We start from the raw sequence: 71,965 nt of genomic DNA, 5'->3' as shown, positions 1-71,965 counted from the left end.
ATTGCATCCATTACATGCTGAAAATCTTTATTATACTTTATAATACTACTATAGATAAGAAGCCTAATAATAGCATTGTCATCCCTAGTATCAGTATTAGCAATGCTGTGTACTCTATCCATCGACCAAGCAGCAAAACCAGAATGCTTCTCTGGCTTCAGTGAACACTAATGTTCACACTGTATTCCCAGCACTGCATAATTCCTCTTGGCTTTCTTTCTTTTTTATTATTATTTTTTTCTTTCTTTCTTTTCGTCTTTGTAATGAGCCAAAAGGGCACCATAATTAAATCAGCAGAACTCAGCAAGCTACTGGCACAGACATTCAATACGAAACTTACGCTCCACTTCCCTGCTTGTTTCACTGCCTATTTTCCAAGTCTCCTGCTGTAAGTTTCTCATTTGATTTATGAATATCACTTACACTTACTTACTCTGCCTACACTTTGGTCCTGCCAACAATGCCTCGTGTATGAGAGAACAGTAACGTTGAAATCATAAAATCCTTAAATACACATTATTGAATCTTTTTCGAGTGAAGTTCATTTGGCGAAGAAAAGGTTCATTGAAATATCCATATAAGGTTTCATACAAGACTATAAAGCAAAATTAGATGTACACACTCCATTAATATTAATGTGAACTCACCTTACATACTAAGTGCCCTTTCAGATGCTTCCTGAAAGTTTTATCCTTTATGCCATAGATGATTGAACTAATAGATCTTGGGAGTATTTGGAAAATTATATAACAAGCAAACAGAGAGTCTGAGTAATACTTTGGAAACCATTGCAACACTGCCTCTTTCACCTGATGTTCTGCATACCCTGCCATACACAACAGAAGCTGAAATCCATGGAGGAGGATTGTGTTCCTCGCCTTTTTAGCATCTTTACTTGCTGATCTAGCTGTGAATAATATCCGAAAATAAGTGTAAAATATAACACACCAAACTAGAACCAGATATACGGTATAGGTAATATTTCTCCTTTCGATTATTTTGGGATTTCGAAAAGCGGTTTCCCTGAGGCAAAACACATGTTGATTAAAATAGTCGAGTGGTTCTGTGGCCAAGGTAATGAAGAGATCAGGGAGAACAGACAACATGCTGGTGGTCCAGATCAGAGAAATAAGCAACCGTGTTCTTTTGATTGTGCAGATCTGAGGATGACGAAGAGGAATGCAGATGGCGATGTAACACTCCACTGCCATGCAGGCCAGGTTCAGTGGGGTGTTTTCAGTGGCAAACAGGGCAGTCAGGATTAAGATGCAACAAACAAACACTTGTATCTTGTAGATGATGTAGCTTATTATGAAAAGAGTCACAGTCAGCGACACTTGGATCATGTCATTGATCACCAAGTGAAAAAACAGGATGTACCGAGGATTAGTGTAGAAGATCTGGAGATGAGACGAAAAGAGCAGATATGACAATGGTTATAAAAGTCAAAGATGCGATAAAATGTTGAGAGATAGACCGGATAGGACATGAGGTTTCATGTGATGCTGTTTGCACAGCTATGGAGTGTTGCATTGACATTAATAATTCAGATTAAGATAAAACAGTCATGGTTATTTAATTCATTGTAAAGGGTCTGACATTAGTTTGAAATTGGTTTGCATGAAAAAAAAAAACCTCAAAGGTTTATCGTCATTTTTTTCCCTTTTAGTCTTTATTATAATCCTACTTATTTCCCCTTTATCATTAGAAAATATTATACATTTAAACTTAAAGTTTTTAAAACCAGCTTGCTTACCTATCCTTTTTTTCTGTTTTGTCCATAAGTATGATATTTTTAGATCTTAAAGTTCACAAAACATTTTTGCATTATGCCTGAACTCACTACTAAAGCTGTTTTACAGAACCTGTTTTTAACCCTTGTTTTTAAATGTGTTAGTTTTATTAGTAAAGTCACACCTAAATGACAGCAAAGAAAACAATTTCCAAACACAACACTTTTCTTTAGGACACTTTGACTGACATACAGCTAATATTGCTAATATGGCTCACTTTTGCAAAAACTAACTTAAAGTGGCTTTTAAAAATACAATGTAATGTGAGTGTGTCAAAATACTTATTTCCAAAAATAGGTCAAGTTATATAACCTTCAAGCTCGGTTGGACCAGTAATTGTGCTTTAGGATTTTTTGTGAGACAAACTAGTAATAAATGTTAAATGATATTCAGTCCGCTTCATTCTTTCAAAATACTTCTAAATAAAATCATTATAAGAAAGGAACCTGATTGGGCATCAAGCTTAGTGCTAAAACATAAAAAACACAGAGTACAGTATTTACCTAATGCCCAGTCAAGTTTAAAGCAATTCACATTGGTGACTAAATATCTCTCAGTGAGCTAATCTAACAATCGTAAAAACAGCACCTAACTGTTCAGTGAGATTTGCAGAACGACTCTTCCCAAACAGATTTAAAACTTAGAACTTCTACCTCTCTAGATTTGAACTGAAATTTGGATGAAGGACACTTTCACCCACAAAAACTGAACTCTGATTACTTTATTTTCTAATCATTTTTGTGCATAGACAGAAATATAGTGGCTCAGTTCAAAACATACCTATAGGTTAAGGTTACAATAACCAAGTCAGAGACCAGACTCCAGGAGAAGCAACTTAAACTTTTCCTCCCACATCACTTTTGTGTCTCATGAATGACAACAAATTACATTGAGGTTTTTGGTTTCATCATGAGAACATGTAAAAAGTTCAAATTTTTAAATGTTTAAGCAAATAACGATGTAATTAAATGTACTATTTATTTTAAATGCTGGAGCCTGGCAAAAACAGGATTAATACCTGATGATTTCAATACCATAATTCGTTTCCTGGTCTATTTATATTTATCAAATCAATTTATAAGGCAGTACAAGCCGTCAAATAATGTCTGACCTGGTGTTCACAGAAGGTACGAATGATTCCTGCATTGATGTAGTTGATGGAAATGCTAAGGACCACAACAATGACATTCTTTATCACAGCCTTGGTAAAGGAATCCCGATAATCTAAAACCACCGTCACATTAGCTGCAGATACATTCATCTCTTTAAGCCTGTCAGGGGAAAATAACAAAGTGTTAAATATTTTACAAATATCAAATGCAACATCTAAAACATTTCTCTGTTTTTGCTTTCCACAACAGCTATGATGTGTTTAACTATAACACCTAAAAGGTGAATAAGCATGATATAGTTCTGATCCTTTCAACCAAATGTTTGTATTTTTGTGTTGTTTTTTTTGTTTTTTTGCACAGAAAAAAAGTCAGCATGAATGACTAGATGAGTCTGACTATGCAGTCTCCTAATTTGTCATTTAGTGTTTTGCATATTGTACATCAGCTTCAGATATGGCTCACACGTCAGTAAAGATGGCAGATCAACAAATCTTGGGGAAACATTTCCTTGTGAACTTAAATGCATAAACTATACTAAACCTTAAAAAGGGCACAAACCGGAAGAGGGATTAAATATATCCTGATTTTTAAACATCCTGTTAGTTTATATAACATTCAAAAGGCCTTTATAAAGGCTGGGGAATGCCAGCACCAATCCATACTGCTAACAGATACCAAAGTAATAGGTAATTTAATCTTTTTACTGATTTTATGTTAATCTGTTAATCTTTACTGAGCCTTTATGTGCAGCCTTGTAAGTAAAAATGATAAAAAGCAGTTTAAAGTGTCAAGCTCAGACTCATAAACGGGATAGCATTATATAAAAGCACATCATAATAGAGAAAGAGGAGCCAAGCAACAAAAATCCATGCAAACATCTACACAGAAAAGTTGCTAAATTAACAAATCACAATGTAACTGCGATAAATATTTAAGCCAAAATTGTAATTTCAGATCAGAATGTAAAAGTTTAAAATTTTCAAAAGTTAAGATAAATGCACTAACCTTAAGTTCAGGATGATCTTCTTTCCTTAACCTGTTCTTATTCAGAAATACTCAAACATATTAAATATATCTGATTTAACTTAAAAGGCTCAATATTACTGTTTTACTTCTTGGTTACTTATTTTTCTTAGTGCCAAACTTTTTTGACAGGCTGTACGTTGGCAGATTAATCAATGCTAGAATGATGCTCCATACTTTATATAGTTTAATTACCATCAGCCTAAAGGTTCATGGGTGTGCCTGAGCATACGTAGAAACTCTTAGATCCTGCATGTGAATAGGTGTGTGTTTATCTGTGTTTTACATGATGAAGCCTCCAAAGTTCTTACTTTAGAAATCCTCAATTAATAACTAATAGGTTATTAAGACAGTTTTAAAGACTAAAGTACTTGCTCAATTGTTGGAAAAGTTACCTATTATATACTCCTGTTAAACAAGGACGGACCCTTTTAATTCCACTAGAATATGGACATTTTTTTCCCCCAAAGAAAAATAATGATATCGTTGATCTCATAATATTGATCTGAGGTTTTTTGACTGTTGTTTCTGCACAGTTCATCTAAGGTCCCAGAACAGGTAGTTTTACTGACTTCAAATACTTTCGAATTTCCCATATAAGTTTTATGAAAATGGAAGGAGCTGGAGGTGGACTTCTATGGGCACAGACCCGCCACACTGACACCAGTAAACATCTCCGGGGATGATGTTGTGATAGTGGACTTGTAAGTTTCTGTTTTACCCTAACAATTAACTAGACTGGAGTAACAACACAGATAACTCTTACAGGATGGGTCAAAGCTGCCTCTACTGCCTTGTCGACTAATTTGCTGTGGATTGCCACACATATATCTTTCATTCTGTGGTGGTAAAAGTCATATTAGACTGTGTTTTACACTCACCAGCTACTTTAGGTACACCTTGCTAGCAACAAGTTGGACCCTCTTTTTCCTCCAGGTCTGCCTTAATTCTATGTGGTATAGATTCACTAGGCTGCTGGCAACATTCCTCCTCACCATTTTGGCATGATAACATCACGCAGATGCTGCAGGTTTGTTGGCTTCGCATTCAAAAAGTTGCATTACATCAAATCCCAACAATGCTCCTTTCAATTGACATGTGGTGATTGTGGAGGCCATTTGAGTACAGTAATCACATTGTCATGTTCAAGAAGCCAGTCTGAGAGTGTTCACACTTTATAATATGGCCCATTATCCTGCTGGAAGTAGCTTTTGGAGAATGGGTAAACTGTGGTCATAAATAATTGGACATGGTCAGCAACAATACCCAGATGGTCATGATACTCAGTTGGTACTAAGGGGCCCACATGTACCAGGAAAATGTCACCCACAAAATTACATCACCACCAAGATTAACTGTTGATACAAGGCATAATGGATCCACCCTTTCACGTTGTTGACCCCAAATTGAATTTGAATGTCACAGCAGAAATTGAGATTCATCAGACCTGGAAATGTTTTATTAATCTTCTCTTGTCCAAATTTTGGTTAGCCTGTACAAATTATAGTCTCATTTTCCTGTTCTTAGCCGATGTAGCTCATCCACCTAAAGGTTTAAAGTGTTAGGCATTCAGAGATGCTCTTCTGCATACCTCTGTTGTAACAAATGGTCATTTGAGTTACTGTTGACTTTCTATCAGCTCAAACCCGTCTGGCCATTCTCCTCCAACCACTGGCATCAACAAGGCATTTGTGCCCACGGACCCACCTGTCTGACACCAACAATCATGCTCCTTAAAAAACTTTTCTTCCCCATTCTGATGCAGCAGCAGATCGTCTTGCCCATGTATACACCCCTAAATGCAGTGAGCTGCTGCCACATGATTGGCTGCTGCCACATGATTGGCTGATTTGAAATTTGCATTAACGTGCATTTGGACAGGTGGAGCTAATAAAGTGCAGAGTGAATGAAAGTTAAAGTAGTAGTTATTCTGCAGCTAAAAGGAAGCGGTTTAATCGTTCAGACGGCCAGCTCTTTTCTAGGGTGCCCCTTGGTTACTGTGCAGGTGGTTGGAGACAGAGGGAATTTAAGAAAAATCTCTGCTGGACAGTGTTGTTTTCGCCAAAGATGAGGATGACGAAATCAATTTGTTGATGCTCCTCTTTTTCGTGAGGATAACGAAAACTGCCAAGCTAAACATGGATCTTTGATGACTAAAACATGACGAGTCATAGGTTTAAGTTTTAGTAAACAAGACAAGACAAAATAAAAAATAGCGGTTGGTCGGTCAGACATTTAAACTGCATCATTGCTGTAATCAGCTAAGCAGTATCATATGTGCTGCTGCTTGTTCATTGATCCTTCTGCCCACCTGCCGCGCAGTGCTACACATGCTGCAGGAGCACAGATGGATCATGGCAGAAGCAGCAGCAGGGTCTAAGAAAAATAACCTGGATTGGTCCGGTACTGCACAGTCAACACTGACAAACTGATCTGATCCAAGCCTGCGCTTCACGCTCCACACTGATGGTTCGCTCTCAGCAGTATGGCTCTTCCATCGCTACTTAATAAACTATGTGGCTGATCATCCTCTGCCAAACATAAAAAATCCCTTTGCTGTCAATATTTTATTTCTTCCAGCTCACAAGACGTGAAACTAAACATTCTTTATGGAATTACTAAATTATATCCAAATAAAATATTTGATTGCATACTGTTTATTTTTGGATAAAGAGCCATATGAAATGGTACCTAGATCTTTCAATATTTCTTTCTGATGGTTTTCATTTGTATCTATTTAAATATGATGTAGATGTTTCCTTGTATTGTCATTCAAACATTTTCTATGTTTCCTTTGAATATTACATTTTAGTTAACATATAAATTCAATTCAGATCTGGATTGCAATGGCAGTACCACGCAATTATGTAGTTGCTCTTTGTATTTGTTTTATATCAAAACTCTGTGAATTTCAATCTACTTTACCCCTGAGCAGCGATAACTAAGGTGAAGATTCTCAGAAATAAAGCCAAAATTGCCAAAGTAGGAAGAAGAATGTCTTTGTTATTTGCTTTTTTTGAGCAATGAAGATTTTATTGATCTGTTTGAAATGCATAATTCATAGTAGATCAGGAAGTGTTTGCTTTCGGACGGGAACCTTGTATTTTTAAAATCATTACTTTATTGTGCATTATTTTATATGATGAACTGCACAGCAGCATTCTATACCCAGCTATTGCAGTATCTAGGCAAGAGCTGTCAGTCTGGTAAAGAATCTGGTTGTTATTCGAAATTGTAAAGGTTAACTTTTTTTGCAACATAAAACTGAATAACACCTTTTTAAGTTTTGGTGGACCAAAACTGACCAAAACTATCACATATCATAATGACTAAAATGCGACTAAAACAAATAATAGTTTTCGTCCTGAAGAATAAGACAAAGACTAAATCTAAGATGGCTGTCAAAAACAAGACTGCTGCTGGACAGTGTTTTCTACCCCATTAATGAGGCTGACAGACTGTCTTATCCTAGATGTACAAAGGAACTCTAAAGAGGTTAAAACAGATCGTACAACCATGCTGGTAATGACACGGCTATCTGATTATGTGCGGGTTTTGGTCTTATGCATACCTTAATTTGCTCATTTTCTTATCTGCTCAATATTTTGTTTGGTACACCATCATCCTTATCTGCACAGATGTTAATGATTATTTACACACTTTTTTTTGCCTGCTCTGTTGTTTTTCTGCAATCATGTTTCATCAGTTTACAGTTTTTCAGTCTTTCTGTAAAGGGCTGGTATTTATTTTTTATTCTTATCATTATTACCTAAACAGTGCAATATATATATATATTTTTTTTTTTTTTACTGTTTTTTTTTCTCTTCCTCGTTTTCTTTTACAGTTTTAATTTAAAATGTACTAATTTTTTATACTGTTTCATCAAAGGAGCAATGATATAAAAAGACAAAAAAATAATAGCATAGTAAGGGACTCAAAGTATCCTTTCAGATGAACTATAATAAGACGTCTCACACCATCTCTCTATGTTGTTTTCTACTCTCTTGTTTACATTGCTGGTCTGGCCATGCAAGCAAATACTTGAATGTGTGTGCATGTGCGTGCATGGAGTGCATATACATGGATGTGAACCCCTGCCACTCAGGGCTTAGCATATGAAAAAAAGGCAGGAAACTGAGGAAACATACAGTAGATCTCACAGAGTATATCTTAGCTAGACTTAGACTCAGCTTTATTGTCCTCGGGATTTCTCCTTCAGAGAAATTCTTCTTCCAGTAGCTAATATATAGTACAAAGGACAGAGTTAAAGTAACATTCCATCAAAGATAAAAATACAACAGACAATATTAATCAAAATAAATGTGAAAATATATCAACCAGCATAAAGTTGTGTCAGTCTCAGTTTTATGGGAGGAATCAATGATATTATTATCATTATTATTGATATTAATTAAATCAATATTAAATTACCTCTTTTATTTGCATTTTATTAAGTTTGATGTAGTGTTAATTTGTCTAAAAACAAAATGCTCAACACTGAAATTTCACCTAGTTTCACCTAATTTGTTAAACTTATAATAGCTTCCTTGTTCTTTAATTGAATAACTGTTCAACAATTTTGTGTTTAACAATAATACAGAACTTGTCAGGAGTTTGAACATTTTGTTCAAATTACTACAAGCACCTAAAATACACTACATATTTAATGATGTGCCAATTCATAAAGTTTTGCACATAATAAAGTTGTTAATTTATATGTTTTAGCAGTCTATATTATATATTGAGCTGATTTAAGTGAGATTAACCAGAGATATTCATGATATTCTTGGTGAAGTATTATTGTTAGGGAAAAATTTTTTTGTGCTGCAGTGTTCATTTTGTCAGAGTTACTTAAATTAGTGAGAAAACAATCAAAAACAAAATCGACATTAAATAGATAGAGTAGAATATTTTTTATCACCAAAATGCATTAGTGTGGAAGTAAGCATTAGAGCACAGCCCTTTATACCTCATTTAGAGGTAAAACAAAAATAAATTATGTTTATAAGTTGAGATTTTTCTTGGGCTTTTAAAATTATTTAAACAAAAATATTAATTTTTGCTTGATTTATCAGTTTAAAAAATGATTAGAATTTGCCGCAGCCTATAAGCATGATGTGCAACAACAGTTTTATGTCAGAAAATAAATTATATAGATTAGATATGTTCAGTAGATGTATTCTGTATTTTGGCTTTGAAAGTTCATTTGTTTTGAGTGCTAAATCAAAGCTGTTCTTGAAAACTTACAATGTTGTTGCACTTTCTTCTGTTAGAAATACTGCTGGGACATTCTGACATTTTAGGTAATTCTCAGAGAGATGAGAAGGTGAGTCATACTCCAGGACAAGAAAACAGCCATCTCATTAACCTTGTTTAGACTCTAATCGTAAAGGTCGCACAGACAGGGAGTAAGTTGTTTTCTAGCGTTAAAAGGTGCAATGTGCCACAGTAGCACCAAGGGGATCTATTAGATGTCTTATGAGAGACGCTGTTGTTAATGTAAAACTGTCACTGAAGGGAACTTAAGACTGATTATTTACTTGAAATGGCTGTCCTAATTAGAGACACAGAGCAGCATGTTCACTAGAGAAAACATGAATATGGTTAATGATATTAGAAATATTGTTTTAAAACAAATATTCCTCATAGACTAAGCCTTTAATCAAATGCAATAGCAGTAGCATTCAGTAGTAGTAAATATTTTCACCTCTTCTTACGAGGATAATTAACAAAAACAAAAGTAACAAAAATACATGATTCTAAACTCTATCAGTTATGACTAGAATCCTCTCCTTTTTCAGAAGAAAAAGGATCAAGAGCTTGGATTCGGATTTTAAAAACATACAGAGGCCAGCTAAAAGCTAATGAGCACAAACTGTTGATCTTCTGTAACTTGACATCTGGAGCTATGCATTTGGTTAATAATCACATAAAATCAAACATTAAAACTTTTAAGTTGGAGTTTATAACAATGTCTGCAAAGGTATTTTTTGAAAAGAGAACATTTAGCTGTCTCCATTATGCCAGAGCAAAGTTCGTGTTCGTGTGTATGTTTTTTTTTTCTTTTTAGTTCATGTACGGCACTTTAAACTGTCTTGTTACTAAAAAGTACCATATACACATAAATATTTACATCTTAATCTGTTGCCGGTAGGACGTGCCTGGAACACCTCGTCCAGGAGGCATCCTAACCAGATGCCTGAGCCACCTCAACTGGCTCCTCTCAATATGAAGGAGCAGCGGCTCTACTCTGAGTCCTCCCCGGATGACTGAGTTCCTCACCCTATCTCTAAGGCAGAGCCCAGACACACTACGGAGAAAACTCATTACAGCCGCTTGTATCCGGGATCTCATTCTTTCAGTCATGACCCTAAGCTCATGACCATAGATGAGAGTCTCTCTTCACCACAACAGACCGGTGCAGCGCACGCTTCACAGCAGACGCCACACCAATCCGCCTATCAATCTCCCGCTCCATCTTCCTCTCATTCATAAACAAGACCCCAAGATACTTAAACTCCTCCACTAGGGGCAGTAAATCCTCCACAACCCGGAGGAGGCTCTCTACCCTTTTCTGAGTCAAGACCATTGTCTCGGATTTGGAGGCACTGATCCTCATCCCGGCCGCTTCATACTCGGCTGTGAATTGCTCCAGTGAGAGCTGTAGATCATGGTCCGATGAAGCCAATAGAACCACATCATCTGTGAATAACAGAGACTCAATTCTAAGGCCACCAAAATAGAGCGCCGGTGACCCGCGTCCGTGCAAGAGAAACACTAGATCCCTATGTCTTGCTCTAAGAGGTCTTTAGGCTGCTCTTTGTCCGGTCCCTCACCTCGGACCTGTCTGCCTTGGGTAACCCTACCAGGAGACATAACCCCCCAGACAGCATAGCTCATAAGGTCATTGGGACACTCAAACCCCTCCACCACGATAAGGTGGCAGCCCAGGGAGGGGCCTGCCCCACCACTAATTAGAAATTTACTTTAGGTTTACAGAATGTTCCAAATCCTTTTTTTTTTTTCTAATTGTATTGGTTTATATCCCGTTTTCTGCTGCATTAAAAAAGGATCATATAAGCATCTATAATGAAATCTATCGACTAACTGTGCAAAGGACATAACTTTATACCTCATATAGAAACATTTATTAAATTCTTGGTTTTGGCATCTGGTGCCTTTTGTTAAAGTATGCATTTTCAGGAAACTTTATAGGTTAACACTACTAGTCAGTTTCCATATTTATCATTTCATCTTTGAAGTAAAAAGCTAACGGATGCAAAAAATAGTAATAATAAACTAATAATAATCTTAAAATGATCTATCTTTTCAGTTGTGTTTATTTGTCTAGTCCCCTGACACAATGACAATTGTTCTCCTTCCATGGTTCTATTTAGTTCATATAACAATTTTGCAGAAACTGAAGACTGATGCATTTTACTTTTATTAAGGAATATAAAAAAGAAATAATAATCTAACATGATTTACATCTACCGTAAATCTGATCACATGTGGCCTGTTTTATCAACAAATCACAGAAACTAGAATCACCAAGATCACTTGTATGATGACACAAACAATTACAAGTTATATTAATATCTTCGCTGTGTGAACTTTACCATCTTTAAATCTGTAATAGTGGATCTTGTCTAAAAGTGTTTGTATTACCAAAAATATTTAATATTTGAATAGTGGAAAAGGAAGTTATCACTTATTTACTTTTGTGCTACTTTAATAGAAGAAACTTCTGGAACAAGTGTGTTGCTAAAGAGCCTGTTGAGACAGTGCAGTAAAGGTCACTATCAGTAAGGATACAATTAGTCTGAAAGCAGTAAGTGATCTCTGTAGAGCTGCTCTTTCAATGCAGCAAATTACAGCCCACGAGGAATTAGTCTTTATCCTCATGGGTTACTCTCACTTGTACATGACTATGTTTCTGGAAAAACAAAAAGCAGTTGATCAACGGACAATACTTTGTCCCTGGGAACTTATTAATGGGTGAAGAGTGCAATTATCACTTCCTAAAGATCAAAGACAAAAAAAAGTTTACCAAACATAATAACTTCTGTTGCTCTATTATTGTAAAGACTTTAAACTATTTAGAATCCGTGGGAAAAGAAAGCTGCCGATCCAGAAATAAAGGATAAAAAAAAATAGGAAAAAACTGGTCTGTAAAAAGTTTATTCATTTATTTCCCTCTTTGGTTGAATAGAAAGATTCATTAGTAAAATACAAAAGCAGTTATTAGAAAATATACAAAATTCATATACAGATTTCCAAAAACTAAGAACTATAAATGCATGGTGGTATATTTTAGTACAAACCCAACAAATTAAACATCTATGCTAGCAGAAGATTTATAAGAAGCTTCTAAAATCAAATGATGTATTTTTTTTTTTAATATATATTATATTTGAGGATATATGAAAAAGTAGAAAACCACAAACAGAAGTAAGTCCTAAAGCATTTGCAGATTCCTTTACTGAATAAACACCACAGCTTCAGTAAACAATAAGATTCAACATTTCTTAAATTCCCTTTTTTTATTTTAAAAAACTGTCAACTATTCAATTATTTCCAACTCTGAAAAGCTAATCTGGTCTGAGGATTTTCTGAAAAGATAAGAAAGATGGTTTTATATGAAACAAACCAGAGAGATAACAGAAGTGGTATTATTACTTGATTTCTCTAAATCGCGCCTGTCCTTTTTTAATTTGTGTTTTTGCTGTTGGTTAAAAAATGAAGAAAAAAACAAAACAAAACCTGCAATAAATAAATTGTTTCTAAAACTGTAAAAAAAAAAAAAAAAAGAATCCCATATAAGAAGGGCTCTGAGAGAAGTCTGTTACTATGAAGGAAGGTGATTGTTCAGTTTTAAACTGATTGCTCATGTACAGTAAAAACATTAAATCTAGTTTACAAAAAAGACCACCTGCTTAGAGTGAAGTGCTGCACTTTAAGAAGAAACCAATAACAAATGTCACCCAATGCATGTATTGAATTGTAAAATACATAAAGGTATTTATAATAAGAGAGTATATTTTGAGCCGTTAATTAACTTTTGTTTTTTTAATATAGCTCTATAACAGCTATATTGTATATAGGTAGTTAGTGATGCTGGTTTTATTATACCATTAACAGCTACAAATGATTTGGTGCCACAACCTCACTCACTTTCCTGAGTTTCTAAGCACCCAGGATGTTGTAAAGCCAGCTGTATTATCTGAGGGGTTTCTAGCTTCTCCTAGAAACACTCATTGCTCCTGCTACAATGATTTTTTTCCAGCATCAGTCATCTTCTTCTTTTTCCTCCAGTTTCCTGTGTGCTTTTCTGTTTGGTCATCTTTTGGACCACTTCACTTCCTTGATAGGAGCTGGTTCTCCAGTTGCTCCAAACGGGCGGCCATTGAAGCCAGTGAACATTCTGTTAAGGACTAACAGATGAAATCACATTTCTGCCATGGCCTGTATTCTTAAATACACATTATCTTTAAACGTCTGTGTTACAGTGCTTTGCAAAAGTATGTACAAACTTAAACTTCTCTTTCCACTAATGTAATAGACCATCAGAAACCAAGACAGAATTGCAAAATAAAAGAAGAATAAAACAGCTTAAATTGTTCAAAACTAGATACCTGAAAAGAGTGGTGCTCAGCATTTAACTCTGTCATACTTCTAGAACAATCTTATGCTTCAATCAGTTTCTTTTCTTCAGAAATGTCCATTATCTTCACTCATCTACAGACAGAATTTGGTTCTTATCCTTTGCATAGTAGCTAAAGCTAAGTCATATTGGCTGGAAAGCATCTATGGCAGCAATTTGCAAGTCTTTCCAGAAAGTTCACATTTGATATAGGCTGGGACTTTGAGTATTTTAAACACACAAATCCCCTTTGATCTAAATGAAGGATCACACAATGCTGCCTGATGGGAAGATAAACCTTTTCTCTGGGTCATAAGTCTGTTGCAGCATCTAACTGGTTTTATTTTAAAATTGCGCTATTATTAATTCTTCTTCCCATTCTCTCTCTAAGGCTTCCTTAAAAACTCAAAATCAAGTCATAGACTCACTGCATCACACTGATAATACCAAACTAAAATACTGCATATTTGCACCATATACTGTATATATGTGTCTTTACGCTGCTCTGAACTTCCATATCAATGCATTTTTGCACCATGTTTTTTCTCCTTAACTGTTTAATAACTGCTGCACTTTACAGAATGGAAATGTTCATTTTACTGCTAAGCTGCTGATTGTTTCCTGATGTTTCCTCGACGGGGCCGCCTTTTACAGTTGCTTTTTGTATCTCTGCTCCTGTCTCCTTGAACCCCAGTTGGCCTCGGCAGATGGCCGCTCACACTGAGCCTGGTTCTGCTGGAGGTTTCCTCCTGTTAAAAGGGAGTTTTTCCTCTCCACTGTTGCTACAAGCATGCTTAGTGTGACGGATTGCATTCGAGTCAATTAGTCAATGCAATCAACTGTTTTTCCTTAGATATAAAATATATATACATCAGCCATTTTAGGTTGCCATTTGTAAAGGTAAACCAAAAAACCATGGCTTCACATAGAAATAAGTGTGTTTGCTACTAAATGTATTTGCATTTTAGGAAATTTGTAACTAGGTCCACAGAACACAGAGAGGTAAGAATATGGATCGCAGCATCACGTCCCCCAAGAGCAGCAAAGGATGGGAAATTGAGAAGCATGCCCAGCAGGGCCAAGTGTAGCACACAGCCAGGAGCTGCTAATACAGACAACAGCTCACCAAGCGGTTTTCATGAAGCCTTAATGACCCCCCACCACTACCTCAAAACTTAGTGTCTTTACTGTATAGCAGAAAGAAAGAAAATGTCCTGTGTTTTTCTTTCTTTCTCTATATCTCACTTTGACACAGAGCAGGTTAAGAGGAGGGAAAAACTGAGTAAAAAAGATGCAGAGCTGGGTGCAAACAACCACTGTAGGTTACCTAGTTTTAACCTGAGTTAATTTTTCAAGGCATAGATGTAAATACTTGTGAGCTAAAGATTTTTTTGAATTACTAACAAAGGATATGTTTTTGTGTGAGCTGATCCAAACTGTTCATTGTGGCCTGCTGGAACTCCACTAGGTTCTCACAGGCACAAGGATCCTTCACCTCGACCTCCCCCTGACTTTCAGCTGCAGACAAAAAGGACAACATTTTCACATAGAGCCATTTCATTCGTTATTTATATACTTTTTTTAGACTTTACATTAATTGTTCTGTTTATGCTGTTCTGTTTATGAGAGGTCAAATCTTAGCCAACAGTTAGCCTTTGTAAACTTAGATCATTCAAGATATATGTCTGTAGATGTTACAACTGTTTGCTGTTGCTTTGATTTCAATTTAATTGTGAAACTGCCATGTTCAAAAGGTGTCAGTAGATGGCGACAAGCAACAAGGCATCCTCTATCATGAAGGGCATTATTAAATCTGATGAGATGGTGTGAGGGGGTTGGTGTGTGGATACTTATATTTGTTAACTTCTGGCGACCTTTCAAATGGTGTGTGTCTGTATTCCAGTGTAGGATGTTATTTTATAATGCATTATAAAATGCATTATAGGGGATTGTTGGCCTAGTGGTTAGAGCAGTGTGCTTGTGCTCCTAGAAGGTTCGATCCCCACAGCCTGCACTCTGGTGTTGTTTACCTGGGCACACATTAAGTTTGAGGTTCTCAGCAATGGTGTTGATTGCACTGAAATCAGTTGTGTAATAGAAATGTTTCTCCACAGGTTCTGATGCAATTTCACGCAGCTCATCTTCCACTGCTTTGCCCACGCCAACAGCATACATGGTGATTCCTGCATGAACACAAGAAATCATTACGTCAAATGTATAGTAATGCTTTAACAAGTGCAATGTGTTTAAGAGAGGTTAACTATATTTGTTATTTTCTTTATGTTTAAAATTTCAATTTTTTTAAAGCTTATTCTTCTGTGCTTTTCTTAATTTTGTTCTTTTCCATGCCCTTGCAACCTTCCCCAATTGTTTGTTTGTTTGTCTGTTAGTAAAAAAATACAGAGAAGGTCATGAATGGAATGCTCTGAAATAAACAAGTTTAAAGCAGGCCAACTTATAATCTATTGTATTTTTGGTGGCCATCCGTAACACAATCCTGAATTAGGAATTTTTTTAAGATTTATTTTTTTAACACTTTGAGATAAAAAGAGGAGCTGCTTGGTGGAGGTCTGCGGTCTCCAATTGTTTTAGTTTCTTATTTATGCTATAAAGCATTTTCTCCACTGTTGTATCCTCTTCACCTTTTCCCCCCAGACTTCACCTCCAACACAGTCAGCTGCCATTTCCAGAAGTTCTCAGATGACTCGGCTATTGTAGGCTGGGTTTCTGAGGGGAACGAGCTGTATTATCTATCGGTCATCATAAACTTTGTGGACTAGTGTGAGAAGAACCACCTGTGTCTTAACACCAGTAAGACCAAAGATATGGCGATCAACTTAAGGAGAAGACCCCCACCTCACTCCCCCGTGAACATCCAGGGACAGGACATAGAAACTGTGGAGAGTTTTAAATACCTGGGTGTTCAAGTCAATAATAAACTGGACTGGACTCATAAGACAGGAAGGGCCAAAACCTCCTCCAACTCCAGAGGAGGCTGAGGTCCTTTGCAGTGAGCAGGCCCCTGCTTAAAACCTTCTATGACTCTGTGGTGGCATCAGTTCTTCTCTAGGCTGTTGTCGACTGGGCTCCTGGAAGAGACTGTGCTGTCCAAGCTTACATTCATCTTGGACAACCCCTTCCACCCTCTGCACCAGACTGTAAAGGAGCTGAACTGGTCCTTTAGTGAAAGACTTTTACACCCTGTTTGTAAAAAGGAGCGCTACCACAGGTCATTCATCCCTGCTGCCATCAGACTCTACAATGCGACAGTACAACGGCAATAACTTGTGCAATGTATAATGTGCAATTACTATTTGATACCCTGTGCAATACCATGTTTCTCTATATTTGATACCCCGTGCAATAACTATATACATAAATATAAATATCCATCTATATAAATACCCATGTAAACATCTTGTGCAATAACCCTGTATAATCGTGCTTTGAAAAAAAAAGAAAAAGGTGTCATATGTGGACGCATAGTATATACTGTATATATTCCATGCACCTTTTTCTTCCTGGCACCTGCTTCTTGTCTTTTGACTATTTGAGCTGATGTAACAAGTACATTTCTCCAGTTTGAGATCAATAATGTCAATCAATCAATAATCCAAAATGTCAATATATTACACATAATATGACATTCATGCGCATTATGAATATAAGCTTTTACTGTGACCTAATTCAGATGGTATTATAGGACAGAGCTGACGACTACTGACCTGCTTCTTTAGCCTTCTTGGCGTACTCGCTGATGTCATCCTGGGATCTTCCATCTGTAAAAACCAGACCAACTCTGGGGATGTTGTGACTGGCTGGACGAGCTCCTTCTGCTTCTGAGAAGCTGTTTTCCAGCATGTGCTTCAGTGCCAGACCCGTCATTGTTCCTTTTTCCATGTAATCAACCTTAATGTACACATTTTAAGCTTTTACAGAATTTACAAATACAATTAGTTGATTAAAGAGGATTTTACTCTTCTAAATAGTGAAATCCACCTGAAAAACAAACTCATACCATAAAAAAAAAAAAAATAATTCAGGGTTGTTAGGTTACCTTCAACACTGCAGCTTTGATGTCTTCAGCAGTGTGGTACATACTGAGTGGGAACTCGGTCCTGACCCGGCTGGAGTACTGAACCAGACCAACTCTGGTACCACGAGCAGACACATCTAGTGAGTCCACAACCTGCAAGTTGATCAGAAACAATATTTTTTCTTAATGCTTAATCTATGCAAGGCTGTTAAATTCCTCTATTCATGGTCCTGTTCTGTAATATGTCACAAATATTTCCACCTGATTAACAAACTTTTTGACGAGCTCAAAGTTTTGAGGGCGGACACTCTTAGAGCCATCGATCAGAAGCACCAGGTCGATGTTTGATGACTTGCAGGCTGAAGGAGAGAAAATTATTAGGCTGGAAATGAATACAGACAACAGATGGATTGATTAAGGAGCCTGAACACCTAAGTATAATCAAATCAAACATACACCAAACTTATACCTTTCAACAACATTCTACACAGTGCTAAAGTATTATTACAGTATTTTTAAATTTCTACTTATGTAAAAGAAAGATTTAAACACAACAACTCCAATGTTACACTGGACGTTTTTTCATTTAATAATCCTTTCAAGATTAAAGACAGTTTTGGTTATGCGGTCAAAAGACGGCCAGCCTCTGTTTCTCGTTCTTCTTTCAGGGAAATAAAATTTGAAAATAATACTCCTAAGAGTTGGACCATTTTTGCAGACATAACAAAGCTGTTTTTCACATCAGTGTGATATTTTCTCCAACCCCTCATTTATCTCCATTTTATTTCCAGGATTTAACCACCCTGTTTTTCAGTCAGGTTCTTACAATAAATCCTAAAACTTTTTTTCTCTGCACTTGTCACAGAATCTCACTCTTATATAATAAAAACGGCCTGTAATAATAATAATAAAAAAATGTAAATCCCTTTTTTGTCACACAATGGGGAAATTCACTCTCTGCATTTGACCCATCCCCCAGTAGGTTGCCATTGGATGGTCCCCGGGGAGCAATCAGAGGTTAAGGGTTTTGCTCAGGAACCCAGAGTGGAGGATGTGGGGATCAAAGCAGGTACTTGCAACCTTCTCAGAGCACAGGGGCACTGCTCTAACACACTAGGCCAACACTCCCTCAACTTTATTAGTGGGTTCTATCATATGTACCTTATTTATTATCAATGTTAATTTATAATAAAAATGCATAACACAATAAAAAGATTTGATCCAGATGTCAGCACTGCCTTGGACTTAAGCCTACCAGTTGCTTTGCAATGATCTCCTCTAATGGAAGTTAAAAAACATGAATACGGTCATCAGATATTGGGTCTTATAACTGCCATGTTGACTTGGTTTGGATAACAGATACTGTGGGGAGAACAAGTATTTGATACATTTAGCAGGTTTTCCAACTTACAAAGCCTGTAGAAGTTATTCATTTGTGTGATAGGTACTCTAGAACTGTAAGTAACAAATATTCAGAAATAATCATTGAGGGATTTTTAAGTAATTTGCATATTATGCCTGTTAGAAGCCTTCCTGTTCTCCCCTCATTACCTTTAACTGCACCTGTCTGAACTGATTGACTGCATAAAAGACACAATCCACATACTCAATCAAACTTCAAACTCTTCACAATGGCAAAGACTAGAGAGCTGTAAGGACATCAGGGATAAAATACTAGACCTGCACATGGCTGGGATGGGGCCACAGTATAATAGGAAATGAGATTGGTCAGGAGGCAACAACTGCTGGCAAAATTATAAGAAGATTGAAGTTCAAGATGACAGTCAATTCCCCACAGAGACTCATAGGCTGTGTCCGAACGTCCACCCTCATGACTATATAGCGCACTATATATAGTTTAGGCCATTTAAGATGATGGCCCAAATGTCTAGTGGATGCGAGAGCTCTCTTTGCAAAGCATCTTTGGATTTGTTGTGGCAGCAAGAAAGAATAACGATTTCCCAGGCACCATGCAGGTAGGCGGAGTAATGTGACTAATGGGGAGAGAAAGCTCCAAACAGTAAGTTAACTGAGTTTGCTATAAAGTCCAATATATAGTCCCTGCTTTATAGTGTCTGAGGCATTTAGGGGTTAGCGCGAACGTGCCGACAAAGTCATAGACGCATCCACTAATTAATCAATTCAATTCACCTATGTTTCTCCTTTGTCTGCACTTGTGCCCTGCACTACTTTTTTGTGATGTGTTTATGGGTTCCATTTATCCTTTAAAGTCAAAATGTTCAACTTCCAAGTATTCAGTTACATCTGGATTGCAAGTTGCAATCACAAATTGGGAAGTTGGTGATAGATGCTATCCACATCAACAGTAGTTAAACTTTCCTACTTTGACCGTTTGTAGCTTTTCTTTGTTATGTTTGTGGCCTTAAGTCAGTCATCCAGAGTTAACTTGTGTGTAGAGGACAATATGTTTCAGTGCTGTGTACATGTGCAAAAACTATATACAGTATTGTTTTTGTCATTGTTGGGACTCATTTACCTCATAGGAATGCACCATTAATATATCATAGATGCTGTGTTTTGTATCTTTGCCAAACTTTCTGTTCTGTTGTATCTTTTAGTTAATTCATCAATTTACCATGGTGCAAGCGTTCATCTGCACTTTGGTCCTGAACAACAATCCATAACCAGTAGGCCGCCACTCCCCACACCTGGGGAGTGGCAGCCTACTGCTCCCCAAGGGGATGGGTTAAATGCAGAGGTAAATGTCTCCAATGTGAGATCAATAAAGTTCAATTATTATTGTTCAATAACTCTCAATCTCAGTGGGTACCCTAAAAGTCCCTTGTTTTATAAACTGTTTTCCTATCTGTAAAACATTTGTTCTATAAAGTTTAACTTACTGCCACAAGTTTTGCCATCCTCCTGGAGTAGCTGTCCTTCAGGGCAGATGCAGTGGTAGGATCCAGGGGTGTTAACACACTGGTACTCACAGCCATGCTTCACTGTGTTGCACATGTCCATGTCTATAAAATGAAATTTATAAAGATTAATCAAAAGAGGGGTGTTAAGGTGTTATTTGTAAAGGCAAATACTGCTGAGACAAATAAAACAGAAAATAACAAGTATAAACTTAGAACATTTTGCCAATTAGATTTTTGAGAACACTGTTGTTTTTCAGTATTAAATAACTGAAAATCATATTGATCACATTAAAGTAAATTGTGATTATTGAATACTTTTTTCAAATGACCTCTGATTGATGTTTTGTCCAGTCATTTTTCAATTATCAGTTTTGATTTCAAAACAATGTTTCTTTACCAGTATGTTTCTCACATTCAGCACTCATTTAATTTAATGTTTATGAATTTTTAAATGACTGCATGTGTTCATTGTCAACCTTCCCTTCTAACATTTTTTTGATTGAATTAAGGCCTGTCCCTCTGTAATTAAAAAAATATCAGTCAGGTGGAAGTGCTTTATAAAGGGCTGATGTGTGAGATCTTTCCCTGATCTTTTTAATTACACTACAATGTACACAACTAAGGTCACTTCTGGTCAAGATAAATCAGTGATAATACAAATCAAATCTAAGTGTAACTTTAACTTAGAGCTTTATTGTATTTTTCTTTCCAGTTACACACAGAGGAAAAAGAAACATGGTTTGATTAAGTTAAGGTTTCACTTTCTTTAAATTTTCGGCTTGTTAAAAGGTTTTATTAGCCCACTTACAAACTTGTTACTCAGTATAACATAAAAAAAGCAAGAACGGTAACTGATTCTATAAGTGAACAGAAATATTAGCGATCCACTCATTTTAAATTTATACTGTAGAAACAGGTGTTGAAAAAGGGTGACACTGACTTGTGCAAGTCCTTTTGTCCCTGTTGAGTTTGAATCCTTTGTTACAGTCACATGTGAAGACGCCCGGTGCACTGACACAGATCTGCTCACAGTCATGCTTCCCTTCCGCACATAGGTCAATGGCTAAAAACAAAGACAAATAGCTGTGTTACAAAATTTTTTATTTTTCATGTGTCAGTATATCACTTTCCTTGCATGTTGGTATTGGTATGACTTACATAAAATCATGTTTAGAATGCTTCTTGCTTATAATTACTGTATCTCTGGAGATAAGCTCAGGTCATTTCAGAGCTTGACTGTAGAACTATTTGTACTTTTCCTAATCCTACTATACATGGATGAATAAATTTATGCAGCCCAAATATTGTTTGGTGAGGTACACTGACAAGAAGGTCATGCCTCTGTCATAACCTTGGAGAACTAAGGACATGGTGAAGATCTTCTCCAAGGAAGCAGAGTGCCCAGACTTAAGATTACCAGCATCAGCAACAAGAATAAAGTGGAGCTAACTGAGCAGTATGAATATCTGGAGAAAATCTCAGACCATCAGCTGAGATTCTCCTCCAGCAGTACTACATTTAAAGGAAGTTCCATCAGTAGTGCAGTAATATCTCCTTAGGAAACTTTAATTACTTTAAAATCTGGGAAAATTGTTTAACTTCCAAAGTAAACATTCTTTAATCAGCACCTGGTTCCACTTTCCTGATCTGAAACTGTCAGAGTTTGAGAACCCTTATCATTTATATTATAACAGTAGAGGAAGTTTAAAACACAAAATAATAAAATAAACGTGCATTTGGCCTTAATAATAATAATAATAATACATTATTTCTTCACAGGCGCTCTGTAGAAAACATGCAAATGGACAGAGCTTCATGCAATAGCAGCCATTCCAAATCGCCCTTCCCAGTTAAACGCCAGCCAATTGGCAGCTTACTCCCCTACGACTCCCAGTAAAATACCCTCCAACTTCCAGCCACTGGCCTTCTCCTTGGCGTGCATATTTTTTACTCTGACTCTACCCTTTCACTGAATTACAGGGTCAGAGCAGGAGATGAAGCTTCTGTTTACATATAGATCTTAATGTCCACAAATCATGACAGAAAGAATATTTTAGTAGAAAGATTGATGTTTAAAAAGGAATTGTAGGGAACAAGCAAAGGACCAGCCAAGGGCCCATAAAAACAAAGTGGGGAAATTTTGAATGGCTACTACTGTATGTTTGAGGTTTTTGTATTGGTGAGCTTAAGTCATTCACTACATTTGTGTGACTTTTGTTCTTCGCAGTGACCTTGCAGAAGGCTGCATGTGTGCTTACATCTTGTAAAAAAAGAACTAAGGATGTCAGGATTCCACATACTATAGAAGTCCAGAGTTCCTGTTCTACTCAGAGTAGGGTATTTACTGTTGAACATGCAAACGGTGCAGCAATATGAGCCAAGAAAAACATGTAGGAACTACTATCTGCACTATTCTGAAAAGGCCCCTGTATAGTTGACTGTCTAAAAATTAATAAAATATGCATTGATGAGCACATAACAAATACTTTTTAACCATTTTTCTAAAGGTTGTGCAATGGTAACAGTCCCTCATAAGTACTGGTAATATTCGTTTGAATCTGATTATGACAGATATTTCATATTTTACAAAAAGAGACAGGAATGGTTAAAGACAAAGATACACTCTTCTGTCACTTAGATACAGAACTTTGAATTACTGGCTTCATGGCTTCCATATACTTGTGTATGTTTGTGAGCACCATGCACACCTGAGCAACTCTTCTCATCCTCATTGAGTCTGTATCCTTTGTTGCAGTCGCAGGTGAAGATGCCCGGCCCCATGTTCACACAGACCTGCTCACAGTCATGTTTTCCCTCAGCACAGAGGTCGATGGCTAAAATTAGACAAGATAAGTTTTAGTCCATTATTTCAAAACTTTTCTCACATTACTTAAATGGCTATTAAGGTATAAAACAACAGTGAAATAACAGTGATTTATTTAGTAGAAAAAACATATTATGAAGAAAGCAGGGAAAATCAAGCGTTTTTCTTAGGCTTTGCTTATGCAATAAATTGTGAATTCTAAAAAAAAGAAGGGAGAAGGGAGAATAAAACTCTAAAATTAGTGATTTGAAGAGTTTTCAACCAAGATGACAGAATTAAGCTTATGTTTACATTTGGAAAACATTTCCTTGATTAATAAATGCACATTCGGAAATATAGTTTTCCTGCTTAAAGTCTGCTTATTTTATTTGCAGGCATTTGTCTATTTAAGTAATTTATCTACCAGATTAATTACTTAAATATGTTAAATAGGTTTGTAGATCAAGGGATTTCACTTAACAACTGGGTTCTATATTATAGATGTGTTTGCCATGTTTCTATCATGTGCCTAATTTTATCCTGGGAGTTTTCTTTTTCAGCTAAGGTTTTTAGAAAAACACTGATAATGACTTCCGAAAAAAGAAAACAGGTGACTGTGTATGTGAGAGCTTTTGTGAATGCTCGACTAACGTGAGCAGGTCTTCTCGTCCACATTGAGTCTGTATCCCTCGTTGCACTCGCAGGTGAAGATGCCAGGGCCCACGTAGACACACACTTGTTCACAGCCATGCTTTCCCTCAGTGCACAGGTCAATAGCTAAATTATAGACATTTAATTAGTTAAATCCTTGTTTGGTTCATATAAAAAAACTAAATAGTTTGAATACATTAACATTGCTACATATAAAATGATTTTTTTTCACCCCAAAAAATAATGTAAAAGGGCATTCAAAAAATGGCATGAGTATTTTAGTGCAATGTCAGTTTATGTAAAGTCAATGCCGTTAACCAACCAGTAAAGGGTTAGCAAAACTAACAACAAAATTATAACTTTAACAAAGCATACGAAGGGCTTGTTAAGTGTTTTTTGTAAGTGCTGCGTGGTTTGCTCCAAGCAAATGGTAGGAGAACAAACAGAGCTATAGAGTTAGTAGTGTAAAACATTTTTTATCAAGATGAAAAATTCTAAACTGTTTTTAGAATATTAACAGAAATATAAAGCCCAGCTCCAAAATGGAGGTCTGACACCATTGTCTTTTTACCCACAGCTCATTCTGTTTTAGCACACTGGGTCAGGGTATTGATGAGTTAAGCCAGTGGCCCTCATTCATTATCCTGGGTCAACTACCTGTTATAAATGTTACCTACAGCTGATGGTTCATAAAAGAATGTCATTACTTGATTTTCTGCAGAGCCTGAGCAAATCTGAAGAAGAAAAAAAACAACTATTTGAATCAGGTCTTGAACTATGTAAAGCTCCCGGACTAGACTGTGTTTACACATCCATCCTGAAACACTGCACTAAATGGCTGTCTCTGGTGTTCACAGGTGTGTTTAACACCTTGTCAGAGACATGCCAATCTGTCATGTGCCTCACAGCCGTCACCATCATCCTAGTTTGCAAAATACCAAGGATCGCAGAACTAAATAACTGTAAAGTACAAACCTGTCCCTCTTACAATACATCTGTGGTAATTGTAAGTCCTGTGAGCACCTTAAGGTGACCTACCTTAAGTCCACCACAAACCCACCTTTGGACCAAATGCACAGTTCATCTACAGAGCCAACATGTCTGTAGATGATCCAGTAAATATGACTCTTCACTACATTCCGCAGCACCTGGACTCTGCAGTAACCTAAGCCAGAATCCTGTTTGTGGACTTTAGCTCCATTTTCAGTACTATAGTTCTAGTCCTGCTAAAGAAAAAAACTCCTCCAGCTGAGTGTGCCTTATTGCACCTGCAGGTGGATCACAGACTCCCTTACAGAAGGAAAGCAGCACATGAAGCTGTGAAAACAGGTCTTTCACTGCAGGACAAGCACCACTGTTTACCCTCAAGCCTGTACACTTTCCCTTTGGCCCATCTGTTTGCAGATGCCACAACCATTTACAATAAACCATTATAGACTTCTCTCTAAGGGGGAAGAGTCTTCCAACAGGTGGCAGATTGATCAACCGGTGCAGCCAGAACATTCTGGAGTGCATTTGCAGGACTACGGGAGGAGATGGTCATGGACATAGGACCCCACCCCCCCCAAAATCATCCTATGTGTCTCTCAAGCTACCACTGTGAAGTCCTTCTGCTTCCTCGGTGCAAACAAGACCTCCAGTGGGAGCTGAATATACCCTCACCAAAAAAGCACAGCAGAGGATCTACCTCCTGCGGCAATGAAAGAAGTTCAGCCACATGTGTCAATCATAGCACACATTTACTCCACCGTCACTGAGTCCTTCTATTCAAGAACAGATCACTTCCAGAATCCAGAGGAGAGCAGGTAAAATTGCAGGTAAACCTTCCCACCCTGAACAAAAACGGAACCTTCCAACTGGCAGAAGGCTGCGGTCCATCAAGACCACATTGTCTTGTTACAAAAGCAGCCTTTCCAATCTGCTAAACTGGCCCAGGTCCCTCACTAACACTTTTCACATTGGTGTTCATAAAAACAATAAACATCTTAACACATGCATATATCCACATGCATTTGTTTATTCTACATTTTTCTACCGCCATAGTTATATATGTTAACTGGATGTTTGCTGGTCTATTTTTAGCACCTCATCATCAAAACAAATTCCTTGCATTGTAAAAACACTACTTAGCCGCAAAGCATTTCTGATTCTGAAAAACTGACGTAAGTTTGATAAGCCTAATTATTTTGTCTCACCAGGTCTGTGTTTGCATCAGGTAAAGCTATGGGATATAATTTGAAAAAAGTAACTTCCATAACTGATGTTGCATATAACCGTTTTGCAAAGACAAATTTAACAGTTCGTCTTTTCCTTAGTTATAGATAAAAGAAATACTTTTTTTTAAATGTAACTTTTTAAAAGGTATCTTACATTATCAGCACCTAGCTGATTTGAACAAAATGGGTCCTGTTTTTTTGTCCGATAGAGTTTTAAAGTAATAATTGTTAATGATGGCTAGATAAAACATGTTTTCAGATAATATGATCCCTAAAAACTGAAATATCAGAAGCAGTTACAGATACTCTTTAAAAAGAAAAAAAAATAACAAAAGGGGAAGACTGACAACCTTGTTGTAAAACAAAATCAGAAAAGAGAATAATCAGTAAATCATTACATATGTGTATATCTGTATGTATATGTGTGTATTTTTGTGACAGCCCGACTAACGTGAGCAGGTCTTCTCATCCACGTTGAGTCTGTATCCGTCGGTGCATTCACATCTGAAGACGCCCGGGCCCATGTAGACACACACTTGTTCACAGCCATCTTTTCCCTCAGCGCACAGGTCAATTGCTAAATTACACATATTCAGTGAGTTAAACTTGTTTAGCATTAACCACTGTTCAAACACATGCATTCCTTGGTAATATTTACTGTAATTTTAACAAGGTAGACAATGTTTCTCATTGCTCATTTCTTAACTCATGTTGTTAATCATTTAATAACATAGTTATGCTGATAAGCAAGAAGCTATTCCCACAAATCTGTTTAATGATGCAAAGTTAAGTTATACTCTTTAGGCCTTGGTGTTTTTTAATCTTGATAAAAGTCATCTGCTAAAAGAATTACTGTGCATATTGGTGGCTGCTCCATCCAAAGTAATGTTCTGTGAAATCATGCTTTTAACATTAACCATGTCATTTAAGATTTATTAAATACGCCAATCTGATTAATGAATAGATCTAGACCACTTCTGTATGAATTAAATATATTTTCCAAAATAATGAATAATAATTTTCCTCATGGAAAGATAAATCAAGCTGTTAATTTTCTATTACCGTACGTTGGCAACTGATTCAGTTTCAGTAGTTTAGGTGTGCTAGTGCAGCAGGTACATACAGTAGTTCTCAGGTAACATGAGGTGGAAGATAACCCCTAATTTGTATTGGAAGCTTGTAGACTGAAACGTGTAACACTAGTAAAAATAGCAGCAGGCATACAGTAAGACATGACACAGGTGACAAATATTTCCTGACCAACATTGCAGTGCTTATACTCAAATATAAAGTCTTGGCAAAAGCAGATATTTTAAAATCTACTAAAGGAGATTGAGAGGAAAAGTACAGTATCTGCTGCCTCGTTGTCACTTATAAACAAAAAAGATAATCCTTTGTATTTGTATAACTCCACTAATGTCTGTATACGTCTGTATATTTGTGGGAACTGCACTAACGTGAGCAGGTCTTCTCGTCCTCATTGAGTCTGTATCCCTCGTTGCACTCGCAGGTGAAGACCCCCGGGCCCATGTAGACACACACTTGTTCACAGCCATGTTTTCCCTCAGCACACAGGTCAATAGCTAAATTATAGACATTGAGTTAAATGTGTTGGTCTTAGACCCTTTTGAATACATCACTTTAAACAAAGAAATATATAACTTGCTGCCTTTTACCTTCATCTTGTAACTTATAAAATTGTTCAAGCATTTACTGTACTGGGAAAAAAGAACACTTAAATTCTAGTGTTTTACATGAACCTGATTTTAACTGGGTTCTTAAATTATTTTAAATTAAAACCAAGTATTCTGAATCAGGATACACTATACTGCCATCATTAACTAAACAGATAAAAGCAAACTAGAAAAGCTGTGTGTGAATCCTACTGTGAGTACAACCTAAGACTGACTTTTAACGTGAACAACTTAATGTACATAGTCATAAAAAAATGTCTTTCATAAGCCGGTGTTGGGCCAGTGTAACACCTTCACTATGCTTGAAAGCTGATGTGGTGTTTATTTTTCATATATACTTATGTATGGTTTTCTCCAAACATGGCATGATTGGTTATGGCCAAAAATTTCTACATTTTAGAGATCCATAATTTGTAGTACAACTTCACCAACTTCCAAGGTCTATAAAGAGACTCTTGAAGTGCAGGGACACACTTTATTTGGAACCAACGAATTTCTGCTTGTGGCCCTCTTCAGGACCCTGAAGAGACCCAGGAGAGTGCCACAAGCTGAAATGAGTTGGTCTTACATGTTTGAATTTATAAAAATAACCACTTTATGCTGCCATTTCTCTAAGAGATTGAATAGGCTTTATCTTTTAACTCTTCCAAACAATCCATATTTGCTCAGCCTTTTACAACTTTTTGCAATTGCCTTTAATATTTCATGTTACTGAGTCCTATTGAGATAAAGATTTCTGAGTTTCACCTTAGGATCAGATTAGATGAACATAAACCTATGAAACAAAGACTGGCAACTGTTTTAAAAATGTTCGCATTTGAATGAAATTATTTTTTATTTATACCAGAAAATTAAAAAAAAATCACTGTCAGTATTGAGAGGATCTAACCTGCTAATAATTAACTCATCAGGAATCGGCAAGAACCGGCTTCTATTTTGCTCCTTAAATCATATGAAAATGGCAGAAATATACTCTTTCACAGACAGCTTTTCCAGCTCGGCTCATCCCTTTTTTATTTTTATATTAAAGACCGTGTAAAAACAAAAGCACTTATTTTAACTATTAAATTATTTGCTGGATAAATAAACCAAATTGTATCAGAATATTTGGTCCGACTAACGTGAGCAGGTCTTCTCATCCAGGTTGAGTCTGTATCCCTTGTTGCAGTCGCAGGTGAAGACGCCCGGGCCCGAGTAGACACACACTTGTTCACAGCCATGTTTTCCCTCAGCACACAGGTCAATGGCTAAATTACAAACATTTAGTCAATTACATTTGCGTTTCTTTTGTCAACTGTACCTTTAAAAATCATGGATTACTGGGTATAAAAAAGGTTTTCATATTTTGACTTCAAACCTTCTTTTAAAAAAATCGCTGTTTTAAACAGATGTAAAAAACTAATTATTTTTATTTTGTTTGGGTTAACTTAAAGACTTTAGTCATTATTAATGTCTAAGCAGAGAGCTGGCTTTGTTTCTGAGAAAATGTTAAATGCAAGTGATGAAGATGGCAGAAAAATTAGTCAAAATTAGATGGTAGAATTTCAAAATTAGATGGTAGAATTTCTACCAAATATTTGGACCAATCAGTTGATATGAAAATATGCTGACATTAAAATAAAATTGAAAATGTTGTTAAAATTTGCATAAAAAATTAATAAATGTGATTTTTTTTTCAATGATTTCTGACTAAAATTTTCACAATTGTAGGGATATATGACAGGTTTTCAGTGGCCGAAAGTTTAGGTTAAACAAAATAAAAATGAAAAAAGGGCAGAGGTTTTTGTAAAATCTAAATGGACATTTGTCTATATAAGCCTCAACATGTGTGGATTTTTGTGAGGGGCGAACTAACGTGAGCAGGTCTTCTCGTCCACGTTGAGTCTGTATCCTTCATTGCAGTCACAGGTGAAGATGCCAGGGCCCATGTTGACACAGACTTGTTCGCAGTCATGTTTTCCCTCAGCACACAGGTCAATGGCTAAATTGTAAACATTTTTTTAGTTAGACGTATTGGTTTCCCAAAAAAAACTTTAGAAATTACTTAGGGATCTGCTGTCTAAAAATATTAATTGCAGCTTCATGCATACATTATGCATATGATTAACATATCTGGGTCTTGGTTAAAGAGTAGTACTAATTAATATTTGATCATTCTATATGTTCCTAATGTCATGTAATGGAGATGTATCTTAAAACAATGATGAACATCAGCTGTACTCATGCATTAAAATGTGGAAGCAGGTACCAACAAATAGAGTTAAAAACTAAACTTTTACATTTCTGTTTGCAAACTAAATAGCAGAAAGATATAAAAGAAATATGAAATATTTTTTTTGAAATTAGTGCTTTCTTCAATTTCAGAAGTTTATAAGACTGCTATAGCTTTAAGCAATTTTGTAAAGAAAATATGATTATGGCAATCATTCCATTAGTCTATCAACAACATTGAAATTAAAGGAGGTACATCAATGAATGGTACAGTAGGCAGTGGCATGCAGGTTCCCCTACGCTTTTGGCCCAATTGTTGAACAATGCATGCTTAAGTGCCCTCAATAGCAGTGAGGAAGCCCTTTTTTTATTTCCGTCCCTGCCCTTTAAATGGTCTCTGCATGCAAGTCCTGTTTGTAAAATACTGAAAGGCAGAATCTGAAACTCCACAAGTTTTGTTTTTCTTGGTTACAATTTCTAGACATTTGGAAGTGGTGCATTCATCTATAAAAAATACTTCATATATAAACAAGCCCTGCAATGGACTAGCGACTTGTCCAGGGTGTACCCCGCCTCTCGCCCATAAACAGCTGGAGAAAGGCACCAGCACCCCTCGCGATCGCGCTTGGGATAAGCGTGATGGAAAATGGATGATGGATGGATGGAAATACTATAAACAACACGAGACGTCTGGCCACCATATCGTGTAAGAGAACATGGTTTATGTATCTCGGGGGTTTATAGGTTAAAATTGTCTATAAACTCCTAGTAGCTAGTATAAAGATTTCCGTTTTTCAAAATATATAACAAGCTGAGGGGGTATTTTCAAAGGCAACACCTCAATACATTAGGGAACATGTTAAAGCTTGGGCTCACATCTTCTGAATGGAGACCATTGTCTTGATCATACCTATAAACTAGTTACAAAATGGCTTAAGGTCTAGAAAATTAGTTTGTTGGAGTGTCCATCAGAAATAACTGATCTCAGTCCCATACAATTCTGCCTCAAAGGGTATAAAAACTTTGCAGAAAACTATTCACATACAATTGTAGAAAGATACTCTGAATGTTTAACCAAAGTCACACCGTTTCAAATTCAAGTTAAAAAGCACCAATGAGATGAAATTTATGTGCACTTCTGAGATTGAAGAAAGCTCAAACAATATGTAGTAAATTCCTTGTAATTGGACATTAAGAAAAAAGGCTATGCATCTTTTTCACAGAGAAAGTGATGAAAGTGGGTAAAAATTAGATCCTTTCCTGTAATATTTTTTATAAGGTTTGACTAACGTGCACAGCTCTTCTCATCCTCATTGAGTCTGTATCCCTCGTTGCAGTCGCAGGTGAAGAAACCCGGGCCCATGTAGACACACACTTGTTGACAGTCATGTTTTCCCTCAGCGCACAGGTCAATAGCTAAATTACATACATCCATTATGTTAAATCTGATGTGTACAGATGAAACATCTTTTTTTCCTGAAAGAACACTGTGAGAACACTTTTACAACATGATGAGAGAAATATAATAATCGGTTTCACATATGCAATCAGCAGCAACCTCTAAGTTGTCCCTGTTCTCCTGTTGTTATAAATCACAATAGCTGACAATCTGTCATTAAAACACATTTTTCTGTTAGCAGCAATCACACAGTTCTCAGACTTTGAAGATCTGCATGACTTAAAAACAGAGTGGTGGGTCTGACTTTACCTAAAGGTCTAAAAGCGTCTTAATTTTTTGTTCACGCGATCATCAGCTCCAGGTGTTGCTTGCCTCACTGCAACTGTAATGAGTGGCTGTGCAAACATACTAACCTCTGCATAAGCCTGGGTTTTATGGTTGTTTCAACGTTCTCATGATACTGGCTGCCATTGTTTTTATGTTGTATTGTTTTTAGGCAGATTTAAAAGGTAAGCTACTTCTAAAGAAAATAAATATTTTCACAAGTACTGTAATCATTTTTTGTGGAAGGATGTTACAGACATGTATGGGATTATATGCATTGCGATTCTGATAATTTTCCTTCTCTAAGATGTATGTTGTTAATCCAAAATGATAAGTAATATAATGTAAACACCATAATGTTTTATGATATTTGCCTTTGTTAATGTTTTACTGTATATACACTTGGTGAAGCAATAGAAATTCATGAAGAACACCAACAAATGCCTTTGAAAAAATGATGGCAGTGAAATGTTAAAGGCCATCCTTTGACCATTCTCACTGAATGAAAAAAGAGACAGGGCAAGCGAAGCTACAGCCTGGCAAAATGGTTTGGTAAGTTTGCATCTAGTTTTAGTGTGAAGCAAAAGAAATTCAGCAAAGCTTTGTGATTTGCATGAAGTCAGCCAAAAAATGTACATTTCAGTGTGACTGGGAAATTTAAACCCATTTGAAGTCACAGCAAAAAAAGAAAAAAACATGTTGGGTTTACAAACTCTACTCCTACAAGGTCGGGGTGATTTGACCCATTAATAATATCTTGATTATTTTAGGCTGAATGGCGATAAATATGATATTTATCTTAATATATTTCACTTTTCATAAACTAATTATAAAAAATAATCTCTGAATCAAAGCTTTGTAACAAATGTCACACATGGATATTTGTGTAGCAAATGGCTAAAATATATTCTACTGGCATAATGAAAAGGACTCATAACTAAATATAGACTATATACATATAAACCAAGTAGTCTGATCTGACATAACTTTTTTAAACAATTATATTCTGAATATTATCTAAATTTCCAGATATACTGCCTTAATCGAATTCCTACTGCTTCTATTTATATCCAACTAATGGCAGCCATAGAGCTAAAAAACTGTTTATGGTTCCGATTACATACAGCATCAGACATGAAAACTATTCAGCTGAGCCAAACAGCTTTAAGTAAAACTTAGAAAAACTAATTTCCATTTGAATAAAAATCTGTTCAACATGAATTCATGCAAATAACATTTTGATTAATATGAAAAGATAGCAGCAGTTTAATTGTATGTGTCACAATGGAACATATAAACAGTTATAAGGGTGTGTGAGACTAACGTGAGCACGTCTTCTCATCATCATTCAGCTGGTGGCCTCGGTTGCAATCACAGGTGAAGGAACCAGGTGAGCTGATGCAGATCTGTTGGCAGTCGTGCTTTCCCTCTGCACACAGGTCGATGGCTGAGAAAAACGGAGAAAAAAATTATATAGAATCATATGTATAAATCGTAATTAGCTCTCTACTTTTCTATTATAATAAAAAATATCATGCATGTTTCTCATTTACCACGTTTTACTGGGGATGTCTGCACAATCTACGCAATAAAAAAACATATGAATATGTTTCCTAAAGACTTTGCAGATAATTATAATTATTAATTTATGATTTTTAAGGGATAATCCGGAATAAATAGTCCGCCTTGATTTGTAAACTCAATTTAAATCTTGGTAATATCTTTACCAGAGCATGTTTTCCCATCAGCATTAAGTCTGTATCCAGGCAAGCAGTGGCAGATGTAGGATCCTGGCGTGCTTTCACAGAGATGTTCGCAGCCGTGCTCAGACTCAGAACACAGATCAATACCTGCAGCACATTTCAAAACAAATTTAGCTTTCATGCAACAAAACTGAAATATTATTGTAGTTAGTAATGTGAAAACCACAACTGTAATTTTTTATGGGATTTTATGTCATAGATTTTCACAATGAGCAGCAAATCTGGACAAATAAAAAGTCTGACATTCTGTAAAACTGTATTCATGCTCCTTTATCTTAATAACATTTGTTAAAAAGGCATTAAGGAATAAACAAGATAATGCAGAGTAATGAATACACCAGAAAGTTCAAGAATAAAGTAAAAAAACTTAAAGGATGTACAACTTATATAACATCAGCAATATATTTAGCGTTTCATTCCTATCACTCCCAACAAGATATTAAAAGTTCTCCTAAACTGTGAGGTCTTGTAAGTTGAGCATTAATATAAAGAAACACATAAGGGTCACATTTGGAGAATATTTTAAGGGGAAATTTAGGAAAAGGTAGCATGAAGACAGATGTGGTTGAAATATGACATGGAAACAACTGTATTTAGTTTATCAGAAGTTAAAAGCTACACAGAAAACCTAAAGGAGAAGCTTCGGTTCAAATGAGAAAAACTCACTCTACATGTAACATTAGAAAACTGCTACTACTCATAACTCTAAATCATAAAACATGGTGGTGGCATTAAAATCTATTCTGATGCTTTTTTACTAAGGTGCGGTAATGATAATTTGACCCTTTTGGAGCAAAGCTGATAAAACAACACTGTCATATTTTTTTTGCAGGTAAATTAAGATGTAATTTTAGTTTTAAGTTCTTGACCAAAGTTGTCCCATCTTTTAATTTCCGCAAATATATTACACTATCTATCTTTACATGAAAGTATATTCTAACAAACTTGCCACCTGTATTTTTAGAGTCACAGTTCAGTTCAGTATAGCTCCTGTTTGTGCAAAATACCTCAGACTAAAGGGATTTGGAAAGTCTGGTATGAAATCTATAAAACATTTTAGCAGTGAGATGGGGATTTTCTTAACCTTCAGGATAAACATTATTTATTTTCGATTCCACAAAGAAAGTTAGTTTGGCCCAATAAAAGCCAGCAGCATGACATTTCAGAATACCGGGTCCCCTATGCACTGTGAACATGACTTCATGAACTAGTAATCCATTTATTCAATAAATGTGAAGGTTTAAATGGGACTTTTATTAAAACATGATCTCAAATCCAGAAAGATGAACTTTCCAAAATACTGGTGATTTAAGAGCTCAAGAACATATTTAAAATTGTCCTGAGTCAGAGTTTCCCATTCCTATAGAAATAAGGAATTTTTGTTTTTATTTTTTTAAATGTTTTTATTCACAGGGTAGTTTAGGCTACCTAATGAAATTCTCGAAACGTTTTAGGCAACACAACACAGATTTTCTTGTAAAGATTAATGAAAATAGCTAAAACTCTTTTACTTAAATAGCATGTAATTTGTGTTTAGAAATATGTTTTCAAATGTTAACATCAAAAGTAATTGTACTGTAAACAGTTGTGAGATGGTTTCTGTTCAGCAGTCTCACCACAGAGCTTGTCTTGGAACTGTAGTCCAAACTGGTGGATGAGGTCAAACCTTTCAACCAGGAAGACATGGTCTTCAAAGGGTGGGGAGGCCATGGCTCTTAGTGATGTCATATCGGCTCTTGCTACTCCCACAGCATAGATCTCAATGCCTTTTTCTCTTGCCTCAGTTGCCACCTCTGCCACACGGTCCTGAGGACGTCCATCTGTCACAATCACTGCCACGTTGGACACCTAGCCAGGAAGAAAATCATAACATTTCAGCTGTAAAGCAGGATGTTTAAGGTGCTAAACAATAAGTGCATAAACTACCAAAAAGCAGGTTCTCTTTTGAAGCCATGGATAACATCTGAATAACATTTTAACGACTTTTATTGGCAAAAAAATAACAATACCAGGAAAGTTGGCTAAAATGCAATATCAAAGATGGTTGAGAAAGAATTCAACCAAATAAAATAGGCCCACTTTAACTGAGGACAGAAAGTTGTGTCATATTTACCTTTGGTCTGTCTCCCTGCCCGGGACTGAAAGCTTCGTTCATCAAATATCTGATGGCGAGGCCTGTCATGGTGCCTTGAGCTAGTGGAACAATCTCATTGATGGCTTTCACCATGTTCTCCAGCTTGCTGTGGGTCTTCAGGGAGAACTCATTGCGCACCTGAGCAAACAGGAGATGATTATTGATTATTGACAAAATTGACAAAATAATTTCAACCATTCTTTATAAGAAAAATTTGCTAATTCAGGAATCTAAGCAAACAGAATACTGATACCTATGAAAAAATCAACCCCAAAAGGTTTTGGATGATACAGTGCATACAGTACCTGGCTGGAGTACTGAACGACTCCCACTCTTGTGCTGTCGAGTCCAATGTCCAGGGTATTCAGGATGTCGATCATGAACTTCCGCATGGTCTCAAACTCATGTGGTCTTACGCTGCGGGAGCTGTCAATAAGGAAGACCAGATCCACAGGACCAGACTTACATTTCTGATCTGGACCTAAAAGATAAGTTAATAAAGGCTGTTAAAGAGGGTAGTTAAAAAGAAATGGATCCTTTCTTTAAAAAAAATTAAATAAAAAATATAGTCCAAGAAAAAAGAATGCTACCACGATTATCCAAGGTAGACAAATGTAAATCTAACCCTTTCATTTCCAAAGCATCTTTCTCTCCCATCAACCTGGCTGTGTGTTCCGTGTGGAGCTTATTGACCGTTGCCTTTTGTATCTCTGCTTCTGTCTCCTTGAACCCTACTTGGCAGATTGCTGCACACACTGAGACTGGGAGTTGTTCCTCTCTACTGTCACTGCATGCATGCTTTTTGTTAGGGATTGCTATCCGGTTAATGAGTCAATGCAATCAACTGGTTTTAGATAGAAAACTTTGAATCAATTTGACGGTATGATCTGGTTGAGTTGTCTCTGTAAAGTGCCTTGAGATGACACGTGTTGTGAATAGGTGATATAGACATAAAAATTTACTGAATTGAACAAGTCAGTTGGATTTTACAGGTCATTTAGGAGTTAGATCAGCTTTCTTATGTATCTCAAATTAATGACATTTGCATTGTAGCAAGTTCCTATTAAAACTCAGCTTTGTAGAAGAGTATGTGAGTCGGGGTAAAAAATAGATAAATAAATATTCGTCCACCATCAATTTATTGATATAGTTACACATGATTCACATGCAGTTAAGTTAATCAGATTCCTGCTAATAACCTCATTATATAATTCAGGTGTGTCTAAGGAAAGACCTGTCTTCAGCATGCAGGACATCCTGCCTGGAAGGATTTAGTATCACACAGTTTAACATCTTTTAACCAAAGAACAAATATAACATTTTTAGACTGTGGTAAATATTTATTTGCAGTTTGCTTTTGAGAGATAAAGACTTTACTTGTTAAGAATTGTGATAGTGCTCACATTGCTCTGAAATGATTATTTAAAAAGCTCCTATATGGAATGTTATTCATATATAATTTAAGAGCTATACTCAGACTAATCTTGATTCCACACTGTTTGAACGAGGTTGTAATAAAATGAAAAATGATAAAAACATATAGAATAACTTCACCTATTCATGATACAATAGACTACTGTATTTTCAGAAAGGCAGAAACATGAGGACTGCCCCTGAATGCTCATTATGGTTAGAATAGACTGTAGCCATGAATGCGTGTGAGTTTAAACATCTGATTTTAAGCTGAAAGGGACATCTTGATTAATGCACACCCACAGTTTCAGCCCAGACAGATACAGTCAGTGGAAGAAGGCGTATGAAAGTGTCTTTGAATCCATCTTTAGTTACAAACAGACATGAGGAATATTCATGTTTAAGCACATCTGTGAGTCTTTTCTCTGTCCATGAAATCATCTGCAGATGGAATATGAATTAAACCAAAACCTACACATTATTTAAAATTTACTTTAAAAGTAGTTCATGATTGACATTTTTCTGTAAACAATCATTGACTGTATTGTGAGTCACATATTTGTCAGAAAATTAAAAGACAATATTGTGCTAATGAAACTCAGTAAATAGATCCAGAAAAAGAACACTGACCTGATTTTGGTCTTGCTGTGGTGAAAACCACGAGGATCAAAAGAATGAAGCAGCTCAATGCTCTAAGGTTTCCCATTTTCACTCTGATTATCACGAGTTTCCAGAACGTTCACCCGCTGCTCTACTTGGCTCCACTGGAGATGGATAAACTGTAAGGATGAAACATGGAGGGTCAGCCAGATGTAAATCAGAGAGAAAGATACAGAACTGAGACAAGTTTAAGTGGATATTTTGAAGGAAGCGGAAGACCAAGCGGAAAGAATTCAAACAGAAGAGCTGGATTAAATCTAGTGTCAATGTTGGGATTAATAAGTAATCATAGTTACTTTAAAGAGATAACAAAAAAAGATGATCAATCTCATAAAGGCTAAGTCTTTGTTAATAACTCTAACATTGACCTCACAGCAAAAAAAAATCAAAGTTAACTGGGAAAATAGTCAAATAGAACTTTTTTTCTGCCACTGTTTGGCTTCCTTTTTAGGTGTGTAAGAATAAAGCTGGGACTGTCTGCAGGACCTAACTTTAAAGCTGATATGGTCAACATTAGATGAAAATCAAGCTATTATTCATCAAAGGGAAAAATATATTTTTTTTTTCTAGGTAGTTTTGATTTTCTAAAGGTCAATGTTGAGCATACTTCCAATTTTTTATTTTATATTACATGCAAAAATATATATATATTCATCCATACACTTTTTTAATACCTGCCTAGTCATCAGACTTGTCATCCTCCCATCATGGAGATACAGTACGGTACATAGAATGGAGCACAGACATGCACACCTAAGGCTAATTAACAATGGACAGTCGACCCAACATAATTGGTCTGGGATTTGCCTGAAGTAGCAACAGAAAACTCAGAAAATTCCACACAAAAAGACACACATGCTGGCTTCCTGTTCAGGTATTTCTTTCTGTGGGTCAAATGAATTAACAACTGCTGAACTTTGGAGCCAATCTTCTGTACGTCTTAAATAGAGTCCTTTAGTTTTTACCTGAAACTTAAATTTACAAGTTCTGTTTCAGTTTTACTAAAGCAGTTTTTATCTAAATACTCTAAATATCTTGCTTTACTGATGGTATAATATTATCATTAAAGTAGACTGGTAAACATACAAAGGGTACTTTATCTCTCTTCCTGATAATCGTATAGTAGTGCATCATTTGAAGATATTATTTTGTTCTGCTTCATTTGATTTGTTGGTGCTAAACACAGTCTTTAAGGGGAAAGGGATTCCTGCAGAATCCCCTCCTTTGTATTCCTGATGGCTGGCGCTGTGGTGGGACATTCCAGCCCTGCCCCATCATAAACCACTTGGCTGCAAACACCTGTTGAAGGTGTAATACATGCTTCTGCTAATAGAAGGCTGTAGAGAAACACACACTGATGCCTGATCAGCCTGTGTGTCTTTCAGTAACCCTGTAGGCTATCAGCTCCGTAGCAAAGGGGTAATGATGATGTCTGGAATGTGTTTATGTTCTGGGAACTTGGTTAACTCATACAGACAGCATGAAAGCCACCTCTCTGTTCTTAGGTCCACTGAGACCATCCAGTAGGAGTTAATCTCTTTCAGACTGGTAGACAGAAACTGGAATCACCATGAGCTCAGGTCAGAGTCATGAGTCAACAGATGTAGCAGAGCACAAAAGACCTTTTCTCTGCTTCTTGTCTCTGCTTTTTGTCTCAGTTTGTCTCCTCATCATCTGTTCTTCCTCTCAGCCTGCTTCCTCTTTTTTTCTTCAGTTTTGTCACTTTTTTATATTTTTAAAGGTGCACATTTGTAGATAATAAAAGTTCAGCCAAACATCTGGAATACATTATTCATTCTTTTTACATTCTTGGTGAAACATTTGTCCTCACTGAATAAGATCAGAAATACATCTTGTTTAAACGGAGCCACAGCGCTGTCTGCGGAGTCTGCATCTTCTTTAAATGGCAAATAGTTTTACATTTTAATGTCATCAAACCTAAAAGTCACAAAAGCATGAAACAGTAATTAGACACAATCATCATCCCCATTTTTTTCAAACCTGATAAGTCATTTAATACACTGTCACAAGAAAGACCCCTGAGAGTCATCCAGGTAAAAATAAAAGCACTTGTAAATATAATGTTAGAATGCTGATGCTGATGCTGTTTAAAGCTGTTATTTACTGGACAGAAACTCCATTCTAATGAGAAAACATAAAATGTTTGAATGATTAAAACAGTCTTTTGCCTAATAAATCATGAGACAATTCGTATCTTAGTTTAGCTAAAGGAACAAAACAATAGAACACAGTACATAGCTGATGGGGATGTTTGTGAACATTACGTTTATCAAATTAAATAACAAACAACAAAAAAGCAAGAGACAAAAAAGTTTTTTTTTTTTTTTTACTCTCCCAAATTTTACTGCTACAAAAATAATTAAATCAACTATTATGAAATCAATAATGGATCCTTTGTGTAATTAACTCTAGTAAAATAGCAGTTTGAAAAATTTGTGTGCTGTCAGACTTCAGAATATCTTAGCATGCAGTCAACTTCTACAGAATCCCAATTATAAAGACATAATTTGATTTAGCCATGTTACGGGGGCAGACCAGATTGAAGTCTGAAAACCCATTTTTAAACCTCCTCTTAACAACTTAGTTTAGCTTCCAGCGAGGTATAATTAAACATTTTCATCTCTTTGGGTAAAGAATAGTAAAAACCATTCTGACAAGCTCTGCATTTTTGCAGCTTAAAAAAAATCCCTCTGTCCAAAAAATGTTTTTCCTTGTTTCAAAGTAAAAACTGTCCATAGTTTTGACTGTATCCTCATTATCTATGCACACTTAACAACCATGAGACATTTAAAGGCTAATGTGTATACAGTACATGTTTTATAAGCCCAAGGACACTAACACCCTGTATTAATTATATGTATTTTTCAATTATCAGGCCTATTTTTCCCTCTGGCAAAATAAACGAAAAAAAAAATTTTTTTACTGGTTCTAAAAAATAAAAAACGTAAAAACTAAAAGGAAAGGTGTAAGGTAAGGATATGATTTGCCAGCCCAGAAATCACTAAAATGTCAAGATTTGATATTAAACCTTTTTTTGCCCTTAGTCAAGTTGGTTACAGAGCAGCAGAATTTGCAGTAATAAAATGGGAAGTGAAAACTCCGAGTTGATTAATTGTTCCAATAGTGTAGTTAAAAATTGTAATAAGCTATTTATTTTTTTTATTCTTTGAATCTTTAACCGACTTTTTTTATTTTGATTAGGATATCAGATATGATATTTGCAGTATAGGCTCAAAAACCCTGACATAACAACTTCAGGAATTAACCACTGTCCTTTTAGCAAATGGCCCTGTCCAAAGTCCCTAAATATTCAATTTTTACTGTTGACAAAACAAACTTTTCTCTATCTTTAAAAGGATAAGCATCCTAATTGATTTCCACAAATGTGTATTTCAAAGAAATTTGATCACTGCATTTAACCCCTCATTTAGGAAGCAGTGGGCAGCTTAGAGCATCACAAAAGCTGGGGTTAAAAGCAATGCTCAGGAAGCCGAAGTGGGTTTTAAGTGGGAATTTGCAACCTTCTTGGACTGCAGGTGCTTGCATAGCAACGTTTTTTAGATCAGAGTAAAACTCTACTTATCAATTAAGAAGAAAATTTGTTTTCGGGAGAAAAAAATGTGATGGCTCCTTATTAGTGGTTTCAAACAGAATACAGTATCAAAAGCTGCTTCTGGTGTTGGTTCAAGATTTCACTTGCAGTTACAAAAAACACCCACTATGAGGCAGTGTTGTAAAGCTTAACAAACAACAGTGGTGCTTTATGCCTGTGAACACCAGATTTTAAAAAGTTTATATAAAGGCATAAAAGGGAAGACAGATTCTTTAATAAATCAGCAAAAATGAAGTCTTTAAGCTTCTCTTGGATTTTACAAAATAAAAAATAAAAAACAGAAAAAGATGAGCTCTGTTTTATCTCTGTTAGAAGCATGCCTTATTACCTAAACAAACAATATATTTCTGCAGATTTTAGATGCATAACTTCATGGGTTTTAATCCTGGTGTCATTATTTCTGAATTAGTTATTTTTGTTGTTTTTGAGTGCTTTGTGGGTTCACCCTCCGGCTTGTCAGCTAACTACTGGAAACAATAAACCAATATAAATATTGAAAGGAAAGATATGTCTATAAGCAGCCACAATGGGCTCCATGCACAACTCCACTACTTTTTGAACTTAAGGCAGCTCATATATTTCCTGTCTCTCATAACTGGATGAACTAATTAATCTAGGTGTGTTTCTGATATCACAAACCATGACGACAATGGCCAGACATATCTGGATTCATCACTTCATCCAGTAATGAAAGACAGGAAACAGATTAGCTCCCTTAAGTTCAGAAAGTAGTGAAATTGTGAACAGAGGCCATTGATATTACAACATGAAACTAATGCAAAGATAAGCTAACCATTGTATGTCTCTATCTGCACACTACTGCCCCCTTCTCTGCTGGAGTATCAGTCTGAGTTGTGCATGACATGTGGCCTGCTACATGGCCACATGTCTATAAGCAGCCACAATGGGCTCCAGGTGGCCTGCTACAAACCAAATGGATATCTGTAGATTATGTGAAACTGACTTTGGTGATGCAATCATTGATAGCAGGGAGATGATCTTGTTTGTTTCAAACATTAGAAAAGTTGAAACATTAGCTTAACAATGAATGAATAATGAACAATTAATGAGGTTGCTAATAGTTCTGATGTTAAAAAATACATGAACAAACAAAGAGACAAACAAATGCATGCACCATTTTAAATAAATTGCACTACAAGTCAATAAAGGAGACCTTTTATTATCCAAGTCAGTCATGAGAAAACCTGAAACATAAGCTTAAGCGTAAGCACAAAGGCCTCTCAGTGTAACTTTCTGTAGTGAAATGCCCCTTACCCACCACCTCCTACTAAGTCTTCATCTCAACGTCACTGTTCAGTTACCAAACAGTGATCCACTACAATCCCGCTACTGCCGCTCAACCCCTCTGACACTTAAACCCACACAACACTGCTGCCTCATACACACCGCCATATGTTCTATAATTATCCACATAGAGAATCATTCAGCCTAGAGCAAATATTTTCCTTTTCAACATCTCATTGACTGACCAGTGGTGAAAGCTGCAAATTGTGGTGACTGGGTCCATTATTATTGCCTCTTTTACTAAGCTGTAAATTGAGAATGGAGATCCTGTTTCCTTTCATTAACATTGTAAACAAATCACAACAATCTGGTCCTTGATTGTTTAAAAAAACTACTTACTCACGAACAACAGATTGGCGGTGTTGTGTAGTTTTTTAATAAACTGCATATGCAGTGCAGTTACTGAATGTCTGAATAAAGTTGGAAAAAATGCTTTAGAGGTAAGATCAAACAAGGCAGCAGTAAAATGTTTGTGAGGCGTTTTGATGCCACATACTGGAGCGTCAACCAGCCGTTAAGTTTACAGAATTACTTCTGAAGAATAGCTGGGGCCCAGGCTGGCATTGGCTTATGCTGGCATGCAAGAAAAATTACTACATCAGATGAAATCTACATATTTATCTTTATATTTGGCAAAAAAAAAAATTTGAAAATACAACACTGCCTTTTATACACATCCTATTTAAGTTCAGATGGCCCCTTGGAAAGTTTTCTCCTTTGTTTCTCAGTGTTTCCGTGTGATTTCAGCCAATAGTTCAAAACTCTGGAAATGATGGGAACTAGTTAAAAAATATAAAAGTATTAATTTATGTTTTAGCAAAGAACTTTGAGTCTTTATGTGGTTAAATTTGCACTGTAGATTGGGATGTTGGTGTTATATATGGACTGTTGGATTAAATTTTACCATTATTCTTGTGAGGTAAAACATAGCATTAAGCTTTGCCTTGTAAGGACTTCCTACTGCGTTAGGTTTATGTTTTAAAAGTCTGATTATAGGACATTTCCTTTATACAGAAATCAATTTTTACAAAAACAGTGCTGAAACACATGGATCATATAGACCAATCACAGTTTGTACAATTTAATATATTTTCTTTCTGTTAAATAAGTGCAGCTAACAAAACTATAACATGTAAATCAGTAAATAAAAATAAGCAAGTAAAAGGCGGGACATCTGCTTATAGATTGTGGGAAGAACAGAAACGGAGCTATGGTCCAAAACCTCAATATAAAACAAGATTTATGGTATTATATGTAAACAAGGAAAAAAGCAAATCTTCCATAAAAAACTGGTTGTTCTGCTTATAAAATCCATATTCAGTAAAGTACATTATAAAACTGGACATCTACTGTTCCAAGGTTTATTTTTATTGATATTTTATAATAAACAGTATTTAGTCATAGTGGTAAATTAAGTGAGCACCATCACTGACTTCAGACTGTATCAAAAATACGAAGGTGCAAATACTGCATCAAACATCTGGTTGTTTTTTTTTAATAATCACAAGTTCAATCACAGGAAATAAAGGTCAACAGTCCTATGAAACAATCCAAAAAATACATTTATTTTTCTAATAGTAAAAAACTGACTACTGTAGTGCAATAAAATTGTTAAATTGTAGGCTCTGTAAGAAAATATGCATTGAAGTTTTGAATGAAGCTTAAGCTGGTATCTGATATTCTAGCAGAGATTTTTTGATTGTTTCTTGTTTTTAGAAGTGTAGACTATATTTGATTATCTGTAGCTGATCTTCTCTAATTATTTAGGGTCAAAACTACACTGGGCTACTCTACATTAATGTGAGATTATTTCAAACTGTGATTTTCTATCTTTACTTAGTTTAAAATTACAACTTGAAAGCATAAAAATGTTTTTTATGAGAATAAGAGAACACAGTCAAAGATTTGAGAGAAAAGCAAGCAGATGATTTTTCCAGATATTCCAAAAATCTTTCCCTGATGTCCTCTCAAATGAAACACCCAGAGGACTAAACAAACTCTAAGCTGACATCAACTCTAGTTTGAGGCTCCAGCAGAATAAACTGTACTGATCAAGTTGTTTAAGCTGCTTCATTTCAGCAATAACCAGAGATCTAGGTTGTATCTCACTATTTGGCTGCTTAACCTTTTCCAATTTACTGACTGATAAAGATGATACAATTTCATAGAAAAAAAATGCCTCTTTACTTTGACTTTGTGGTCTGTATTAGTCTTAAGTTTAGAGTGAGTAATGTGGTTTCATGCTGTTTCCCTTATATTTTGGATTACCTTTAATTAAAAACAAGACCTTTAAAGGATAACCTGTTTGATGAAGATGCAGTAGCAGTGCCTTTTAGGCATTTTTGTTCTTCTTTTTTTCTGGTTTATACTGTTACTATCTGATATAATAGGGGTTTTCTCCCCCAAAAAAATGTTTTTGCAGGTGCTGGCACTGCAGGATATGTCCCTCTTTAAGTTCAATCTGAGGAGATATTACCATTGCAGTGGAAACTTTACTTATCAACTGAGTCCCTTCTGTAAATAAAAGTAGAATGGAAGATCAGCTGCAGACAGAGTTCTTTCATATCCACAAAGATATGTAATTTTCAATGATGTCCTAAAATCCATAAGGAAAAATGCTAAATTTAAACAGGACAGGGCAACCAGTGTAATTTTTAATCAGCTTAGCCAAAGAAGCTAGGTAGATTAAAAGATCAGTTTGAAAATATGTAAGCAGGCATTAGACACCTTTGACATTGACATTTAGTGCACATTTAAATGTAAAACTATATATATATATATATATATATATATATATATATATATATATAATTTTATTAATGCACTTATTCAAATATAGATACTTTTATCAAATGTTAGATAGTTTTTCTTAAAGCTTAGTTTGGTGCTGACTTTATTATTTGCCAGTCTATAACAAGTTTTAGATAAGATAAGTAACTTTAGAACCCACTTTATTTAGAGCTACTTGCTATTTTTCCATTTAAAGACCTTTAACCACAGAGCATTTTCACGGTTTAAGATGATAAATTGCTTGTAACTTAAATAAATAGCCATCATTAATCGATTAGACTGACTTAATAACTGTATAAAAATAAACATTATCTTTATATTAAAAAGTAGCCTTGAAAAGTGTTTGTAATAGTGAAAGGCGTGTGTGAGAAAGCAGGAGTTCAGGAACAGGTGTTTATCTTTTTAGGCATACAGCCTGAAACACACACACACATTCCTCACACTGGAAACCAGATAATAAACCCATAATGTAGAACAAACAGAAATAAACTCACATATGTTTCTGATTACATCCTCATACTGCAGACTGAAACAAAATACTCTCAACTTTAGGGTTGACCTGATCAGCTCACAGGTGGACATTTAGCTGAACTTGACCAACGTGGTTGTTCAGCCAGTGGGGATGGTTCGTCACTGCATTGATTTTGGACTTGATCATAACAAAGCAGCTTAAGAACATCTTTCCTGCTCAGCACACAGTAAGAATAATGGCCTGATTATATCTAACTGCTAATAATTTTAATTTTTTAACATGCTTGGATTACCATATGATGGGTTCTTATTTTCTATGTACAGTTACATGTAGGATGTGTTCTGTAAGATATAAAATCTAACAAGTATTTGATTTTAACAGACTAATAAACTGGAACCTGGAGCTAAGTTAAGTTAACAGCTGCCTAAAACCAATTACATAGCTGTTGGACCTGGAGTTTCACAGAGAAGGCATTCTTCTTCTGCTTGAATAAAACTTGGCCTAGCATATATTGGTCTGGCAAACTAGGTATTGGTATTTATGGGCCTCTCGGGGTCTCATGCAGTTGAAAATGATGTTTTTCTACACAACCTTGTCAAAGCAGAGAACCATGAACCTGAAGTGCACCCAGTCCTAAAGAAGCAAACGCTACCATGCATAAAGTGGACATTACAGATGTTAAAAGGAAAGGTGAGTAAATGTCTATTTTGCTCATTGTCAGACATATTTGAGGATAGTTTGTGCCTTTGATTACCATCACAGCAAACATAATGATCATTTCACTAATTCTGACCTTCCCCCTGACCTGAAAAAAAGCATTTCCACAGCATGACACTGCAGCAGCATCATACTTCATATACACCTCCACCTTCACCCTGCTGCTTCTTTCTTATATTTGCTGCTTGTGTAACCTGTAGATGGAATTTAGTGACTATATTTCAACAGTGACTTGCTTCCATAACAGTCTGATTTATTGAGTAACCATTTGTTACTAATTGTTTTCCTAATGGTTGTATAATCGAAATTTTGGCTGTTTCTTTTCTCATGCTCTCTTTTTCTTCACCTGTAGTGTTAAGTAAATGACCAAATATTTGGGAATTAAATTTGTCATTTCCTTTCCATTTCTGGATGATTGGCTGAACAGTTCTTTGCCTTGACACATTATTTTAAAACCTACAGTAACAATTCTTTAAACTTCGACAATTAAATCGCTGATCTGTGTTCCTTGGTCTTTAAGATGCTGCTGTTCCCTAATGTTCTCCAGCAAATCTCTGAGGTGTTCACAGAACAGCTGGCTTTAGACTGACGATTAAAATACAAGCAGATGGGCTCTGTTACACTGAAAAAAAAATAATGCATCCGTTTTTGGCATCAACTTAATCATATTTAGTTACTTTAACATTTTTTTTTTCATGTCCTACCCTACTTAACATGAAACAGGTATGTTACGTAGATGCCAAAAACGGGTGCATTATTTTTTTCATTGTGACTTATTTCAGTTTCTGATATCAGGGTATAGGCTTTTTATCCATTACTCACACGTCATCACCATTAATCACCATAAACACAATCAGCAGGCATCCCTAACTTACTGGCTTGTATTACACTTGGTATAAATATACATTTTAAACACATTCTCACATGTAATTCCTTGGAGTATTGTCCCATAGGTATAAACGCCCGATCAAAACATTAAGAAAATATTCAGTGGTTCAGCTTCCATTACCTGTCACCTGAATAAAAGTACTTACCCTGCAATACAAAAGTGACACCTACTGGTCCCATTAAGGGGTTACACCTAGCAAAGAATACACTATTTATCCCACTAAAATATTTAAATTTAATCTGGGATGTAAAACTATCTAAACCATATCATGCTGATATTATTGGTTAATCTATAAAGATTGTTTTAGGACAGTATTTATTCTTCATAATCATGTGTGAGCTAGTAAGTTGGCGCCTGAAGCACAGCTCTGACAATATTCTCCCTTGTTTGCTCACTGAGCGTGATGTAAGATGATCCCTTCTTAAGTGAAGCGGAAATTAAAGGAAGAAGTAAAGAAGGTGAAACGTGGAAAAGAGTGGAATGCATGTACAGAGGATGGAAAAGTATATGTTCAATATTTAACATATATAGGTTTCTCTGAAAGACTTACAGTCTGGATTAGAGCTGAGATAAAAACAGATAGCAGAGATATCAACCTTGTGTCCATCCAGTGACCCAGAAAGATATTCTGACTAAAATAAATGAGAGAAGACCAGAGGCAGTCTGAGGGTCTTTGCACCATCCTTAGATTGATTTAGGATTTGAGTGACAGCTGGAGCACATAGAGAGATGAACACAGTGCTTCTTGTTGGCAGCTTCAGATTGGAAGCAGATGTTGACTCTGCTACTGTTAGCAGTTTGGTTGACTGCCAAACTGTTTTACAGGACTTCTACCAGCACATTAATCTCACCTAAATACCTGCTGAGGTGCTTAAATCTACCTCATTCCAGACTATCATATGAGCAGTAGTTCATAGCAACTGTACCATCTGAGAAAAAAAAAACAATTATTTAGCAATTAAAATATAATATTTTTGAGAATCACGAATAAGACTTATATCAATTTTAATCTGCCTCTAAATCCACATATTTATAAACGTATTTTAGTGGCAATAAGCCTAACAGAATATGCACCTCAGACTCTAGCAGGATATTCTTCATGAACAGCTAACAATGTTATAATATTACTATTATTGTAACTATCTGCAATACTATTTTTATCTTATTTACCAGGGTAAATAACCACTGATGATCAGCTGTGTGTGTGTTTTGGAGGAGGTGGGAAGAGGCTAACATTAATGCTTTAAGGCAGGGGGGTGTTGTTCTTAATCCTGAGTAATTATTACCAACTAAACCTCTCAGAAAGCTTATTGCCTTGGTGAGTTTATGAACAAATGTTCCTTCAAAGTACTGTTTGAATAAAAAAAGGTGTAAAATCTAAAGCAAAATGAGAGCTAAGATTAGAAAGAACCATAAAATACCTTTCAGGTTTGTGTCCAAAGAAAGCTCCTGATAACTAAACAGTGCACCTGTGCAAGTAAAGGTTCAATGAACATTGTCAGTAGGGAGTAAAAATGTTTTAACATCTTTCAGACATAAAATCGTAAGTAAAACGAGAGAGAAAAGCTTCACATTATTCATTCCCACTAGGAGCCTAAAGAAAACTCATAGTTAATCCAAAAAAATACAGTCTGCCTCAATTGCCCAGATTAGTTGACGCAATCGTGGACCCCAGGACCCCTGCTGTTATCTCTCTGTTTTTGCAGACTCGGTTTCCTTTTGATTAAAAACTGATTTATTTCTGCTCAGACAGCTAAATAATCAGTCTGTCTCTGACTACCAGTTTCAGACTGTCTGCACACAGCGTCACCTCCAGGCAACCAGTGGGAGCCCACAGCATTACACCCACGCACTCACATTCATTCATCCAGAAAATAAAAAAAAGAAACTTTCATGCCTCTTCTTTTATATACTTTTTTAAATTATCAGCAATTTTAAGTAAGAGAGAAAGCATAAAAGGAATACTTAAACAACAGATAAAGCTGGGTTGCAGTGCTTTTTGTAACATTATTTCTTTAAGATTTATTGCAGCATATTTGCGGAAATTCATAAAACAAGATTAATTTTTATTATTTTACTTTGTGATTCTAATTTTTTTCTATCAAGTTAGTGGGAAAAAATTCAGATACAATGAAAAGAAGAAGCATGCTTGATAAAAATAAATTAAGAAATTAAAATAATTGATTTGTAGTTTTGGGAAGTGAATTCCTGTCTAATGATGCGCAACAACGTTTGATTGGCACTTTGTGCAAAAAGCGCGTCGTGCTGGTAGATAATATTCAAACACAGGGAAGATGTTACCAGTTGTTGTTGTTTTTTGTTTGTTTGTTTTTTACCAAAGCTGTTTATTTACACCAGTCTGTATCTTCCTGTCAGAAACAATAATGCAACAGAGCAGACTCTCCCATGCAGACGCCGCTCTGCCCCCCTCCTTCCCTCCCGACCCGACTAACCCGCTGACTCACCTGGGGACGCTGCTGCCCGGACACGACGCACCGCGGACCGGAGGATGGGACAGGTAGCTATTCAACTCAGACACAAACAAACATGCATATATCAAAAAAACTAACCCGGATTAGAGACGGTCGGGTTTAGATTATCCCAGATCAACCGTTGCCTTGGCGCAGAGAATGAGCGCTTGGACGTGAAAAGGTCTAACCTCTGATTTACGCACTGATGGAATGCAGGAGCTGAGGGGATGTGTGGAGGTATTAGGATGCCAGGGGGAAAGCAGCCTAGTAGGGGAGGTGGAAACCGCACCCCCTGCTTCTGAAATCCGAACAGAGAAGAGTTTGGGACAGAAGTGAACAAAGATGATTTCAAAATTTCCTTTTTCCCAAACTCTAAGTAATAAATGACAAGTTTTCTAATTCCTATATTCTAAAAGTATTTTGGGTACGGTTTTGAATAAAATGATCCTTTCATATAACTGCATGTAAACCCAGGCTGGTCTGGTTCTTGTGCAAACTTTATTTTGGGGAATGGCCCCTCTTCCTGTTTTACAAACTGGAATGCATCCATTTTAATAACCCTAACACCTGTCCAGTAAGGCATGCTTACTACCTTGACACCAATACCTGACACCTGATCTAAAATGTTTGGCCCTGGTAACAAGTGCAGCAAAAGAAGGATTTTTATGATGATAGTGGACCCCCCCACCCACCTGGTTTGTCCTCAGTGTTTCTTATGTGACATACCAGAGTCTGAGCTCACAACTTATGGCACGTTGACCTTTGAACAGTGCACTGTCACCTTGGTGACTGACCACACACAAATACATTCACACACACACTCAGAGTCATTAGTGTTTAAACCAGGTCACTGGGATCATCCTCAAACATCAGCAAAACTGTTGGTCTACTGCTCAGAAAGCAGAGTCCCCTCAGTGAATGTCCATGTTAATATTCATATAACAAAAGTGAAGCTTAAGTTTAAAGTACACAAAGACAGTTTAGATGAGACCGTTCAGCTTCTATAAATACTTGTCTCCTGGTATATTTAAAATGTTTCCATTAAACTCTTAAGTTATGCCAAAAGAAGCTCTTTTCAGCACAGGTTTAATATCAGAAATTCCACACTATGAATATAATTACAATATGACTTTAAAAGCTTTTATGCTGAAACTTTAGATTAGTTGCTGATGGGGAAATTCTGAAAGGGTTAAAGTAATGTATGAGTACCTGTAACTCATGAAATTATTTAATTTGGTAAACCTTTAATGTAAACCTATCTTTTTACTTCCTCTAATTTTATCCTGCTTAAAGACTGCCCAGTCTTGGGATAATAGTATGCATGTTAAAACAATCTAACTTTTGTTTGAGCATACAAAAGTTAAATTGAATTAATGCACCTTTTCCTCCTTGTTTGCACCTTCTTTAACTACTATGCCAATATGTTACCAGTGAATTTCTCCGCTGTGAGATCAATAAAGCTGACCTAATCTAATCATCTAATCTAATTTCTGTTTTGCTTATGTTTAAAAAAGGAACAAGTGAAAATTTGAAAACAGTTTGTGTTATGCTTTCAATGTTAAAAAAATTTAACTAATTTAAAACACTTTTTTTTTTTTTTTTTTTTTTTGCTCTGGGGATGTTTTCATTTATTTCACAAGAGCTCCAAATCTGATAGACTAAAAATATAACAAATGAGAGAGGATGAAAAAGAAAAGGGAGAAAATGTTTACTCAGAAATACAGAAGTAGGTGTTTGACATCAAACTGATGGGTTGCTGGTCCAAAACCCTGCTCCATCATCTCACGGTTTGGCCAAGACACTTCCTGCCTCACCAATGTTTGATGCTCAGAGGGTCCATATTTGTAGCCTTCTTTTTCAGTGTGTCCCAGGGCTGCTGGTTAACCCAATTAGCATGATAATGTAGGTGTCAATGGGTGAAGGACTCATTAAGTGCTTTGGAGTCAGTCTTGTTAAAGTGTTTTGCTGTCTCTAAAATTAGGTTACTCATTCTGTTTTTTTTATATAGACATAAGTGTCTTTCCTAATCATGTTTTATCAACTGAATTTGGAACAGGTGGACTCTACTCTCTGTAGAATCATCTCAAGTTTGATTAGTGGAAACAGTATGCACCTCAGGTCAAACCAGAGCTTCACAGTGAATACTTTTGTTGATGTGATTTATTAGGTTAATAAATTTGCAAAAGTCTCAAAAACATTTTTTTCACATTGACCAGAAGTGTCAAGTGACAAAGAACAAATACTTACCTTGCTTAAGAAGAATTTGTGGCTACCTGTACTTTACTGGAGTAATTATTTTTAGACAACATTTTACTTCTACTCCGTAAATTTTTGCAGTTATCTCTGCTTTGTATTCCTTACATTTTAAAATAGACTCATTAGTTTTGTTTTATTTAAGCTAATTTTTGTTATGGCCTGATGGCCTGTATTTAAAAAAACAAAACACAAAAAACATCAAAATAATTTGCTTCATCCAGACAATTTCTTTGTCCCCTTGTGTTCTTTGTCCACTTGTATTTCACCACATTTTCAGGATGATGCAAAGTTAATTTGACACTGTTACCATTAGTTATAAAACAAAGAAACTTGAGTATAAGGAAATTATCATCCAGAATTGTAGAAAAATGTTTCTTCAAAAGTAACAAATATAGCATTTTACTTTTATACTTTAAGTAGTTTTTAAAATTGTACTTTTACACTTTTACTTGAGTAAAAAATCTTAAGTTGATACACTAAACTCTACTAAAGTAAACAGTATGATTTATAATTCTACTTGAGTAATAAACATTAATACTTTTCACACCCCTGACATTGCCATAAGAGGATATAGCATTTGGAATTTTCAAGAAAGAAAGATTTATTCAAAACCATTTAAAACTAGCACAGCATTTTACCTCATATCGTGACCGACACCTATTGCTAAAATTCGCAGGTCTGGATCGTAACTTTTGGAGTCCATTCTGAGGCTGTCAATAGTTACTGCTGCCACCCTCTGGTTTAGTGAGGGACTGCCTGTTTCCTCTTTAAAACACTATCTTAACAATGTTAAAGAATCCTTAAAAAATAAAAAAATGCTGTATCTGGTTTTTAATCTGAATCATCACCAAAATTTATTTGGGTTGTTCCTTGGCATGAAGCGTACCTCTGATAAAAAATTATTAAAAATACTTTCATAACTTTTCAACTTATACTGTACACTGACAGAAAATTTGACAAACTCTCCTAAAGCATAAACTCCTCTGCAAAGGTAACAAGGTTGCAACATAATTCACTGTAAAAATACTGCTTGTTTGAGAAAACCTTTCGGATACAGTAAATATTCCAATCCAAACTTTATAACGAACTTCATTTTAAACAAGTTGTTCAAGAAAAATTCAACATAAGAAAACAAAAAGATGCTTTTTCAAACACATGTACTTTGACCCATGTTACCAATCAAGATAACTCGGTTTTATAACTTACATTTGCAATGTAATATTAAACTAAAATGTAAAAAAGGAAACTTAAAAGGATACATAGATACATAGAAATGAAGTTCATACAGTAGCTGTATCTTACTGACAGCATTCTGATTTAATTAGGAGACTCGGCCAGGCTTTCAAGGCTGCCAATTTCTGGGAGGAGCAAGAGAGGCAAAAGAAGCTCATGCAGACCAGAGCGTCACCATTCTGCATGCTAAAGTCGCTCAGAAATCCTATGGCAACGAGAAAAGGTTTGATGCATCTTTGGCAAGATATTTATTCACCGTTTGCAAACCACTCTGTAATGCAAAGTCTTATATAAATAGAAAACATTTTAGAAAATATCGAATAGTTTACTCATAACAATTCTTATTCAATATGTCATTTTACTGAATCTGTTTGGTACATTTTTATTTATTATTGCTTTTGTCAGTTTTGTGGTATTTGAATTACTAGTGTGAATTTATCTTTTTCTTTAATAGGAGGGTGTGTAAACTTTCAATTACAACTGTATATACAGTATGTGTAAATGTAAACTTTTCCATCAGGTTTTTTTGCCCCCCTCCTTGCGTTTACATTGGCGGTCATGGATGGAAAGTCATGCAGGATCATCTCAAAGGTGGAAAACTAAAAACATTTCAGTTAAGATTTGAAAACCATCCCATTTTATCTAAATCATTTCTTCTTTTTGACTTTTGATTTTCCTTCCCTAAAATTTTTTTTTGCTCTCCAGCAGAGGGTTATGGGGATTCAGTTTATCGGATATGCGGTTATATGTGTCTAGACACTTCCAATCAGACACAGGCAGACACATTTAAACTGGTCTTTGATGAGCAACCAAACTCAAAGGTAAGAAAGCTATGATACAATTTTTTGAATGAATGTGGTTTATTTTAGCAATTAGCGTATTTTGTTGACTAATGCTAGAGTTGATAATGACACAAGTTTCCTATGAGCTCACCAATCAATATTATATTATAATCTTACAATTAGATCTGTTCAGTAATGGTCCTGTGAGGTTTACATTGTTTATTTTTTTCCACAGCAGATATCACTAATATTTCCAATTTGCCTCCTTTATAAGTTGCTCCGATTGCCTTGATCACCTGGTTATCAAAGTGTCCTTCTATAGATGTAGAATACCCATAAAGCAACAGCACAGACATATTTTTACTTAATTATTAATGTAAATAGGTAAGTTGGCCCTTTAGGCCAACACTTGAAGGTTGCAAGTACCCGGTTTGAATCCCACAGCCTCAACTCTGGGTTCCTGAGCAAAACCCTTAACCCTTGATTGCTCCCCGGACACCACAAAATGTCAGCCCACTGCTCCCCAAGGGGATGCGTCCAAATGCAGAGAACAGAGTCCCCTTTGTGGGACAATAAAGGGATTTACTTGTTATTTTTTTGTTTATGTTTTTTTGTACATCAAGGAACGACCAAAGTAGTGAAAGTGGCTACTTGGTTTTATGATTATAGCAACCTTTCGGCTCTAAATGCTCATGGTCATGATTAAACCAGCGTTGTACCATTACCAGTATTTCTTAGAGCCTCAGGTAAAGATATGGGCAGAGCTCTCAACTGATCACCTCTCAGTAACTGAGGCTTTTAAACCTAACCCTGTTACAAGAATAAACAAAGAAATTTTGCATATTCAGGAGATCTTTAAATCATACCTACTTTTTCTGTTAATGGGTGTGATAAAAAGTTGCATAACAAGCTTTTTTCAGGAAGTTTTTTCAGGTGACGCTTCCAGGAGCTAAGGCTTAAAAGTCTATTGGGCGCAGACCCGCCAGTCCCACACCATCCCTGTTTATCACAGGTGTTAAACAGGAGGAGGTCATTGTGCATAACTCTAAAAAGGAAAGGGAAGCCGGGGGGCACAGCTTGAAACAACCACACATAAATATCAGTAAACAATCCATGCAGATATAGAATTTAAGATGTTTTTATGAATTAATATGGTAAAAATATGAATGAGGCTTCATGCCTACTGTACCCCAGCTACTAGAATAATTGATGAAGGATTAGAAAACAATTAGGATAAGATGTAGCTTAAACATGACCCTCTCACCATATTAAACCTTATAAGTACGTAAGTACTCTGCTTCTTCAGATCATCTACAATTGGATTTGTTTTTTTAATGAATTACACCTGTTAACCACTCTGTGTTTCCTGTCAGCTCTTACCACCACATAATCATAAAAGAAATTACTCTGCCTAAAGCCACAAAATAATGTTGTGAATTTATCCATAAATTTGGTATGTTATAGTCAGTGGTAACCTACGGAAGCCAAGAGCGGTCGTGTCCCTCAGATACTTTTTCACAGTGGTTTTCTCGAAAAATCTTGTTAATTTTCTCATTATCTGAACATAATGAAAGCCGTTTTCTCGTGATAATGACATGATAGGTGTGTGTTAAAACTGATTACATCCTTCAATACCACAACAGCGGGAGAGGATTACGGTAGTAGTATAAATCATAGCAGCCTATGTGTACTTCTGTAAATAATCCCGTTTTCAACTTTTAGGTAACTAGACAACGTTGTTGGTTTGATGATTTGCTTCTACTTCTGATTAATCAGCAATTAAACCTATGCCTTCGGCATGTTAGCCCCAGGGGTTTTCTGAACAGCCCAGGTGTTACGCCTGTAACAGTTATTAAATGCATTAACCCCCTAAATAATCAAGATTAGAGATTTTTGTAAAAAAAACAGTCAGTTTTGTTTCTCCTGTATTCCATGCAATCCAAATATCCACCACCACCTCGCAATGAGTGAAAAGAAAAAGGAAAGAAAAAAACGGATTATTTGTGCACACGCAGTGCTGCGACTGCACAACTACAGGCACCATGGGCATGAGGCTGTTGGCCAGCCTATTTCATTACTCATACAGGTTAATCATCTCGTTATCTCAAGAAATCAATAACTGTTTTCCGTAGTAACCCCTGTGCTGCCTGGATGTCCTTGTTAGTATCAGATAAAATCAGCCTTAAAGGTATGATATAATGATACTTAATTTAGTTTACTGTGACCACCAAATATACATATATACATTAAATTAACCTCTCATATAAACACCTAGGTTAAACTGCATTTTCTTTTTGCCCTCTTGGATGCCGTTGCCATCGGTAACCATCAAATAACACAGCTGTGATTTATAAAGGAAAACTGGTTGGTTTTGTGTGTGGACATGGTTTTTCAAATTTGAATGTGTTATTGCTGAACTCCATTTTTGTACGGATGTCAAGCAATGTTTTATAAATGAGACCACTGGGGTTTACCCTTGCAAAGTTACTAAGGAGGTCATGGGAGTTTGGCTGTTAAGTATTTTGTAGGTGTAATGCAGATGTACAGGGTATCAGGGATGCTTTTAGAGACCATCCATGATTTAAGCTGAAGCTGCATCAGCACTTGAAGCACAGGGTAAAACAATTTTCTGTGTGGGCTCAACCTCTTTACAGATGGCAATTAAGCTCAGTCCTGGTTATGGTCATGAGGAGGAGTACAAGGTGTAGTTTTGGAAAAGAAGGGATGTTTTTTTTTTTCCTTTTACAGATGATGTAGTTTGGTTGTCATCTTTGGGTCATGACCTTCTGGTTGTACTTGAGTAATTTGCAGTATATTGTGAAATGGATGAAGCTCTGAACTTTAAGGTCATGGAACTGACACAAGTAGATTCCTCTTACTAGGTTGATAGGTATCTCTATCTCAAAAGTAGAAGTTCAAGTGTATTTACGTCTTGTCACCAAGTGGTACTAACATGTTATGTGGCACTGTCTCTAACCCTGGTTCTTAGGACTCACTTTTCTGCATGTTTGAATCATTTCACTATTGCAATAGACATGCAAGGCTGGATTAGAGATAAGGTAAAGAACGTTGTCATTTAGGAGCAGGCAGAAGAAGGTTTGCTGCTTTTCAACATCTATGGCAATAGGCTGAGGTATTTCAGATGTCTAAACTAGATGCCTCTTAGACATATATTTAGAATAGTTTCTTAGTTTAGGTCAAGAACATTTTAGAGGAACTATTTGGGATCCTTCAGAATAAGCTAGAGAATGCCCATGGGCAAAGGGTAAGTGTTGATGTTCTGATGGATGGATTTACACACAAATTGGAGATTTTAAATCCAAGATAAAAACCCCAGACCGAATATGAGCGGAGTGGTATATGCTGTTCAGTGCAGCGAGGAATGCTCTCATCTTTATATTGGAGAAACCAAACAACCTCTCCACAGACGCATGGCCCAACACAGAAGAGCGGCCTCCTCTGGACAAGACTCCGCAGTACACCTACACCTTATGGACAAAGGACATTCTTTTGAGGACCAGAATGTCCATATTCTAGATAAAGAAAATAGGTGGTTTGAGAGGGGCGTGAAGGAAGCAAACTATATTAAGAGAGAAAAAACAACTTTAAACAGAGTTGGTTGACTCAGATTCCAGCTTCCAAAAACATAAAATTCAATCACAGACATGATCCCTTCCAGATATCACCAAACGCCCCACCCCATCACAGAGGAACGAGGGACCTACCCGCTCCAGCCGGTGAACAATACCTCCTTAACGACCGACTCTTAACAATCATAGACAGGTTTCAGGTATTACAAGAGACAGACCCCCCCTTAACGGCAATCCCCCCCCTTTAACGACCGACCCTCAGAATCATAGACAGGTTTCAGATTTTACAGGCTAACGATGGAACCTAACGACCCATTCATCGGTTACCAGCATGTTTCCAAGCGATACAAGGCTTTGTCTATATAGGACTCAAACTCACTGCGGATCCAGACATTTGAATTGAGAAAGCTTCCTGGAGAGGTGGCGAAACGTTTTCAAATATTGGAAACCAAGTCCAGTGGATATTTTTTGAATTTTTACGGAATGACTATGACCTGGATGATTGACAACCTTCATCAGCATATTTACTGGGGATGGTGAAACAGTTTCTTGTGTTGCCGCTGCATAGGCATGGTCCTGCATTGTCCTGGAGACTTTTATGCATTTTTTTTGCTCATGAAAATGTATCTGATTATCAGTAGGGGTAATAATACACCAAAAATGGCATATATATAAATGCAATCAACGATTTCAGGCAGTAAAAAGAGAAATAGTTACAGAATATCCTTGAAACTTCTTGTTTAGAAGAAGCTAAACCAATTTCCTGAAACAAATGTTCAGTACTCAGCCAGAGTTGTACCAGTTTATGTTTTAAATTTCATCGTATAAATTTAAACTGTGACTGCCTTTGTTCTTACAGCGGCTGTTTGCTTGCGCAAAGTCTCTCTTCATCTCCGATCAGGACAAGAGGAAGCATTTCTGCCTGCTGCTCCAGCTTTTTTTGGGCAACAGACAGGAAGTGGGATCCTTCCAAAGCAGGATGATCAAAGTGATCTCCAAACCTTCCCAGAAGAGGCAGTCCATGAAGAATGCTGACTGTGAGTCCTGCTTTACATTTTAGGAAATCCATCTGTTTTTATTAACTTTAACAACAAAGGAATGCAAATTTCTTATATAACAATAAAACCTAAATCGTTTTACAAAACAGATCCGCTAAAAAACAAGAAGAAAATGAGAAGTTTCTTGCAAAATCATTTTTTTTAAGTGTATTTCAGAACTATCAACATATTTACACAGAGAAGAATAGACATGTGGAATGAGCTTGGAAATAATGTATTTAAATTTAAACTGTTTCATGGTTTTATGTCTATTGCGTCAGAAATGCCCTAATCAGCGTAAACGGGACAAATCAGATTCGCTGATTCGCTGAAACGTTAAATTAGTTGTCTTCCGTTTTTTTAAAGGTTTGATCCCTCCAGTAGTCTGGACTTTAGAGACCCACTTATGTGTTAAATGTTGTTGTCTTAAGAATGCTCGTGATTCAGCTTAAGTTTCTGTGCCGGTCGCCTACGGACTTCAGTTTCACCATCCAAGTTCTCCGACCTTATGACTCTTCACGCTTTGGAAATGTTCCTGCTTTAAAATTGCAAAATTTGTGTGCCAACATGTGTTTTCTGATCTTAAGAGTAATAAGATCAGGTAATTTTGCCATTGATATAAGGCATGTAAGTAGGAGGTTGCTACATGTGCAGTGTGTTGGCTGAATTGAAAGGTTTTAAATGTACAGTACTATACAGGCAATTTAACAAGTCATTAAACATCAGGTTTCTGCAAATATGGGATATGTGTGTTACTGCTTAATGCCTGCTGTTGGGACAGAGGGCATCTGGAATACAGTAGTAGTTTTAAAAACTTTGCTTTAAAGCTTACTGAATAAAAAAAAAAGCACTGATATGTACAAATTTACATTTTATTATGAATTTACCAAACAATAACATTTCCTATCATGCACATTTTTCAAGAATATCACTTATTAAAAAATGCTGTCAGGAAATGAACAATGCAGTTATTATGACTGTCTGCACACTGCTGCAAAAATCAAGCATCTCCTTAAGTAGGAGTTCTGAACTAAATATCTAATGGAAAACAATTTCTCTTTACAGAAAGATTGGAGTTATGAATAAGTGCAGTGTGTCTTACAGTGTGCCTTTATGTATTTCCAGTGTGTATATCCTCCTTCTCCAAAGTGGCTTTGTTCAACCGTCTACGCTCACAGACTGTCAGCACTCGTTACCTTTCGGTGGACAGAGGAGCTTTCATAGCCAGCGCCAGACAGTGGACAGCCTTCACCATCACCATGGGTAACTGTGCCACTGCATGCGTGTCATCTCTATAGTAGTTTCAAAGCATGTATACTATATGTTTAGATATGGACACATACTGTTTATGTCTGTTTATGAATACAGACTCATTCTATTACATTTTTATTTAATAGAATAAAATTAAAATCATATCAATAAAATACCCAGTTCCAAAATTTTTAGCAGACCTTTAAAATATTACAAATTTAGAGTGTGGAGAAACAGCTTTTTCTGACATGTTCTTTTTGCACATTCTGCACTACACTCCATCATCATAGAATAGAATAGAATAGAATAGAATAGAATAGAATAGAATAGAAATATATTTTTATTGTCCTAAAGTAAGAAAGTTCAGGTTTGTCAGTGATAAAATAGGTTTTCCCACATAACCAAGTATCTGATCCGGTATCAGAAAGAGCTTAGTAGTGTTAAATTTTGATTTGGTGATAAGGTGCTACACAAAAATAAGTATACAGTTAACAAAAATACACTTGGAAATATAAATTATGTAATAAACAAATGTGAAATGTGTATACATTTTATGGGAATATAAAAATAGTATAACCATTGCACAAAAATTCTTAAAAAATATACAATAACAAAAATATGCACTCCAGTCAGATAGTATTTAAATGGACTGAGATATACCTATTATTTACAATGGGAAAGGGCCATGAGGGTAGCCAGTCCTTGTTAATGGAGGCAAGGAAAATTGTATTTCTTTGCACAATTCACTATGAAGTGCTTAACGTGAATGAAAAAATAAAATAGAAGGAAAATAAAAGCAAATAAAGATAAAAACTTGAAAAAAAGCAGGTAGTAAACCAAATAAAAAGTTGGACAAACTTTGGAAAAAGGAAGTTATTGTTTTCTATTTAGAAGTTCATAGATATTTATTATCTAAAGTGATCCCATCTATAATTATAATTAAATAGAGCATTAGTTCTATTAATTTTTTGTTCACACTTAGTAATAAAGTTTAAGCATCAGGGATTCCTATTTGATAACATAACCTCACCAACAGAGTTCTGAAACTAAAATATCTCAGATAGAAAATGAAATAAAAATCAAAGTAACATCACAGCAACACTGTAAATTCAGGCATCTAGGGGCACTAAGCATGTAGCCTCCAGGTTTAGTGTTAAATAAAACAGTCTTTATTGACATTGAAATGCAGATAACTCCTAACTTATAAGAAATCATGGAGTTACTTATAAAGATAAGGGCACATTCACCCCTCTAGCGTAAATCCTACATCAGAGAGTCAGAAAGATGTCAAAGAGTCATATATCTGTTGTGTTGGTTAAGAACAGCTTTTAGCTTGGTTAGCTCATGTGTTTAAGGGCAGCTCTAATTGCTATAAAGTGGTTCTCTTGGTCATATAACACATTCAGAGAACATTCAGTGATGGATCAACCCTCTATTATGTAGGTGAGTTTTAGAGAAGATCAGCATCAGCATCAATACGTGCCAAGCACTCTATATTGACCTGAAAAATCATTTAATATCTCAAATTAACCAACTATTTGGTAAATATTCATGCAGCATTGCTTTAAAATATCTTCCCTTAGACTTACTTTATAGTGTCTATCTTTGAAAAAAAAGTGGATTTTTGGGTGATTATGGGTTCTATTTTTCTTATTTTTTTTTTCGTTCTGTATGACATGATTTGATGAATAAAAGGATGTATCCATTTTTAGTTTTTTTATTAATTTGACTGCCATTTTGTTTGGACAGTACTGTACTTTTTGAAAATTCTTAGCCCTAAACTCAAAGCAAAGATTGGTTTAAGCGTTACCAACTCCAAAATGTGTATTTATCTTTACAAGAGGTTAAACATAAACTTCTTGATGGATTTTAAAAGAGGAATTATCTATGCAATAAAGTAGCATCAAACGTCTACCTTTCATTTATCAGACAGCTACCTTCACATAATCCGGCCACCCTGCATTAATAGACACCGTGTCTGTGAGCAGGTATTCACCAGCATTTTTCCTCTCACGAGTCTGGTGGAGCCAACCTAAAGGTCAGGGAGGTTATTTATGTAGCACAGCATTTAATGTGCACAGCCTTCCCACCACAAAACCCTCAGCTTCAAGTGATCATCCATCAGCACAACTCAAACCATCTCCAGATCATTGTTTTGTCTTCTTTGCTGGTGCAAAAATAACCTACTACATAAGAAATATATATAAAAATTTGACATGGGTGGAATTATTTCTGTAAATAGTCAGATGAAGTTCTTATATGTGTTTGTAGTGGATGACCAGCGTGCTGACCAGGGCGGGTTTGTGCTGAGTGAAGGCTTCATCTGTTATGGTTCTGTGGTCCAGTTAGTTTGCACTGAGTCAGGACTTGCTCTGCCACCCATGGTAATGAACACACACACACACACACACACATTAAGGGCATGGGCCTCAGTTTGCATGTCATGCCACAGCTCCGCTTTCTGAGAGGGATTTATTATTTTATATTTCAGTATCAATCACCTACATTAAAGCTTTCAAAATGATCAATTTGGCAAGGTTAATACTTATCTTACCTAATTAGTGTTGGTAAACCATAATTATTCAGTGGTTTCCCAGTTTCTGATAAGAAGAACCTCATTAAACCTTAGATGGTCATGTGACCATCTGGACCTGTAAATATTTTTCCCTTTTCTCTCGTCATCAAATATAGGTGATACTGAAATGTTGGAGCAAAGTCCGTTATTTTTAGCAGATTTGGGCTTTTCTTTATACTTTACCCCTTTAGCTGCTGACACAACACTCTCTGCTGTGGGTCTTGTGGAAGTTGGTTAGGATATACTCTCACGCTACACCTCTATATGTTATTGTAGTCTGGCCTTATACAGCAGTGTCAGGTTAAAGTTGGAGAAATTATGCCTGCTAAGTTGTTAACGTGACAAGATCTTGGCTCTGATTGTATTTGTGGTTTGCACCCAAATAGTAAATGATGAGGAGGGCAGATGTATGGACCATAAATTTAACCAGATCAGCAGACTTCAGCATTAATGCACCATGTTTAATATACTGTGAGTTGTGACGTCTGAGATTTTCTGAGGTTGCAATTCTACAGTGTTAATATTTCTAGTTCGACTTCAAATAATGAGCCTCCAAAGCTAATTGAGAGAAATTAGAATTTATGAATCATATGGGGTACTTTTAGTTAACATGCTGTATTTTTTTTTTTATGATAAACATACATTTACGAATAGAAGATAACTAATTGTTTGTTTTATAGGACATTAAATCAGTTGTTTTTTTTTATCACAGCCATTCACTAGAAGTTTAAAGGTCGTTGGTGTTCAATAAGATATAGAGTCAAAGTGGCAGACAGGGAAAGGCTCTGTGGCACTATATAATAGAGACCCTAAGCCTGCAGCAAAGGAGGAGAATTGAAGTCAACCTTTAAACACTCAATTAGCTGTTTTCTGTATTAGTTATAGATTTATGTGTCTATTATTTTTTTTATCAACCAGTTATTCCAGGAATAATTACTGTTAGTAGATTTATATTTCTAAATAAAAGTTTTTGAGTAAAAAAAATCCCTTATTAAGTATTTTACTGATTGTAAATAGCAGAAACATAAAGATATATGCACATATACATGTATAACATTGAAAGACTTTTAATCTTAAATGGAAAATGTTAAGATTTTTCTTAGGTTTTTCCTAATCCCTCCTATACGTAGGTCATTCTTTGAACAAATGGCATTATCTAGAGTCTGTGTACTGTTGCTCTATGTGATGATTGGTTTTGATTACCAAAAAAGTTGATGGTTATTTCAATAACAGTTTTAACTATATTGTTTTAGCCCTGCTTTCAATCACAAAATGACTTGTTTCCAGCAAGCCATTTCCACGCTCCATTGTCATACAACAACTCCTTGTCTTCACTCATTCCATCCACATGTTTCTCTTTTTGATATCTATTATTACCACACAATTCTATTTAATACACAAATGAATTGTCGCCCCTGCTCAAACAACAGGCTTTAATTTTCTCAACTTGCAAGCTTTTCTTAGACTGAATTTAGTATCCATTCATTTACCCTCCTGATTTCCTCAAATAAAAGTCAGGAAAATAACTACACAATGTCTTGCTAGTAAGCCGAGTTTTCAAATGTCACAGCATCTACCAGACCACCCAAGAGTTAAGCTCAGTGAAAAAATTCAGTGTAACTGGCTGCACTGCTTACTTATTCTCTTTAGAATCAGCCACTTGTTTAACCAGAGGCAAGAAATCCAAAGTTTTTTTTTTTTGCCATTAATCCATTCTTAAGGCTTGGGTGTCTGTGATAGAGATTTGTTATTATCATACAATATCGAAAATAAAATGATTTAATGTGCTTACAGGTTTTTTCCCCCCTTATTTTTTAAATACTGCCTGCCAACCTAAAAGAGACTGAGGGGTTTAAGAATGTAACTGCTTTTATTTAGCTCTAAACACATCTGTTCATGTTTAAACCTTACTGCACAGCTATATAATGCATCTTTAGGAGAAATGTTGATTGTTCCTTTAACTCAATAAACTAAGAAAGGAATGAGATTTTTTATGGAGTTTTTAATGCCTATAGGTGATTCGGAAGGTGAACAAGCAGCACGCTATATTAGATGTGGATGAACCCATTTCCCAGCTCCATAAGTGTGCCTTTCAGTTCAGGGACAGTCCCAATGCTTATCTGTGCCTAACGAATGACACCATCATACAGTACCAGGTAAAACATTTCCTCTTACTATTTTACTTCTTTTATCTACATCTTCTTGAGTTGTTTAGTTTTTCCTATCTCTCTATGTCTACATCTCTTGTAACTTCTCCTCCACCTTTGTCCTTCCTATGAGGCACCGTCCAGCATCAGGGACTCCAGCAGAGTGGTGCTAAATGAAGGATCCTGCTGGACCATCATTGGTGTGGAAGTGGTTGAATTCACATTTAATCAGGGTTTGACCTGCCTTCAGAGTCCAGTTAGTCCTTTCCCTGTTATTACTGGTTTGGAGGTGAGTTTATCAAGCAATGATTTCTTTAAAAAGTAAATCAATTTTTTGTCCCATAGATTTTCCAAAATCAGTTTTATCCCATAAAGTTACACATTAGCACTCAGAGTTTTGTTAAAAAAGGACATATTTTTTGTGTATAAAACAATTAAAACAGCATCATTAGTAGATAATGTATGTTTTGAAGGTGAATGGTGGAGGACATGTTGCCATGCTGGAGATCCATGGAGAAAATTTCAGCCCTCACATCAAGATGTTGTTTGGCAACTGCGAGGCTGAGACGATGTTTAAGTAAGTTGAGGTATCCTGATAATAAGAAGGGTGGGATAATCAGATAATAATAAAATAATATGCAAAATGAGGGAACACGTCAGATAAAAAATAATATAGTGCTTTATCAGGCAAATATGAGCAGAACAGTGCTCCATTTCTAAAATTAATAAGAATGATGTATCTAAGATGAGTGTACTTCAAAAGTTCTTCATTTGAAAGTAGTTGTTTATCCGCTTGTTCAGGATAAATACAATGGATAATTATTTTGTTCAAATGTCCTTGATGCTTTTGGATAAATCATGTAGAAAAGGTTGTCCTTGTGAACATGTATGAGCTTTTTCTTTACAGTAGCAAGACTTAAAGCCTATACATATTGATTAGCGCTGTTTGATAACTACATCAATTGGTATTTATTTGTCTCAAAATCTGTCTTTTAAATTATATTCTATTGACCTGTTTTATTTACTATTGCTATGTGAGAAAACACTTTTGAATTGGCTCTATGTAATGAGACTGAGTTTGAGTGAACTGATTCTGAAAATTTTCCCTACAAAAAGACATATAATAGAGATATAATACATATGGAAATTAATCTCACTTTATTAAGTACGTTACATTTTTCCATAAAATCCATTATAGTAATTTAACAAAATAAAATAATCCACGTTAAAAGAAAATTAGCCCTAAATGCTCTTTTTAATCCATTTGATTATTTCTTTGAAAATCTAAATAACATACAGGCTTATTGTTGCCAGCTGTTTGCTAGTTCTTTATAGATTTACTTTAAAACCAAAACGTTAAAATGTTAAAGTAAAAAAACTCCCACGCCAAGTTTTCGTTCCAGTCTGATCTGCTATAGACTGACTGGTACCTCATATTAGCTGAATTATTGGGATATTGAATGTCAGAGTTTTTATAAAACAATTATTGACATACATTTAAATTATTATCGTTAGATCATTAATATCAATAGCTTTTATTTGAATTAATTTTCTTTTTTTTTTTATTTCTTGTAAGTGTTGCTTTTCGGTTCTGTTTCTCATTTATTTATGTTGGCTATTAGAGAAGGGAAAGACAGCTTAGCCCAACAGATTCCCAGCAGTTATGACAGAAATTGCTGTTTATCTTTTCCATAATCTCTAACACGCCGTCATCTGTTTAAAATGACCAGGAGCATAAGGAAACTTTATTAAAGCGAGCAGCTGAGCCTGTTTAATGTTTCTGTGGGAGCTCATAATTCACAAGACGGTCCTGCAGACTTGACAGCTCTCATCCATCCCCTTACTGAATCTGAGACAGTATGAAAGCAGCTGTTCTGACGTAAGAACTAACCTCAGATCCCACACCTGAAGAGCTGGGAAGTCGTACTTTGGAATCCCTGCCAGAGGACAGCTCACCAAGGGTTTCTGCAAATAATCCTCCCAGGAGCTTGGTTGTATCTACAAAAGCCTTTTGTGAATAACTTAGCCACCCACAAACTTCTCTTTGTATAAAAAGCTGCAACCAGTCAGATACATGATCTATCACAAAAACACAACCCCAAGGTGTCATTTCCTTATTAATAACAGATGACTCTCTTTTTATTTCCTGTATATCCTCTTGTTTTATGCAATGCTTTTATTTTTTTATTTACTTAAAGCAAGTAAAGAAGGAAATAATAAAAAGGAAGAAAACTTATCTGAAGATACATTGCTGTAAATTATTCAAAGCTTTGAAATGTTTTTTTCTTTTTACATACAATTTTTTTCAAGAATCATAAACACTATACCTGTAAGACAAATTTAAAATAATGCCTTGGTAATAACCTAACCTTTATTGAGTCTTTAGTTAAACAAAAAAATGTCTGTTTTCCTCTGTTTTTGTTACTTCTCTCACTTTAGGTCTCCCAAGTCCCTGCTCTGCGTCATTCCTGATGTTTCTGTTTATAGTGACGGCTGGCGCTGTCTACGTCGCATTATCACCCTTCCTTTGTCCCTCATCAGAACTGACGGCCTCATCTATCGCACATCCTACAGTTTCACCTACACCCCAGAGATTCACCTGCCTCCACCTACTAGAGGAGCAGCAGGAGGCAGGGAAGGAGGGGCAGACAGAGGCCAGGAGGACGAGGAGGACATCCTGTTAGAGACAATTCATCAGGAATTCACTAGAACTAATTTCCACCTCTTCATCCAGAGTTAACCACTTTGTTTACAGCAATATAGCCATATGATCAGTTAATTCTCAGCTTGCTGTAGTTAAGTTTTATTATAATGAAGCAGAGAAATAAGGCATGCATTCTGGTCCTGTTGAATTGACACAGTTACTGTACTGTACCTGTTAGAGTTCTGTGAAGGCCTATTTCTTCTTCGAAAAATATACGTAAAAAAATTATTTTCCAATATAATATATATTTTATGCTTTGAAAAGTGTCACTTCTATTACACTATCAACATTAGTACTATGGTGGTTTTAAATTAACTCACTCCTTCAGGATGTTTCAGATGCTGAAGTTTTCATTTTTCACAAGAACAACTCCGAGTCAGCGTTTCACCATGGCACAATTTACATGCATCACCCATGCACTTAGAACAGATCACATATTCCCATTTCCACGTCTAATAGTAAACCAGTGCATCCTGAGCCATGTTCTGTTTTGAAAGTTTCACTGACTCAAAGTGCATGAAAAATATCCACTAAAAAATATCCACAAAAAAATGCACTAAAAAAAACAATATATATATATATATATATATATATATATATATATATATATATATATATATATATATATATATATATATATATATATATATATATATATATATATATATATATGACGACACACTTCTCAGTGTGCACAATACGCTCTGTGTTATGGTAATAAAATAGCCAAGAGAAAAAAGTAAGCTGTGACCTAATCAAAGTAGAAATAACAGGCTTAAAAAAGGTAGACTGGGTGACTCCAGTGTGAGAGGATGTTTTTTTAGAGGAGAGACTCACCATCGTAGGGCTGCCTGTGGAGACGGTGATCTGCTTTCTATTTGATCCATTCACAAACATTTGTCAGTTTCAAATTCTGTGAAAAGAAGAAAGCAAAGAGTGTAATCTGAGTATTCTAATGGTACCTCGTGTCTGGCTGAAGTAATTCATGGCTATATAACAACAAAACATTATTTCAATAACATTATTGTAACAGTCCTTATGCTGGGAGTGGACTGCATCTCCAGCAGGCATGGGGTGAGATGGACAGGTCACCAGTCCATCATAGTGATAAACTGACAGCCATTTATGCAAACACTAACATGAGAGAAACATATGGCATTTTAAAGCTACCAGTCAACTTTATTTACAAATATATTGAGTCAACTTATTAAATCATTAGTTCGTAAAAGACAAGAGAAACACCATGTAAAATACCTTAAAAAAAAACAACGAGATTGGAATATTGCATCAGACCAATAAAAATAATTTTAAATAGGGAATAATGGGCTTAATGTAAAATGTGTCAAATCTATAAAATATCTACAAGATTTTGATCAGTCCAAGGGAACCAGAGTGCCTGAAGAGAACCCACAAGTGGAAGGGAGGATTAACAAACTACACACGGCTATGGTCAGGATTTAAAAATTGTGTTTTATCGTTACTAGGAAATAGTGATGACATCTCAAAGTCAAAATAGATTTCAATTCAACCAACTGAAATCCATTGTTTGCTCTTTTAAGCTACATAAGCACTTTGGTTCAAGGCGGGGGGAAATATGACACTAAGGGCCGGATTTATCAAAGGTTTGCGTGTATTAAAACGTGAGCTATTTCACTGCGCACGCAAAAAAATGTACAAACTGATCTATCAACAGCGTGCTAAAAGGATTTGGTCTTTAAAACGTGCTAAATAGCGTCTCTTATCCATTTAGTACTTTTTCTGCAATGAATATGCAATATGGGGCGTTTACACGCAAAAGTGCGTCTTGTGGGAGGATAACATGTAAATATATTAATTTAGCACTCGCAAAGTGATTTATCAAACCTGAAAGCAATTTTGCTAACGGTATCTGACTCTATATTTAACACGTTTCAAAAGAAGGTGCAAATGGTCTGTATGCGTAATTGCGCACACATGGCAGCGGTTATTGTCGCAAGAAGGAGAAATCGAAATGAAGCAAGGAGACGCAGAGAACGCATTTTTTCACTCTGTGTGAATATTTTTGGAATGAACGAGGAAACGATCATCAAAACATATCGTTTATCCAGCATTGCCATTTTGGAGCTGTTGGGGGAACTCCGAATGGATTTGGAGCCAGGCACAAAGAGGACCCACGCAATACCAGATATCACGAAACTCCTTGCAACATTGCACTTTTTTGCATCTGGGATCTCCCAATCTCGTTTTTCAGAAGTGCTGTCCGACGTTCTAAATGCCATGTCGCCCTGACGCCCTACCGGAGAACCCCGACACCCTGCGCCTGTGGAGCAACATGCCAATGCAGTCATCTTATCCACAGTCACTTCTTGTGAGCCATTTGGTATGTGCATTTTTCTACAGGCCGATAAAAAACACCTGTTTTATTTTTGTTTGTGTGTTTTTTTCTTACTGCGGTGAAATAGAAATTCAGCCACATACCACCTTAGGGAATAAAGGTTGCCAAAGTTTATATATATATATATATATATATATATATATATATATATATATATATATATATATATATATATATATATATATATATATTTCTTTTTTTGGAGGGGGTGGTGTCACTGTAAGATTAAAATTTCTTAATGCACTAGTTTGCACAAACTACAAACTACTTTGCCGCAAACCACAAAACGCGCAAAACCATCATTTAAATAGGGCGTCTCCAACAGTTTTGCGCCTGCCACCAGTTACGCAATCGCTCTTGTTAAATCACCCGCAAACCATGGTTCAGCCCCTCGCGCAAAATTCCACTTTGCGAGCGCAAATTACTGCACGCAAAATTGGATCTTGATAAATCCGGCCCTAAGTATTGTTACTGCTCTACATTAGTTTTGTAAATTTGTAAAATTTTATTGAAATTCAAAAATACTTTATTAATCTCAAAGACAAATTAAATGTTGCAGTAACTCTTAGGGTTTTTTTCAGCTGTTAATAGCCAGAGATGGGAAGGATCTTCTGTAGTGGTCTGTCTTGCACTGGATCTGGAGAAGCCTGTGACTGAAGAAACTCTTGTTGTTCAAAAATCTTCTGAAGAGGATGTTCACTGTTTGTCCAAAATTTTCTTCACTTTACGAAGAATTCTTCTTTGTGAAATAATCCCTAGATGAGTTCTTAGAAGAGAGACGGCCTTCTTTATTAGCTTGTTGAGCCTTTTAAGTGATTAGCTCTAATACTGTTACCCCAGCAGATGATGGCAGAAGAGATCACACTATCCACAACAGATTTATAGAAGATATGTAGCATCTTGCTGCAAACTCTGAAGGAGCTAAGCTTCCTTAGAAAGTACAATTTGCTCTCTCCCTTCTTGTAACTGATTAATTTGTAAGCTCTGGGTTAACTGTAACAGTCGAACCTAATGCACATTTAGAATAGGTCTTTAACCTAACCTTCCTCACTTTAAACTGCAGAGCTGCTGGAGAGAAAACTCAAAGTTGTCAGGAAAATCTAAACTCCACACAAAAAGGCCCCTAAAGGATCTGAACCAGAGACCTCCAAGGTGTGACTGCACTGCAGCAGTGCTGGCAGGGTGACTGAACCAAGTGTCCCTTTGAGAGATTTGATGCTGTTACAGAGGCTCTGTTGTCTTAGATAACACTGCCATGTCACTGATGCCGCAAATGTTTTTACTGCTTCCTTTGTTTATCTAGCTCACATCAGATCAGAGACCCATGCAGTGAGTGGCTTCTACCATCTATTATAATCAGTTTGACTATAAATATTCCTGCCACTCGGTAACAAGTATTTCATTTTCTGACCAAAGAATATTTTAGCTTTCTGTTTAACCAATACTGTAATAATTGGTGCAATAAGTTTATATATTACTTTGAATATACTGAATACATCTTTTAATTTGGGCCGCTACTAATCAGTTTTATTTTTATTTACTTGTGTTTTGTTTTACTTTAAAAGGAAAGGAACCTAATGGTTGTGTTCCCATAAACATTCAGCTGGATTTCATACTTTATGCAACAGTTTTCCTGAGTTAATGGATTATTTTGCTTTGTGTCTAGACTTGCCTCTGATCTTCTGCTGTGCTGCACATTAGACAGAAATGTTGGAAGCAGAATAAAGCGATGACAGATATCGTTTGGATCAAATCCCATTTGTTTCCAACTCTCTGTTTTGCTAGCTCTCAGAGTTTTTAGAGTCTTACTTTCTTAATCCAGTTAGTAGCAATGTCAGTTTACAGTTAAGCCCAAACACCAACGAAGGTGACTTTGCTCAGGTGTTGTTACTGTATCATTACTGTATGATCCTTTAAAAGTTATATAATGAGGGTTGTTGCAAAAGATCAAATAAAAAGCTCCTTTGTTCTCTCCAAATGA

At 36.0% G+C, this 71,965-nt stretch overlaps 3 protein-coding genes across 19 annotated transcripts in view; 1 reads left to right on the top strand and 2 right to left on the bottom strand.

Annotated features, from left to right (window-relative positions):
• Positions 1–3,054, bottom strand: part of LOC119797210 (odorant receptor 131-2-like) — a 3,287-nt gene extending 233 nt beyond the window's left edge. Inside the window, exons 1-2 of the mRNA XM_038306176.1 lie at positions 2,905–3,054; positions 1–1,400 (exon numbers count right to left, since the gene is read on the bottom strand). The exon at positions 1–1,400 is cut by the window's left edge and continues 233 nt beyond it. Coding sequence (XP_038162104.1) covers positions 633–1,400; positions 2,905–3,054 — 918 coding nt within the window. The 3' untranslated portion in view covers positions 1–632. The remainder of the gene's footprint in view (positions 1,401–2,904) is intronic.
• Positions 3,055–12,095: 9,041 nt separating this feature from the next.
• matn4 (matrilin 4) lies at positions 12,096–50,281 on the bottom strand. 17 transcript variants are annotated; one of them, XM_038306183.1, is made up of 22 exons: positions 50,135–50,281; positions 37,728–37,876; positions 35,990–36,165; positions 35,664–35,822; positions 35,167–35,398; positions 33,515–33,637; positions 33,112–33,234; positions 31,355–31,480; positions 29,709–29,834; positions 28,975–29,100; positions 27,617–27,742; positions 26,611–26,736; positions 23,944–24,069; positions 23,198–23,323; positions 21,430–21,552; positions 20,469–20,591; positions 17,869–17,966; positions 17,629–17,760; positions 17,297–17,480; positions 15,602–15,754; positions 14,985–15,089; positions 12,096–13,343 (listed from the first exon to the last, which is right to left on the bottom strand). In XM_038306183.1, exons 2-22 carry the CDS (start codon positions 37,801–37,803, stop codon positions 13,285–13,287), a joined length of 2,748 nt encoding a protein of 915 aa, XP_038162111.1. In that variant the 5' UTR covers positions 37,804–37,876; positions 50,135–50,281; the 3' UTR covers positions 12,096–13,284. The 17 variants fall into 17 exon arrangements, with proteins under 17 accessions (XP_038162111.1, XP_038162110.1, XP_038162112.1 ...); XM_038306182.1 differs by having other exon boundaries at positions 50,030–50,269; XM_038306184.1 differs by lacking the exon at positions 21,430–21,552 and having other exon boundaries at positions 50,030–50,270.
• Positions 46,016–68,178, top strand: rbpjl (recombination signal binding protein for immunoglobulin kappa J region-like). The gene is made up of 14 exons (XM_038306200.1): positions 46,016–46,184; positions 46,560–46,648; positions 49,941–50,082; positions 50,351–50,354; positions 53,620–53,747; positions 54,045–54,115; positions 54,230–54,345; positions 58,756–58,933; positions 60,059–60,196; positions 62,456–62,568; positions 64,775–64,915; positions 65,040–65,195; positions 65,380–65,483; positions 67,346–68,178. The coding sequence occupies exons 2-14, from the start codon at positions 46,612–46,614 to the stop codon at positions 67,644–67,646; spliced, it is 1,629 nt and encodes a 542-aa protein (XP_038162128.1). The 5' UTR covers positions 46,016–46,184; positions 46,560–46,611; the 3' UTR covers positions 67,647–68,178.
• The last annotated feature ends 3,787 nt before the right edge of the window (positions 68,179–71,965 follow it).

Source organism: Cyprinodon tularosa, unplaced genomic scaffold (assembly GCF_016077235.1).
Source record: "Cyprinodon tularosa strain WSP-4 unplaced genomic scaffold, ASM1607723v1 ctg575, whole genome shotgun sequence".
Taxonomy (NCBI): Eukaryota; Metazoa; Chordata; class Actinopteri; order Cyprinodontiformes; family Cyprinodontidae; genus Cyprinodon; species Cyprinodon tularosa.
The sequence above is the reverse complement of the archived record's forward strand: the minus strand, read 5'-3'. Positions and strand labels throughout refer to the sequence as shown.

Excerpts from the sequence above, each read along its gene's own strand:
- rbpjl (XM_038306200.1), top strand. The coding sequence starts at position 46,612 with ATGCATAAAGTGGACATTACAGATGTTAAAAGGAAAG. Across the intron at positions 58,934-60,058 it reads GTCCATGAAGAATGCTGACT|TGTGTATATCCTCCTTCTCC; the intron begins GTGAGTCCTGCT and ends ATGTATTTCCAG. Across the intron at positions 62,569-64,774 it reads GACTTGCTCTGCCACCCATG|GTGATTCGGAAGGTGAACAA; the intron begins GTAATGAACACA and ends TAATGCCTATAG.
- matn4 (XM_038306183.1), bottom strand. The coding sequence starts at position 37,803 with ATGGGAAACCTTAGAGCATTGAGCTGCTTCATTCTTTTGATCCTCGTG. Across the intron at positions 33,638-35,166 it reads GTTCCAAGACAAGCTCTGTG|GTATTGATCTGTGTTCTGAG; the intron begins GTGAGACTGCTG and ends AATGTGCTGCAG. Across the intron at positions 24,070-26,610 it reads GGATGAGAAGACCTGCTCAC|CTATTGACCTGTGCACTGAG; the intron begins GTTAGTCGGGCT and ends TCTATAATTTAG.